Source organism: Onychostoma macrolepis, chromosome 11 (assembly GCF_012432095.1).
Source record: "Onychostoma macrolepis isolate SWU-2019 chromosome 11, ASM1243209v1, whole genome shotgun sequence".
Lineage (NCBI taxonomy): Eukaryota > Metazoa > Chordata > Actinopteri > Cypriniformes > Cyprinidae > Onychostoma > Onychostoma macrolepis.
Genome location: NC_081165.1, coordinates 24,379,912 through 24,452,000, shown reverse-complemented (window position 1 = coordinate 24,452,000; position 72,089 = coordinate 24,379,912). Strand labels below are relative to the sequence as shown.

The window sequence follows — 72,089 nt, the reverse complement described above, 5'->3', positions numbered from 1 at the left end:
TCTGTCTTTTCATGTCTCTTCTGTGGTGATGGGATTGTTTCTTTCTCAGCTGTCTCAGGTAAGCTGTCAAACTTCCATCTGCGTCTGTTTCCACATACAATGACACACCTGTGTCTCCTGTGCAGCTGACACCATTCGCTATATTGTTACTCAAACCCCTCAGGAAGCCCTGGATATGAAACACTTGTCATGCAAGATGCCATATTCCTGCCTTTGTCCCAGTTTGTACAGGAACCATTTTTAACACCTTAGTCGAATCAGAATTGCGAGTGGTGTGGCTTTTTGGGGCCATCTATATGCAAGTGTACTGATAAATTATCAACAAAATTACACAATTAAAACGACATGTCTTTTTTTTTTCTTGGGAAAATTTATAAATATTTATTAAAAAATATATTGATGACTGTATTCAGAATTCTGTCCAATCAAATGCTGTCTAGAATAATAAAGTCCCTCTCACTCAGTTTTTATTGTTTTTATTAAATTAAATAGTATTATTATAAGAAAAACTAAAACCTTGGCAACTAATATAAAATGTTAAAATATGAAAAGTAATAATACTAAAACTGAAATAAAAATAGAGCTAAATAGAAATACTTTAAAAAACAAAACTATTAAAATGATAAAAGGACATAACAAAATTACAACTGAAAAAAAACTGAAAATATAAAAATAAAAGCTAATTAAAAATATTTATAAATACTATAATAGTATAAAAATAGTGATACTAAATATACACTGTTCCCACTAATGCCTCCTCCATCTAACTATTGGCTATTTAAAAATAAATAAATAAATATGTCCGACCTGCTCTAACTTCCTGTTTTGATTCAAACTAAAATAAAAATAAAAACTGTAAATATAAGATAAAAGCAAATTCTAAATATTTAAAAAATACTAAACAAAATATAAACACGGTAATAGTATATAAATAATAACACTATTACCACTAATATCTCCTCCTGTTTCAATAAAATGACAAAAATGTAAAATATAAAAATAAAAGCTAATCCAAAGTATTAATAATTATTAAAATAGTATATAAATAATAATATTAAAGTAACACTACTCCCACTAATATCTTCTCCACTAACTAGACTGATTTCATTTACTTTAAAAAAAATTTTAAATCATTAAAAAAAGAAAGAAAACAAAAAAGCCATTCGTCATGTCCTGCTCCAACTTCCTGTTTCAGTAGCGCTCATCAAGCATGAGTCTTGAATGATATTTTGAGGAAGGTTGAGGTGGTTTAATTTGAGCTCTTTATAATAGTGTTGCTAAATTCCAGTATCATTTTTCTACAGTTTGACAATGGCTCACGATAAAAGAGGCATATTCTGGAAATCCGTAGTCCCTCATTAAAAATGTAGAAATCTGCAAGATTCATTATTGAAGGAATGGAGCTCCCGAGCCACTGACTATGTAGTGGAGATGTCGTGTCTCTGATTCCTCTTCCTTTAAATATATTAAACACACAGAAAGCTCCACCTCAAACTCCCTACGAACCGCTATGGAGAAGGCAAACATGTCATCGGCCTGAGCGGTTGGATGAGAAATAGAGCGTCTTCCTTTGGGGAACGCCAAGTTTGAGATTGATGAATTATACAAGCTTTTCTGAGAGCAAGTGTGTACTGCTGCACAGAAACACTGTACGTGTTTGAAAATTCAAGGCTGCGCTTGCTGTTATACAGTAGAAGCAAAAGAGCCCAGTTCTTTCAGAAGTACTGTTCTGGTTTTCTCATGTCTCCATGAACAGCAGGCTGAAATAAACTGATGTCCTTTCAAATATGAATCGAAGAACAACGCCATATGTTGCCTCATGCCCTGCTCGGTCTCATGTGCAGACTGCTCAAGTTGCTTCATCAACCAGATAGTCTAAGACTGTGTTGTTTAAAGAAGTTCTTTTTGTTTTAAATTCTCACACTGTTGAACCATGGGATGGAAAATGAAAACTCGCTGGGACTTTCTTTCGTTAAATGTGGACATTTCATGTAAACGCTAAATCAGTGGTGGCATTTAAGAGGAGAGATTTCATACATTTTGCATGTACAGGATCTTGTAAATATCTACTCGTTTATGTTGCACTGATATAAAAATCCTGTACAAACTGGTTGTTATTTTTATGTTGTGGTTGAGATGCATTCCCTAGGAAGTGTAATGTGCGCACATCTAGGTGCTCGATCTGATGAAACTCTTCAAAAATCGGCACACTGCCACAACTGCTCTCAAAAATGTAATAAAATCACAACTTTTCGACCCTAAAGTTTTGCCTGATGAAGCCCTTAGGGTCGAAACATTGTGATTTTAATCCATTTTTGAGAGCAGTTGTGGCAGTGTGCCGATTTTTGTTTATTGACTGAGAAACATACCCTACCATTGATTGAATGGTACACTGTAAAAAAAAAAAAAAAAAAGTTGAGCCAACATAAAATTTTAAGGCAACCAGCTTCAGCAGATTTTTGAGTTTTCTCGACTCAAAGTTTATACAACAAAAATGTAAGAATCTCCCACAAAAATAAGTTGAGCAAACTCAAAAATCTGCTGAAGCTGGTAAAAAAAAAGTTAAGTTCGCTCAACTTTTTTTTTTTTTTTTTACAGTGTAGTTTATTATTTATAGTTTATTGAATGTTATTGAAAAAAGTCTCTTATGCTCACCAAGGTTGCATTTATTTAATCTAAAATGCGGTAAAAACTGTAATTTAGTGAAATATTATTCCAATAAAAACTGTTTTCTGTTTTAATGGATTTAAAAAAATTTAATTTGTTTTTAATATATTTTCAAATGTAATTTTACTCCAGTCTTCAGTGTCACATGATCAATTATTATAGGTGCTCAGTTATTAATAATGGTTATTATTATGATTGTTAAAAACAAATTTTGCTGCTAAATATTTTGTGGAAACTTCTTTTTCAGGATTCTTTGATGAATATATGGTTCAAAAGAAATAGAATCCTTTGTAACATTATAAATGTTTTTGCTGTCACTTTTAATCAATTTAATGCATATTTGCTCTCTATTCTATCTATTAATGCACACAAACCCCAAATATACGAATAAGAGTATATCATGGTTTCTGCATAAATATTAACCAGCACAACTGTTTTTTGTTTTTTCAGGTGCTGTGTGAGGACCGTCAGTCTCCTCCATTGCTTGGTGTCAATGGCTCCAGTGAGGACAAGTTGTTTCGCAGCAAGAGTGCTGATATGGAGGAATCCACAGAGAAAGAACAGATGAGGAAGATGCTTTCTGAAGGGTAAAACATTCAGATCTCCATGATACCCGTCAAATCTCACATTTTCTTTTATGATAATTCAGTCTTCTGTTCATGATGTCTAATATAAAACATTATTTGGAGACAAGCTATTTAAAATTGTAATTATTCAACGTATTTTGTAATTTAAATGAACCACACTGGCTCACTGAGTTGCACGTGAATCTAATCAATCCGCCTGACGTGCTTTTCCTCCTCAGTAGTTTTCTGGGGTAATTGGCAGTGAGTTTAACGTCAAAAGTTTTACGGATTCAAGCATGATGTACTTCACCATACAAACACAACATTGAATACGCTGATGCTGAAAACATCACAAAGCCACAGTGTTCAGGAAATAAATAAAATGAGATTAAAGAAGCTGTTAAAACATGCTTATCCTTTAAATCTGAAATCTGGCAAGGGATATCAGTAATCTTTTGCATACAGCCTGTTTCTGATTTTCTCGTTATAAAATATGAAGGTAACACAAAAGAAATGACATTTCAAAACACCATATGTGGAGCATTTACCATCTGCTGCCGTTCGATGAAATTTGTCTTTGCCTCAGCTTCCAGAAGGAAGGACCGGAGTATATTTGAAACCCAGATGTTGGTTTGTTCACAGGTCGATATGCGAGAGAAACTCGGAGGCTGAGCTGTTTTCTCTTCGGGACAGCAACGCTAAGCTGGTGGCTGCTCTTCATGAAGCTAACAGCACCATCGATCAATGGAAAAAACAATTAGCTGAGTATCAGGAGGAAACAGATCACCTACGAGAGCAGGTGAGGAACGTTAAAGACAATAAAAGACACTACACTCCTAAAAATAAGCCTTTGGTTCATTTTCACAGAGATGCCATAGAAGAACCATTTTCGAGAACTTGTCAATGAACAGTTATTAAAAGAACCCCTTTTTTGTCATGTAAAGAATCTGAAGAACCTTTAATAATCTAGAAGAATATTTTTCCACTGTAAAGAAAGGTTGCATGGATGTTAAAGGTTCTTCATTGAACCTTTAATATGAAACTTTAAAGAATCTTTATTTTTAGGAGTGCAGGCAAGACCATTGTTTTAGTTTTAAATCTTAAAACTTGTTGTTTTGGGGGTTTTTTTTCAGAAAGCATTCAAAAAACACATTCAGTGTTTATTTTATTATGCTTTATCTATTAGATTTCAGTTACAGTACTTTGAAGGGCGTTTTGTGAAAATTAGTTTTTTTAAAAACCAGAAATCTCCACTTCATTAGCACTTACATACAGCAAATGTTAGTTTTATTTCTGTTTAGATTCTAAAAGTGTGTACAGAGTGTGTGTGTATTTAAATATGTATTAGGGCTGGGCGATATTGCCAAAAAATCATATCTCAGTGTATTTTTGGCTGAATTGTGATATACGGTGTATATCTTGGTATTTTAAAATTCAAATCCTGCCCAAAGTTGTCCAACAAACAATGTACTATGAAAACAAATAAAGTGGAAGTGACTATATAGGCTATGCTATATATTATGTGCAAAAAAAGGCAAAATTGTAGCTAAAGTTAAACTTGCTAAACTAAGAATGAAAATAAATAAAAAACAAAAACACAGATTAATTGTATTTGGCTGCTTTTATTACCCCATTACAGTCACTTTATAGCTAAGTTAGTGCTATCATATAAATACACTTACTTATAGGTTTAAACCTCTACATATGGCACATTTATTGTCCAACAACAAATATTTTAGCAAATTATATATTTTAGCCATAATTATTGCACTCCTATTCTATTGCGCTGTCTGTTTGGCATGCATGCACGTGGCAGCACTCGTTCAAAAATATATCCATGACTTTCTGACATTTACAGAATATACCTGTGATTATTAGGAAAACAGCACATCTCAAATGTATTCAACAGTGCAAGTGGCCCGTCTGTCAGAGCATCTGATGGGGCAACCGCTTTAAACTACACGTGTTAACTATATCTTACGAGTTATTTTAAAGCCCTTAATATAATTCATGTCTTATATTTAGGACAAATTGGATTATGCACTTGCCCCACAGCAGCTCCCTCATTTTTCAGATGTGCTCGTATCAAACTGCAGGATGTCACCCTCAGTCAAAACCTTTAACTCTAATATGTTAGCAAAATAAAACAAGAATTTTAAACTTGGGTTTATCCAATGCTCAGTTTTTTGTTTGTTTTGGAAATGTATTCAAATTACCGCATATTTAATCAGTTAATCCCTTATTCACATATTTAAACATAATTTCAGAAAACGAATACAAAACCATTTGTATTACAAATGACTGCTTTTTTGAGGACCACATCCACATTGAGACGTGTAAATCATGTGTTAACAATTTGTTTTAGCAGTTGCTCAAGCAAACTGAATATTTTCCCTTCGGCACTCTTCAGCATTTTTACATAATCACACATAAATGATTCCACAACACTTTGAAGGTGTACTGAAGCAAACATCAAGCAGGTGACGTATGTAGTTCAGGTCTTCAGAGAGCGTGCGGAGGGATATTTATAGGAGAAGACAATACGCCTTCATTGTCCCGAACAGAGGGAAGACAAATGACCGCGGGCAAAATGAGACCGCTAAGTTTCTTCCTCACACAAACTGAAAAGATAGCTCTGAGTTGTGACAGCGCAGTGATGGCCTGCTTTACTTTTCCACGAGGTAGTGTTGAGATGAGATGCAGTGTTGGGTAAGTTACTCAAAAAAAAAGTAAATAATTACTAGTTGCTAACAGTGTTGTTAGATTACTGCACAAATTACTCTTTCCAAAAAGTATTTAATTACTTATTACCTATATCAAAGTTAATGAATAATACAAGGATAGACATGAAACAGTTCTTTTAATTCTTTTAATTAAATAATAGATGACTACATAAAATATTCTGGTCACACTTTAGATTAGGGTCAATTCTCACTATTAACTAACTATTTACTATGAACTAACTATACTTTTGCAACAATATACTCCTAATTACTGCTTATTAATACTTAATAAAATAGTTGTTGACAATAAAATTTGAGAATTGGGTAAGATTAAGGATTTAGAATAAAGTCTTGCAGAATAAGACATTAATATGTGCTTTTTAAGTAATAATAAACAGCCAAAATCCCAGTAATATTCATGCTAATGACCAACTAGTTAATAGTGAGAATTGGACACTAAAGTGTTACCAATATTCTTATTAACTTACCAAAGTATCAAAAGTGAGAAGGGTACATAAAAAGCATGCATTTTAAGATTTGACTTTACATTTTTTGATGTTAAATCCACTAATGTATTGTATATAAATGTTCTACAGTCTATACACATTATTAAGTTCAATTACATAAGAAGTAACTGTAATTAAATTACAGAAAAAATAAGAGTAATCCCTTACTAAAAGTAATTAAATAAAATTGACTTAGTAACTAGTTACACCCAACACTGATGTGATGCTAAATCATGTGTGGGAAGTAAAAGCAAAGAATACAGGATCATGTGATATTTTATTTTGTTTCTACAGCATTTTATTTTTTATCTTTATTTTATTTATTTATATATGTAGAATGAAAAATTCAGATTCTGAGTTATGCATGTGAAGTCCATTGTACAGATGGTATTTTCTAAGAAGTAAACCTTATTGAGTAGTTTGGCATAATGTTTTATTATTGTTTCTTAGGGGGGAAAAAAGCAGTATTAATATTAATATTCGAATTAAATCAATATTGTGTTGTGCAACCAGCATGCAGAAAAAAGCATAAAATAGGAAATGATATCATCATGAGATCTTATGAGTGTGTGAAGGTCAGTAAGTCTCTTAAAAGATCAAATAATTTGACCATTTTATGAAAAAAACAAAGTTAGTTCATGTCATGTGGTGTGACTCCCCAAATACCTACTGGTATTTATGAATTAACATTTCAGAATACTTATCTAATGATGTTTATGAATATTTCATTATATTAAATGAATATGTTTGAATTAATATTTCATGATAATAAACTAATGATATTTAGGATTTAATATTTTGTAATATATTTAACTAATGATATGTATGAAATACTATTTCATAATATTAAACTAATGATATATTTATGATTTAATATTTCGTAATATTAAACTAGTGATATGTATGAAATACTGTCATAATATTAAACTAATAATGATTTTTGCATTCATATTTCATAATATTAAACTAATTATATTTAAGAATTAATATTTCTTCATATTCAACAAATGATTTAGAAAGTAATATATCATAATATTAAACTTTTTGTATTTGTTCAAAAATGTTTACTTTTGTAAATAGAGTTTTACTTTATGCTTATGAACCAACACGAAGAGAACATTTCTAAGAACTTGGCACATGTTTTTAAAGTAGTGTTTTTTTATACAGCATGTCATATTCCCATGTTTCTGATGCTTGTATACAGTCGTGTTGATGGTTCGGCCTGGGACGGAGTTTGATGATGGTCTTGGAATAGCTGTGTTCTGTTGGTTTGATGTTTCAGGTTGCAGAGCTGGAGGCTCAGAGCGGGGTTTCTGCCTCCAGCGAGGAGCTCACACAGACTGTGGCAGAGATGGAGGCTCTCATCAGAGCTAAAGAAGAGGTAAAGATTGCTTAATGTAGTAACAGTGCTAACTGACACCAGACTCCATCTTGAGATCATGTCTACGCAGGACTCTTATAGCGTGTTGCTGAGGCCATAGATCGATCCTATTATAATGTCCACACTGGAAGCTGTATTATCAATGTCTATTTAATATAAAATAATTTATTTACAAACAGAATCATCTTCAGGCATTACTCGTACATTTAAATACAGTGGCTCCCTCTGATGTGGCCTCCAGCTTTATACGTGTGTGTGTGTGTGTGTGTGTGTGTGTGTGTCCAGCCAAAATTTAGCAGGATTTTTTCCCCAAAATTTTGGTGGCCTAAAATTCCTGAATTTTATGTGCCCTTTCTCACGATATTTGCATTTTTCGTGTTGATTTGCATCCACTAATAATCATGATGTACTTATGCAATTAGTGTTAGTGACACTACAATTACCTTTTGTGCATAATTACTAAAAGTACTTTTGTGCATAATTACTAAAAGTACTTTGTGCATAATTACTGAAAGTGTGATCTTGGTCCAAGGCAATGCATAAAACTGTACTCTGAGATACAGAATTGCTTAAACGTTATCAATGAATTAGTATGTAATCAGTGACACTGGTTATATACTACCCTATACAAATGTATATAAATGTTTCAAAATCATTATTTTGAATTTCAGCCCATTTAAAGTCAGTTTTATACCAGAGAATTTTGAAAATAGAAGTACTTTTACACTTCTCTTGTAAAAAGAGTCATTTGGTACAGAATATTTTTTATTTACAGCAAAAATGGTTATTACAGGAAATAAGTATTCTACGAGGCAAGAAACCAGATGTAAATGAGCTGGAGAAAGAAAGAGAAGAAGCCTGTCAAAGGATACAGGTAAATTCCTTTAACTTTACTCCTAGTCTGGTAAAATACAGAAGTATTATTTATTAGTTTTTTATTAGTATTTTGATTTAGTTTTCATTTTTATATTTTCTTTTTTTTTTTGCTGTTTTTGAATCTTTATTTTAGTTTATTTTAGTACATAGTTAAAATGACACTAGATTTAAAAATCTTTTTTAACATTTTATTTTTATATATAACTAATTATTTTATAGTTAAGATTTATTTTAAGTAAGGAAAATGCTTTTTTATGGCCTTTTTTCATTAAACTACTCTGTTTATGACCTTTAATTTTATAATACTGCTTCTTTAACGTCATTGTATACAGTGGGGCAAAAAAGTATTTAGTCAGCCACCAATTGTGCAAGTTCTCCCACTTAAAAAGATGAGCGAGGCCTGTAATTTTCATCATAGGTATACCTCAACTATGAGAGACAAAATGAGAAAAAAAATCCAGAAAATCACATTGTAGGATTTTTAAAGAATTAATTGGTAAATTCCTCGGTAAAATAAGTATTTGGTCACCTACAAACAAGCAAGATTTCTGGCTCTCACAGACCTGTAACTTCTTCTTTAAGAGGCTCCTCTGTCCTCCACTCGTTACCTGTATTAATGGCATCTGTTTGAACTCGTTATCAGTATAAAAGACACCTGTCCACAACCTCAAACAGTCCAACTCCAAACTCCACCATGGCTAAGACCAAAGAGCTGTCAAAGGACACCAGAAACAAAATTGTAGACCTGCACCAGGCTGGGAAGACTGAATCTGCAATAGGTAAGCAGCTTGGTGTGAAGAAATCAACTGTGGGAGCAATTATTAGAAAATGGAAGACATACAAGACCACTGATAATCTCCCTCGATCTGGGGCTCCACGAAGATCTCACCCGTGGGGTCAAAATGATCACAAGAACTGTGAGCAAAATCCCAGAACCACACGGGGACCTAGTGAATGACCTGCAGAGAGCTGGGACCAAAGTAACAAAGGCTACCATCAGTAACACACTGCGCCGCCAGGGACTCAAATCCTGCAGTGCCAGACGTGTCCCCTGCTTAAGCCAGTACATGTCCGGCCCGTCTGAAGTTTGCTAGAGAGCATTTGGATGATCCAGAAGAGGATTGGGAGAATGTCATATGGTCAGATGAAACCAAAATAGAACTTTTGGTAAAAACTCAACTTGTCGTGTTTGGAGGAGAAAGAATGCTGAGTTGCATCCAAAGAACACCATACCTACTGTGAAGCATGGGGTGGAAACATCATGCTTTGGGGCTGTTTTTCTGCAAAGGGACCAGGACGACTGATCCGTAAACGAAAGAATGAATGGGGCCATGTATCGTGAGATTTTGAGTGAAAACCTCCTTCCATCAGCAAGGGCATTGAAGATGAAACGTGGCTGGGTCTTTCAGCATGACAATGATCCCAAACACACCGCCTGGCAGCGAAGGAGTGGCTTCAAGAAGCATTTCAAGGTCCTGGAGTGGCCTAGCCAGTCTCCAGATCTCAACCCCATCGAAAATCTTTGAGGGAGTTGAAAGTCCGTGTTGCCCAGCGACAGCCCCAAAACATTACTGCTCTAGAGGAGATCTGCATGGAGGAATGGGCCAAAATACCAGCAACAGTGTGTGAAGACTTACAGAAAACTTTTGACCTCTGTCATTGCCAACAAAGGATATATAACAAAGTATTGAGATGAAATTTTGTTATTGACCAAATACTTATTTTCCACCATAATTTGCAAATAAATTCTTTAAAAATCCTACAATGTGATTTTCTGGATTTTTTTTCTCATTTTGTCTCTCATAGTTGAGGTATACCTATGATGAAAATTACAGGCCTCTCTCATCTTTTTAAGTGGGAGAACTTGCACAATTGGTGGCTGACTAAATTGCCCCACTGTATTTGTTTCCTCTTGCTTTGTTTTGTTGTTTTTAGCTTGAGTTTTGGTCTTTGTTTTGCCATGTGATTGTCTCCTATTTCTTGTACAGCAGACTTGAGGTCTTGAAAGCCTAAAATAACTAAAAAGGATTTATTTTTGGTGACTTAAGATGACTTTGTCTTGGCGTTAGGATCTGGAAGTGAAGAACTCTGAGTTGGAGAAACGAGTGCGAACAGCAGAGGGTGCTTTAGCTTCGTCCCAGGATGCCCGGAGCAGGACAGAGAGTGCGGTGCAGAAGGTCATCGAAACTTTAGATGTCAAGATCTACGACTTGAGCGACCTGCGACAGAACCTAGCCAAGCTCCTGGAGAAATGACCAGGCAAAACGCCAAATGTCAAAACCGCCATTATGAGGTAGATGAGATCTCTGGAATCTTCCCTTGATGCACAACTCAACGGTTCCTCGTGGTACCAGGCAGGTAGTAATAACTAGCATGACGGCAACTGAATTTAGGACCCATTCATTCCACATTTGCTTCCTGAGAGCCATGGGTGTAACTTACCGGATGTTTCTCGCACACAGAACCGGGCCTGTTTGCTTGAAACTCATAAACAGACTAGAACTTCTTTTAGACCTGTTTATTGGTACTAGATATCAATATAGTTGAAATTGTTGTTAAGATCTGTGATTTGGTTGTGACTAGTCTTCTAATTAGAATAAGGCTTTGAACAGACGGTTCTGTAGTCGTAAGCTACTGTTCGATGTATGTATCAGTATTATTGTTAGATACATGACTAGAACCGAAGAATGAAAATATCTCACTCTTTATGGACACCAGCATGTCTCTGTTAGGACGTTAAGCGATTTATTAGCTTACAGTTTCCCACAAGTTTGCTTAATGCAGGGCTCTGCAAATGACAACTAGAGAAACAGGGAAATCTAAGCACACCGCACTAACAAACGTGAATGGTTAACTTGATCTTTTTCATGAATTAATTTATTCATTATTTTAACTGGTCTGGTGCAGTCTAAATATGTAGGTAGTTATAAATCTAATGCAGTTCTGCAAGGATCAGCTGTTTCGCAGAGTACTTCAATTGAATTTTCACTGTCCAGATTCCATTAGTTTGAAATAGCACTTCTAAATGCAACAACCCTTTAGGAAAAACACTTCAGACTTTTTATAGACCACTATCATTTGCAATACCTCAGCATGCATCTTTATACCAAGCGTTATAGTATATAGTTCTTCCTCTTTTTAAAAACGTGAACTTTCACTTTAACTGTTGCTTTCATTGGACCTTGCTTGGACGATTGCCCTGTAACCTCAAAGACATTTGCACATATGCTATTTTTCTATTGTGTGCCTGTTGTTGCCTGTGGTTTTATATGAATTCCCAATAAAAGTATTTGCTTCATGTGTATATGTCCTTTATGTCCTGAAACCTTTCTTTCACAACCATAAAACCCCTTAAGTGTTTTGGTGTAATATTTAATTATGATAATTATGGTGCATTTTGAAGCATGACTTTGAGGAGAGAAAAAAGGGAAAAAAAATCCAAAGTAGCTTTTTTTGAATTGTTGTGTTTCACTGTAAAATGATGCATGGCTGAAATATGATAAATAAATCCAGTGTTTTAATTATGTTTAGCGAAGCTGAAATAATTTCAGTCAGTATGGTTATTATAATAATAATATTACTTTGTTTAATAATTAATAATTTGTGAAAATTGAGGTCTGTCAACTCAAAATTATTGGTCATGTTCAAAATGTTTGAATATCATGGCATTAAAACATTTGTTTGCATTTGCAAACAAATAACTAGCAACTAATATACCTAGTTATACATGATAAACATATGCATAGCCTAGTTGTATGTTTAAAAGTCATGTGATATTTGTTATACTTTTTGGGAAAACTATAAATGACTCAATACCGCCATCTACTGAACAGTGAAAGTTCTCTTCTAAATCTAATTACTTCACACTTCTAAGAGCAGAAAGGGAACTGGATATTTTAAAGAAATTGTTTGAGAAGTTATTATTGAATTTAAGTAAAACGAAGTTTCTAGTAATCGACAAATCGTTAATCATGTGACAGTTAGTATTAAAAATGATTTTGGGGTGTCATAGTTGCTCTTGACTTCTTCGTTGGAAATAACATTTATAGGGAAGTAAACATTAAAATGTCGAAATTAATTCCAGTAATAATTGGTTATATAACAGTAATAATAACAAAAGCCTACTGTCATAGAGTCAATGTAATCGCTTTCAAGGTACACACTGTTTTATGTAGCCTTTTATGTAGCCTTTATGACGAAATGAGTTTTATACTGTAGGCTACAAACTGTATTTCTATCCCCTCACCCTAAACCTACCCTGGTAAAAAAAAAAAATAAATAGTATATTTAAAATACATCTATTTCATACTAAGTATAGTTCAAATTTATTAACAAATTTACTGACAGATAACTCAAGACTTACCAGTATGGAAATTTTAATGAAATTATTTGGAGTAGCCTATTACTTGTGCACAATTCTTATTAATAAGCCTTAAATGTCACTTTTGATGAGGATTGTATGATCTTTGAATAATATCGGTCTTTAAATGCTAAATATTTAAAGTGTACCTAAAGTATACTTGCAATAGTTCCACTTTAGCACAACCAAATATACTAAGTATGTCTTTAATTGGACTTCAGCAATACTTCGCACAATTAAAGTGCATTAAAATTAGTTGTTCCAATTTAGAAGACTTTAAGTTTACCAATTTATACTAAAAATACAATTGCAGGGCATTTTATTAAGTACATAAATATGAAAATGTATTTGAAGTATGAAATAAATGAATATCAAATACATTTAGGTCTGTTTATTTTCCACTAGGGTACGTAACCCTCCCACAAAACTTTCTGCATTTTTAGATTAAAAAATTCTTTACATGCTGATTCCTCATGGGGACCAAAAAATGGCCCCACAAGGACAAAATTAATTGGTATTATATCCTTGTGGGCATAGGCAGAGCGTGTGTAATGGCCAGGGGACTTGGAACAAAAATGCCCCTGCACAAATAAATTAAATCTATTATGTCTGTTGCTAACAGAGTTAAAATGAATGGGAAGTGTCGATTGCGGCATTAAATTAAGATCTTGCCCCGTTTTTATTTAATTTTTAAAGCGTTTTTACAGTGTTGCGCATTACAACCAATCACACACGATTCTGTTGCGCTTAGGAATGCAATAGCCAATCAGAGGCGTTCAGATGAGTCATCGCTGAAACTCAGTTTTGTTGAGTGCGCGCTCGCTGACTGAATTTCAGATCCTCATGAATTCTCTCATCATAAACTCAAAGCGCAGAGGCACGTATAATGTAACATTCATTTCACAGTGTAGACAGCTTCAGAGATTATAACCATAGTTCTGCTTTTTTGGGAGCGCTTAAACTCGCGATAGATCAAAGTTAATGATAATGTTCTTCGCTCACTTTCTTTATTCGCCGTGGAAATGAAACGTTATGAATGATCAATTTCTAATGTTTTTATTAAATTGTAATCACGTTAAACACAAATTCAGTCCCATTAAAAATATTTTATTAGCCTACATGACACCTATATCTGGTTCTTGCCTAAAAAGACGGGTTTATGCCCTGCTAAAAAAAAACCTAAAAAACAATAGAAGCCCAATAGAAACCATCACAGAAATTCCAATGGTTTCCATTAAAATACCATTATAAACCATTAGCTTTTTTTTTCCAGTAAAACCATTACAAAATTCCTTTTTGTAGTGTGTTTTGGGCATTTTTCCAATAGGATTTAACATCCCACCAATAGAATCCATCACATACCAGTAGACACCATTATAGTTTCTAGTAAAACCAATACAATTCCCATTAAAACATTACATTTTCTATTGTGTTTTGGGCAGGGCTCTATTGTTTTTTTTTCTTCAGCAGGGTGATGTTTTTAGTTAATAAATTTGTCTCAATCAACTAAACAATTTTTTTAGCTATAAAACTAGGTAATCAAAATAATGCTTATTATTTTATGTATAAAAAAAACGCAAGCATATATCACAATGTAAAATAGCATGTGTTACTCGCCATATTGTATATATTCAAACGATATCGGCGGAATGTTTGACGCGCGCGCGTCGCAGCCTCATTATGACACCACACACGTTACGTTCCTTTTGTTCTTTTTACTTTTAAAAGCCCTGATCGCTTCGAGAAGACAGATTAGAAGCTTCAAGCAAATTTAACCGCACATTTGTGCTGTTTACAACCTGCTTTACTTGCTCACGAAGCTATGAAGATGCTTTTCTCCAGAATCTCAAATTTACCATTTTTGGATGGAACGGACGACATGTATACGACAACTAACAAGAGGCACTTTAAAGTAGCAGACACCACCACCGTCGTGTCTAAACGAGATCTCATCCTTCAGCCTGTCTCACCAGACTTCCAGCACAGAGACCAGAATTACCTGGGGAAAAAGCACCAGACAGAGACAGCGCTGTCCTTCCCACCGCGTCCACCAGCTGCTGTCACGCAGCCAAAACTAACCCACCTCACGATGCTGAGCACCAACTTCAAACTGCATTCAGACGACAGCTGTGGAGACTTTGAGACCACTCAGTCCGAGTTTAAGCCCCTGCCGATGTGTACAGCCAAAATCATTCGTCCCATCACTGCAGTCATGATAAGCCAGCCTGAGGGAAAATATCCTGAACCCACTTACAGGGCTTCCTACATCAAACATAAAGTGTCCCGGATCCCCAGAGCAAAGCAGCCGGCAAAAACAGGTCAGTACTGTACACTCACACTGTCTATTGACATTTTGCTTTTTATGAGTTGATATAAGATGCCTTATTTGTATCAATCAGGTGTCGGATCAAGTCTAATCATGGACAGAAGGGACAGATACCGTTCCAGTTATCATGAGCAGTTCCAGTACAGATGGTCTCCTCGTCCTCCTCTGTCCAAAGAGAAGGTACATTTATATTATTTGGCAGTGTTTTCAATAATGTTGCAGTGCAATAACATCTTTTTGTATTTTATTTTAGCAACAAATTCAGTGTTCATCTGTGGCGATGGGAGATCATGAGAAGACACTGGACAAACTAACAATGTATTCTACCTCATTCAGACAATCGGATGGCCACAGGTATGATGGAGCATAAACACAAAACTTGCACCTTTTAATATCGCACCACAGCAGAAAGGTCTGTAAATTACATTTTTTTCACATCTGCTTTCCAGTTAGTCATATTGGAGAATCTGAATTTTTTTTTTTGTATTTGTCAACAGCTCTGCTGAATTCAAAGAATTTCTGCTTCCTAAGATAAATAAATCTCGGCCCATCAACCTTCGGGAAGTTCCTGACAACATATGGACAACAGCCTTATTTGAAGATTTTCATGCATATAAAGGAGGTATGTACATTAATTGTATGCTGTGTACTTTTATAGTCTATATATTATATATTACTCTATTTATATATACTATTATAGTCAACTGAAACTAAAATTAAAACCATTAAAATTTCTTACTAAAATAACTAAAACTGAAAAAAATTAATAACTCAATAGACTTATATATATATATATATAAACTTCGAAAAATGACAAAAAAAATTACTAAAATTATAATGAAAGTGGAAAATAATATTTAAAAAATTTAAACTGATTCAAAATTTCAATTTCAGTGACACTGATGTGAGATTGTAATTTTCTTCCGATGCTGTACAGTGGTTGTGAACTATGCATGAAAGTGAAAGTGTTAACTTAATATATAAATTAAATGTAACAATTTAATACATTTAATATGATTCATTTTTTATTCTGTTTTATAAGCTTGAAATCATGAACTATTTAATTCTCTCTCTCATTCAATGCAAAGTTGGGCTCTGTTCTCAATAAACAGAAAGTCGGCTTTATCTGTTTACTGGGCTTTTTGGGCATGTTAATGGTCAAAGCCCAGCATGAACAGCAGATGGTGCCATTTCAATACTCCTGACTTTGAAATCTTCACTTTTAAGTAGACTCAAACATCAACCTGCCTTCAGCTTCTGCTTTATATTCATCACACAATGGGAAAATGAACTAATTATGATACATTCAATCTATGACTTTAATAACTGTTTGTTTTTTACCAGGCATTATTCACCTAGAGCGCAGATGCCCGACTCTCAGCTCTGTGTTCAAAGGAGAGATACTGATGGGCAACAAGGAGAGACCGTCAACAACAAACCAGTGCTTCTTCCCAAAGGTGTGGCCTATTACAACTTATTCTTTCTTGACGATCTAGACAATACCATGCATGTCTGTCCTAACTGAGATGTTTGCTTTTCAGATAAAGCGCTCACAGTTCCCAGTGCATGTGGATGGAGCCGGTATTGGGACTTTGAGCAATGTTAAATTCGGGAGGCCTGATCTAGATGGAAGGACAACACAGGAGCAGTTCCCATCAAAAGAGTTGGTCCGTCCCAAGCCTCCGATCTACCCGCCTAGCCATGTGCTGTGTGAGCAAGGTACTTTGAGCTGTATTTTCAAATTGAAAAGTCACCTAAAATGACCTGCCCACATTACTTCACTTTACACCCTTAGGGTGTTAAAAGAGCATATGGGAGGCTGTTGCTTTAAAGCGCTATTTCTGCTTGATCTGACCCTTAAAATTACTTTTGAATATTGTCAGATTAGTTCAGTCATATAATTTTTTTGTTTACTGGAATAAAATTAAAATGTTACATGCAGAGCATTTTTAAGTTGCCTGCAGTGTTTTTTGTATCATTGAGATGATAGTTTTGTTAATATTTTGAATTAGACTTCATTTATATTTTCAGATAGTTAAAGTTTTTGTAATTTTGTTATGTTTTTGTCATTTTTATTAGTTTTGTTGTTTTTAAATATGTCTGTATAGTTTTTAATCATTTTATTTCTTGTTTTTTTATTTGTCATCTGACACAGAAATATTAAATGCAATTCATAAAAATATTAAAATATGTTCTAAAAAAATAATATAAATGTTTTAAATAATATTATATCTTAAATAATATATAAAATATGTTCTAAAAATATCATAAATTATATCAAATAAAAAAATTAAAATATATATAATTTTATAGCTCTTTTTAAAATTTTCTCCGTAATATTTAATATCAAATATTTCTCTGATCTTGTTCTTTTTTTTTTTTTCAAGAGCCAGATCGGATGCTTGCAACCATGCAAAAAGATTTTGTCCCCCTGAACTCTAAAAGACAGAAAATGAGCCCTAGCCAGCTTCAGCAGGTAAGCTATTTACATTTCACCTATCTCCCTGGTTTCCCATTTATTCTCCAGTCCTTGAGAAGTAAACATAGACATTGGTCTGTGAGCTGGGCCTTGGCTGGTGGTGCCAAAGTTTGCTTGAAACCATGTGATAAATAGCGGACAAGTAGTTTACTTAAAAGCAATTTTGCCTGGTGCTACCAAATATATATCAACAATTCTCCCATTTTTAGGGGTTGTGCTGTATAATAGTTGCTCAATGACCAGTTATTTGAGTTTAAGAGCCCATATAAGTTTTAAAACTGATCTTGACCTTACTCTAATCTCTTTCAAGGTTAAAGACAGCTGTATCAGGCCCTGGCACAGTGAACATGACTTCAGGACAACCCACAACAAAGTGATTGTTCCCAAACCCTACTGCAAGGCATTCCTGGAAAAGCCACTTCTTCAACACATCAGCCATATGCCGTTTTGAGTTGAAAAATGTCCAAATCACAAAAAAGCTCTCTACTCTAAACAAATGTCATTTTCTGGCTGAAAGCCTTCTTTAGTGTGTTGTTCATGCATAATCAACTCAACTCCAAAATCCAACTCAACTCTACCATACAGTAATAACAAATAGGAACAATTACTATTTCTAATTATTTTATGATGGATTTGATATTGTTGATAACGTTAAATGACAAATATGCATAGACTGGCTTAAAAAGGACGCACGTTTGTTTAGAGTGCAGACCTTTTTTGTGTTTGACTTTTTGACTTCTTGACTGAAATATTAAAAAAGCATGGATGTTTCAAAGCATTGCGTATATGTATGTCCTGTCAAATTCATGTCATGTTGGAAGTCCAGAATTTGGCACACAGCGTCATTACCTCTATAACCACGAGTGTGAAAAGTTTTTATCAGCATAAAAGAGGCTTTGAGGCGTGTTATGACAACAGAACACGTCCTATTTACAGATCAAAAGTGTGTGTGGGGAAATTCAAGGTTAAATGGCGATCTGGAGCTCACAGTGGTAATGACTACAAGAAGTGTGTCAGAAGGCACTGATAGGCATATAGACCAATGCATGTGCAAAATATCATAGAACAGTGGCAGAGGTTTTCCAGTTAAACGTGCTGCTGTCTGCCAGTGAAGAGCCTCCATGCAGGTCTGTGTTTGTGCAGGGAAAGTGGCATGATCCTCTGCACAGTATTTAACCAGAGCCTGTGTGTTATCAGATCATCTGTCGAGGTAATGGTGCCACGTCTAACTGGGATCTCGCTTTCTCACACTCAAAACAAACACAAGTTGCAACCTTGAACTTCAGCTATTTGGTGTGTATGCATACACAAGTTCAGTAGCCTATTTCATTTTAGTGATATTTAGATTGGTTTTTCCTATGATTTGTCTCATGTTAATTTTTTTTTTTTTGCAAGTTCACTGAATTAGGAATACTGTCATTATCATGCTGTAAATGTGTATGGTGGGGTCCAAAATTGTGATAACGTTATGATATATATATATATATATATAGCCTATATTCTTTTCTTTTGGATTCCACTTTATCCCGGCACAACAATGAACAATAGAACATGTTACATTACATACAGCAAGAAAAGGTATCTCAAAGTAACATTAGGCTGTTGCTTTCCCATAGCTTCAGAAAACGCAAGAAACTGGCCCGTTATGAACTCGAAGCCATATTTACAGCAGCCAGTGAGCGTGGCTACAATTTAAAAGGGCGTGTTCTGCTTCCTATTGGTGCACAATCGAAAGTGGGCGGTCTCTAAACAACAGAATTCATTTAACTTGTACGCTGTTGTTGTGACTTTATCTTGCACGCAGTTTGTGGGTTTTAAAAGTCAAATGTGCGTTCGTCTTCTTTTTGACCTTGTTGTAATGTCACCTACGTAACTTAATAACCTTCTACCTATTTAAACCTGAAGGTTTAACGACGTTTTTATTGAGCGCTGTGCTTGCACCTGGTATGGATGAGTTAAAATAGCCTCTTATCATAAGTGATGCACAAACTGATTATTTATATGACTTAAACTCTGTATTTTGGGGATCACAGTAATGGCTTTCCAAAGCGTCAAACTCTTAGCCCTTGAGCTGGACGGTCCGGAGGATGCTGTGTACAGCAGTGGAGAGGTGATCACTGGCGTGGTGATCCTGGAGCTCAACCGGGAACTCAGAGTCCGAGCCCTGGGGGTCCTGGGACGCGGGGTCGCTACAGCCCACTGGCTGGAAAACCGCAGCGTCGGCGTGAACACCGTCTATAACGACTACATATCCAAGATCACTTACTTCAGGAAGAGACGGCACCTTATCCGAGGTGGGTTTGCACGGATTGATCAGCTCATTAAATATTTAAAGCGATGGTTCACTCAAAAAATAAGAAACCGTTTGAGTTTATTTCCCCATATAGCAATGCGTATGTATGTGTGTGTGTGTTATATTGTGTATATATGTGTGTGTATAATTTCTGGCCAAAATATGTTTTAAATGTATGCAAAATATATAGTTGTAGTTCTAGATTCATATACCAAATTATATTTTAAAATGTATTTCAGAGGCAAAAAAAAAAAAAACTTTCCAATTTTACAGTAGCCTATATTTTGGCTAAATATAGGATTGAAATATATGGAGGGCAAATATATATTTTAAAATATATATATATATATATATTTATAAGAATATAGGCCGTCAGATTAATATCTGGAATCTGAGGGTGCAAAAAAATTATTGATAATATTGAGAAAATTGCCTTTAAAATTGTCCAAATGAAGTTCTTATAATTTCATATATTTTGATATATTTACGGTAATACGTTTACAAAATATCTTCATGGAACATGATCTTTACTTAATATCCTAATGATTTTTGGCATACAATAAAAATTGATAATTTTGACCCATACAATGTATTTTTGACAATTGCTACAAATATATCCCAGCGACTTAAGACTGGTTTTGTGGTCCAGGGTCACATATATAAATAATATATGTAAAAATATTCACAGAAATACATTTTAAAGCATATTAACAAATATATTTTTGGCATGTTTTTTTATTTTGAAATTTATTTAAACCATATATTTGAAATATATTTTTTGTTGTATGGGTCTGTGCATCACAAAAAGAGAAATTATGAAGAATATCCCAATTGATCTTTTCGATGAACTTGCAGTGAATGGTAACTCACTATGTATAGATCATAATAAAATCCTTGAGGGCAGAATATTCCAAATCCTCTGAATCCGTTTAGTAGCTTTATGTAAAAAACAAAAACTTTTGGTTTGTAAGACTTTTTTTTTTTTAGTTGTATCAGTCTGAATTGTGAATGCGTCATTCATATCGGTTTTGTATACTTTTCATTCACTAAGCGGACAAAGTTTTTATGTTTAGGAATCATCATTGAGTTAGGGCAGATATCAATATTATCAGTAATGATGTGCATAACATAATGGTGAGTTTCCTTATTATCTTATCATACGGCTCCTGAAGGCTTATTTAGCCTGTGAGGACCATTTTTGCAGTGATATTTATGCCCTTTTCGAGGTTTCACATCTTCAGTCACCATTCATTATGAATACAAAAAATGACAAAGAAAGAAAGTCATGCAGGTTTGGAATAATATGAGGGAGAGTAAATCACTACAAAATGGTGAACTGCCCCTTTAAGAGTGGTCATGCAGTAGTTTCACTAATGACTGGCTTCTTCCTGACCTTTGACAGCTGGCACAGGAGTGATAACGCTGAGCAAACGTGTGATCTGTTTAATCATTCATCTGTTTAGGTGAAATACACACGAGGAACTGCACTTCACAAGCCAAATGCTTCTCACCAAGGCGATAAAAGCTCAGCTATTGTCATTAAAATTAAATAAAGGCACGTTTGGATTGACGTTAATAGGAAGTAGATTTACAGGTTATCAGGTTGTGTTACTGCTCTAAAAACATACTATAATGTGATAGTTATAGATGTTATGACCTACTAGTTGATTTCAACACTTTGCAGCAGTAATTGGCAGTTTCTGTAAATGCAGTACAATATGGTGTCCCAATACTGTTTTGTTGTTATGAGATGTGTGTCTGGTAAACTATTATCTAGCATGCAAAGTAGCAGGTTTAAATACATCAAATATATGTTTCAACCTTAAAATGCCGATTTTGTCCTGTCCTTAGAGGACAAAATCGATCCTCTCAACAATATATATATATATATATATATATATATATATATATATATATATATATATACATATATATATATATATATATATATGTGTGTGTGACCCTGGACCACAAAACCAGTCTTAAGTGTCAATTTTTCGAAATTGAGATTTGTACATCATCTGAAGGCGGAATAAATAAGCTTTCCATTGATGTATGGTTTGTTAGGATCGGACAATATTTGGCCGAGATTCAACTATTTGAAAATCTGGAATCTGAGGGAGCAAAAAAATCTAAATATTGAGAAAAACGCCTTTAAAATTGTCCAAATGAATTCTTAGCAATGCATATTACTAATCAAAAACGACATTTTGATATATTTACAGTAGTAAATTTACTAAATATCTTCATGGAATATGATCTTTACTTAATATACTAATGATTTTTGGCATAAAAGAAAATCTATAATTTTGACCCATACAGTGTATTTAAATTTAAAAAACAGAGTCCTTTTGACACATTGTTAATTAATATTCAATTAATTGTAATTTTTTTTGTAGTTATTAAATAATTTGTGATTTATTTAGAGTAATGAGAGAAAGATAAGTAAATAATTTTTGTCAAATATGTTTTTCTTTAACTTATAGCATTGACATCCTCCCCCCAAGTTATAAAAGGCTATCAGAATGCAAACAGACTTTTCTTTCTTCAGTGATAAAGAGAAATGAGGCTGCGGACAGATGAAACATCTGCCATCACAGCCAATGTTTTGTCAGATATCACAACTGACAATGAAGAGTATGATTCAGACACTGGCTGATGTCCGTTCATCTTTGTGAAGGCTTGGATTGGACTGGCCAATATTTGGCTATTTTAAAGTTTTGTCCAATTGTTGTGGTTCTTGTGTCAAAACAGAGCGATACACCGTTTTGGTGCGTGTTACTGCATACCGCAGTGTCAGTTTAAGAAATCGCATGGACAGGCTTTCTTATCATTATCTAAATAAACAGCTTGTGACTTGACAGAGCCAAATGGGAGGAGCTAGAGCTCCAGCTCCCCCTCTAGTGGGCGGGGCTTGAAGCGCTATCAAGCGCCACCATGTGGCTATTAATGTTAGTGCGAGTTCAACCGTAATTGAAGTAAATGTTTGTTTTGATTCGCAAGATGCTGGCATAGACATTATTGGCTTAATTTCTCTAATATTTGTCACGATTATGATTATTTTCAGCATGGTCAGTATCGTTTCTTTGACAAACGGCATTACGTAAATACTTTTTTTTTTTTTTTTTAAATAATGCTTTGTCAACAAATAACGCACGATTCTCCCACTGTAAATACTTATATAAAACGCTCAAACTTATTATTAACAATGTGAAGGCTTACTCTCTGTGCACCCCTCTTAAATTTTTGGCCACCGCATTAACGTGTGGGTTATTTATGAACTAAATCATCTGATTAATTAATGTAATAAATAATAATAACAACAGTAATTAGACTAAATAATATGTTTTTATGTGAATGCATAAACTCCAACAGGCTATTTTTAAATTATATTTTAAATTTAAATGGAATATTGACTGTAATTTTAGACAGACTCAGCCTTCATGTGATAGGCTATACATTATGCCATTTTTTTAATGTAGATAAGTAACCAGTCTAAAACCAGCCATGTGACTTCTCACACTAGAGGAAAAATAAGATAACAAATGTGCTCTGGGATTAGTGAGGTATCCATCCTACAAGTTTACACTGGGTTTATTTGTTTCTATTAACCTAAATTAGCTAAATGTGCATCTAAACATAAAATAAATCATACATCTAGATAAAATATTATAATAAGAAGTTATAAATCAGACGTGACAGTCCTCACGTTGTAATTCAGCGTTGAGCCACTAGAGGGAGAAGGAAGCACACTAACAAATGCGCGAGGCGCTACACTGTTGAAGCGAATCCACCGCGCGAGGGCGATGCGTGAACTTTACTTGGCTGCTAACAAAGAAGCAAGTTGTTTTGGTCATAAAAGTCTGAGAAAAGCGCTTTTGCACTTTTATTTGACCACCTTAATGCTTTTGGCAGTTCACACTCGTTCTGCAGTGCCGCTGCAGATGTTTGACTGAAATGGCTTTAAGCGTTTGTTTATGTAGCTATCATGCAAAGGAAGTTCGCATTTGCGCATCTTTCAGAAAAGTGACTGAAGGAAAGTAGCACAACGGCACAGAACGATCCCGTTTTTTGTTTTGCTCAACTTCTTCACGGGGAGGTTCCTCTGCTTTGGGCATGCTCAGTCAGCTTGTTTTTGTCTAAGAACCTGTAAGCATCAATCATCCGAGCTCTCCATCCACACCCAGTTAAGATGTTTATGAGCAGGCAGCGACTCGGCCTTACATAATAAAATCAGTAAGACCGCCCACACGAGTTAAATGCCGATCAGGGAACATGCACAGCTTCAGTTTTGTTTTGAACCTGAAGCAAGAGCAGCTTCCTTGCACTTGAATGCACGCTCTCGCTCTTTGTTTGACTTCGCACTTCTGAATTAGACCTACTTCAAGGACTGCACTTGGGCAGGACCAAAGATGATTTTCGACAAGCTAAAAAAGCTCGATATAATGTTTGATTCTCCGGAGTTGGACTGTCCTCCGGTGTTCAGCAGCGGAGATGTTGTCTCAGGGAAGGTTGTGCTCGAGCTCTCGGCGGAGATTAAAGTGGAGTCGCTGAAGTTGCATGCAGAAGGCTTCGCTAAAGTCCACTGGACCGAGTCTCGCAGCGCCGGGTCCAGCACGGCTTACACGCAGAACTACAGCGATGAAGTGGAGTACCTAAACCGCAGAGAAGTTCTGCTGCAGGCAGGTCAGTCATTCGCAGCCAGAGTGGGCTGCCTCACTAGAAGATGTTCAAACTTGTTTTCGCCTTTCAGTCAAGCTGATTGAGTCGACCCTTCTAGGACTTCACCCAAAAATAAAAACATTTGTGTTGTTATTCTCCCTCATGTCGATCTAAACCAGACTTGCTTTCTCACTTGACTTTAAAAATAAACACAGCCTGCTGTCTGCTCTTTTCAGTATAATGAAAGTGAAAATTGATTGAAGCTAAGAAAAAGCAGCAGCAGCATGCATGCTTTGTGTGTTATTATCTTTCACTTAATGTTAATCATTCTACAAGTCCATTGATTCAAAAGAACTGAACTCGATAAAGAATCGCTTATCTATGCGATTAATTGAACGTATTTGACTCAAATGACTCGCTCATCTGATATGCTACATTCTTTTTGTAAACAGCAGTTTTTAGTTAGTAAGGGCTCTTCATTTTGCATCATTTTTGTGTTTAATTTGTACCTTCACACCAGCAGTTTAGTTAATGTGTAAATGACTATTAAGGTGAGCAATGTTTAATTGCTGCTGAATAAACCAATTCAGTTAGTATTCAAGAGGCTGGGGTTAAATGACCGAAAGGTTTTGAATGAACTAGATAAAAATATTCCTTAGTGATGTCAGCAGTTGATGTTGTTTTGTGTTATATCATCATGCAGTTCTGACATTACTGCCCTTATCGTTGTGTTTATGATTTGTTGGTGCAATCATGTTTCTTTACCTTTCTTCCCCTCCAGATAACGGTGAGCTGACGGTCCTGTCTGCTGGGAGACATGAGTACCCTTTCAGTTTCCAGCTGCCAGAGGAGTAAGCGCCGCTTGCTTTATTAGTCTCATAAAATGTTATCAGTGAGCTTTATTTGGAAAGTTTTGCAAGGATATGAGGGTTAATGTAAGTGTTTTGTCTTTCAGAACTCTAGTGACATCTTTTGAAGGCAAGCACGGCAGCATTCGATACTGGGTGAAGGTTAAGCTGCATCGCCCATGGGCCACCGTCAAGAAGATCAAGAAAGAGTTCACCGTTATCGAGCCCATTGACATCAACACACCAAGTTTGCTGGTAGGAGCTCAGAACGGCTGTCGCGTTGTTATTTTCGGTTTGTGGTTTTGTGCACACTAAATCAGAGTTTTTATCTTCAGGCACCTCAAGCTGGAACCAAAGAGAAGATGGCACGCATCTGGTACCGCAACTGCGGTCAGGTGTCGATCACCGCAAAGATCGACCGCAAGGGCTACACGCCGGGTGAAGTGATTCCAGTCTTCGCTGAATTTGATAACTCCACGTCTCGCTCCGTGATGCCGAAAGCTTACATAACCCAGACGCAGACCTTCATCGCAAGGGGAACCATGAAACAGAAGAGGGCCGTGGTGGCAACTTTGTGCGGGGACATAGTTGGTGCACGCCGTAGAGAAACATGGCATGGCCGTGCCATCAAAATCCCCCCAGTCGGACCCTCTATCCTGCAGTGTCGCATCATTAAAGTGGAATACATGCTCAGGGTGAGTTTGAGTACTTTGAGCTACTAAACCAGTAAAGCTGCTAGAATGATTTTACTTAACATGACTTTGTGTTTTCATAGGTGTGCGTTGATGTTCCTGGGACGTCCAAACTTTCCCTGGAGCTTCCTTTGGTTATGGGCACCATCCCTTTGCATCCGTTTGGCAGTCGCACGTCTAGCGTCAGCAGCCAGTACAGCGTGAACATGGAGTGGCTTCGCATGGCCATCCCTGAGCAGCCTGAGCGTACGTTTCTGCCCAACCCTGGGTTTCGTTCTCTTTCATCAGCCTGAGAGCGACGTCATACTGTGAAATGTGTCGCTCACTTTGACTCTCCTTTGTTTTTTAACCACAGCTCCTCCAGATTACAGCTCTGTTGTGTCAGATGAGGAAGCGGTCCAAAACTCCACAGCGGTCCAAAACTCCACAGCAGTCCAACCTGAGGAAGATCTCAGCGGCGTGCAGGAGTGCTCCCTCATGGCCTGCGTGCAGGAGTTCAGATTACGCCCGCCTCCGGTGTACAGCGAGGTGAGTAGACATGCAAAACCGTAGTTATGTATTAGACAGAGGTTTTCAACTGGTTTTGTCAGTCAGGACCAAGATTTTTACATGTTTACCGAACAAAAAACGAAACTGTTTGGAAGCCCGTTTCAACCCAGAGTTCAAAAAGTAAATATGCATGTTGTATAATATGCATTTAAAATGTAATATTGCATAATATGTGTAATATGCAATCCCAAAACCTAGTCTTTTACTTCAGAAGAGGCCCAAAAAATGTTTGGAAGCCCGTTTCTGCTTCAGAGTAAAAAAAAAAAAATAGAAAGTTAAAATACGTTTCTAAATATCACTTTTTATCTTATAAGTTTGTCTTATGATGTTCTTTTCAATAATTGCAGGTTATGTATCATAATTACAACCTCTTGAATTTGCAACTTTATATCTCTCATTTGTACAATGTGATTTAAAATCACAATTGCATCATAGATGTTTAAATCCGAACAGGCAGGAAAAACTGTTTAATAAAAAAAAAAAATAAAATAAAATAAAATTTGGAGGCTTGTTTCTACCCCCTTTTTTTCTTTTTTTTTTTTAACTCACATTGTCACTTTTTACTTTGCAACTTTATATGTCTTATGACTTTTCTTTTCTATAACTGTATATGTATCATAATTGCGATTTGAGACTTTCCCAAACAAGGCTTAAGCCTAGTCCCAGAATAAAATGCAATTCTGAGCTGTTTCAACTGAAAGAAACTTGCACTGACTGATCTTAAAATATATCAGTGTACACCAGTAATGTTTTTTCTAAAGCACGTTTATAAAAATGGCTTAAATGTCCTAATTGAACTATGTCCTAATCCTGGTTTAATCTAAGCCCAGTCTGTGAAACCAGGCCTGTATCTCCCAATGGTACAATGTGATTTTTAGCATCGCAATTGCGACACTTTCTTACAACAGCATCTTTAACTCAGAATTTTTATTTTTACTTTTATTTAGAAACGGTCTTCAAACATGAAATTCTATTATGATTTTACAAAACACAGTTGCACAGAATTGGCATCTTCCCAATTTGGCCTGCAACTACAAAGGTGCTGATGGATTTCCATTGAAATACTGAGTTTGAATGTGCAGCCTTTTACATCAATAACAAATGACCAAAGGACGAGTTTCGTCCTGCTGATAAAGATTTGATTCTTTCCCTGCTCTCCGCAAATCACTAATAAATGAATCTGGTATGTTTGAAAAGTACCAAAATGGGAAATGTTCTGATCAGTTTTTTTTTTTTTCTCTCTCTCTGTCTTTTCAGGTGGACCCAAACCCTCAGCCCATCACCATGCGTCCTCGCTGCATGACCTGTTGAACTCTCTGCCAGCTGAGCATCACCTGATGTTTGAAACAAAAGCTGAGATTTAATTCTCCTGGATGTCTCTCTGAGACTGAGATTGGCACTTGTTCCTCGTTCGTGCCGTTCGCATCTGTGCTTCCAGCAGCGGGGCCGAGAGAGGAGGAGATGTCTGGACTAGGCGAGGGCGAGTGCTTTCATCAAACAAAGAGGACATTCAGTACCGGGGCGAACAAAGGTTCTGCCCACGTTTGTGTCCCAAAGAGCGATCAGACTCTGGTCTGTGCCTCAAACGATTGTACGTAGAATCAGGGAATTCTGGGCATGATCACTAGAGAATTATGGGTGAGAAGCCATTCAGAGATGCTACCCATAGTGCCTTATTTTGCTGTGAACGAGGGCTGAGTCCCTCTTAACCAGCTGCAGTCTGCCACCTTAGATGTTAGCAGGCGTGTGATGTTGTCCTCTCCCGAAACTGTCATCATGTACGCATCTTTTGATGTTGGTTTTAGCCAAAGAGATCGGAGTAACGTTCATGTGAACGGGTAATTCTATGCAAAAGGGAAAAACTAGAGCTTTAAGGGGGAAATTGCAAATCCTGGAAGTAGAAAATCTTTTTCCCCCCTTTTGGAGTGGATCTTATGTTGGTATAAGTTTCATCTGGCTCGACAGAAGTTGAGTCTGTGACCTGGAAGGTCTTAATGTCTCGCTGAATGTAATCCACGGATATCTTTTGAGCAAAACCGTTGTTTTTCTTTGTCGGTTTTGACTGTGACTTGAGGTAATGCATGTAATGCAGGGCTCGAGCAGCCCTTGATGGTTAGCTTTACAAAGTAATGGGAGAAATTACAAAGCCATGTGTACCCAAGGTGCCTTTTTTGTTGTTTTAGACGAAACGCTGAACGACTACAGGGATTGTCACGTTAAGCTTTCCTAGTGTTGCGACTCCCTGAAGTGTCCTTACACACATTCCAAAAATACCACAGACTTGCTTCATTTCCAGATTATAAGAAAGTGTACCTTCAGGTTTAAACACAATGATTGTTTATGGCACTCATTTTGAATGAATGTATTTTATAGATTTTTGTTGTTGTTGAAATTTGTGACAAGCATATTTTTTGTTAATCACTTTTAAGTAAATAAAAAGGAAAAATGATGCACTTGAACATGGTGTTTTATTTCATATGATTTTGGAAAAAGTTATATTCATAATGGCATATTTAATTATTTATAATATTATTCATAATGTTACAGTTATGCAAAGGAAAGGGTTACGCAACATATGTGCTTCAGCTTCTTTTAGAACAACAAAAGTTGAGAATACTTGTAAAGTGCCTCAAGAGCTCCTAACTCATATACAATTGCATTTATCATAAAATCTTTGTTTTCCATCCATGAGAATGGCAAAAGAGTCCCGGGGGTTGTGCTTTTACTATATATAACATAAGTGGAGCCTAAGGCACCGAGTGTCCTTTTTCCTCCTGTGCTGTTTTCTGAAATGCTTCCATTCTTATAAAATCAGTTCTAAAGAAAACTTATTCAAATTTGAACCTCATGAGAAAAAGAAAACTTATGTGGGACCAAAGTTAGATAATGTATTATGAATCTTCATTTTTGATATAACAGGTAATCATAACTGTCATTAAGAAATAATGCTTAACATGTTAATATAATAAATATAACGACATAGTATAGGCCCTATTTATATATTTCATTTGTATCATCATTTTAAAATCTCACACACAAACTTGCACCAGCATAATGTAGGCCTGACTTTACTTGTTTAAGGTCATGTTATAAACTTTAGAGGAATGTAATTTTTTTCATTAGTACACCCCGCAGGGTTTTTATTTTATCACTGTATACACTGTACAAAATCAAAAGTTGAGAAAACTTAAAAGTTTAAGGCAACCAGCTTTTTTTGGAGTTTTCTCAACTTCTTGTATTCAGTTTATACAACAAAAAGTTGAGAACTCAATCACCTTCAAAAATAAGTTAATAAATCTGCTGAAGTTAGTTGCCTTAAACTTTTAAGTTTTCTCATCTTTTGATTTTTTTTTACAGTGTGCATGAACAACTGAAACAGGAACAAGAACTCAGCAAATGATCACTGTTTGGTGACTGGAGTTCCCATTCTCTTGCAAGTCAAAGCTGCCGTCACAAGTTTATCGTCACGCAACATTAAGAAACTTTCTCATGTTTTCATGCTTTAGATTGATGATACTGACGGCTCTATTTTAGACACAAATATACTCCTATGCAGCGGTTTAGCCTGGAATGACACAGACAAACAAAAGATGCACTTACAAAAGAACAGTGTTTGCTGAAGGGCAATTGTCTATAAACAGCATTGTGGAACTGTGTTCTTTGCCATTAACACACCTTTTCTATTGGAAGACATGAGGAGTTTTTATTATTTAAACATGACACAATATCAGGAACATCTGATCGTGGAAACATAACACATGGTGAGAACCTGCATAATAAACAGAGGCAAATCACAAAGGTTCTTTAGTTTTTCTTTTATGATAATGTAAAGACCTTTGAGCTCATGGCTTACAAAAGCACATGAGACTGCAGATCTACATGGCCTATTTAGAACAGACAGTGTATCAGCACACCTGAGTGTTTGTTTAGTGTTTCATCCCCTGCACTGCTGATTCACCTGCTAATTTAACCTCTCTTTGTTTTTTTTTTCTTCAGGAAACGCCTTTAAAATGGGTCAAACAAGAAGATATTAAATGACGGAAATATAGGCGCGACCTGTTTTTTTTGTTTGTTTTGTTTTTTTAAATCAGAACTTTAGATTTGATGGAGGTCGTTCGATGGGAGGAGTTAAAACAACAGGGAATGCTGACGTCAGCCGAAAAGAAAGGTTGTTTCAGAGGTAGGTATTAAATATTGATAAAGATTGTAAAGACATTTGGAAAAGCATGTACAAATGAATCCTACACAATAGGCACCTGCAGTGCGCGACTGTTCTCACAGAACGCGAATTCAGCTTTTGATAAGCTGTTTTAAAAATCGAACGTCTGAAAAATGTAACGCGATTCGAATGGCGGTATAACGGTCGAATACAGAATGTCTGACAAGTTTAAAAACAATTACAAGCATCGAAGTGGAACGCAAACTGTAAGTTAATAGCTTGTTTAAGTCGACTGTATCCGTTAAGCTGATGTGCAGTCTTGGGGAGAAAATAGTTACATGTAACGGCGTTACATAATTTAATGTCAAACTAGCCTAAATTTAACTGTAATCATTAAAAATGTGTAATTTAATTATGAAAATGGTTTATGATTACAAAGGGGCCTACATCTGAATATTTTATGTAAACAGAAAGGATATGCTGAATAATAATAATTCGTTGCTTTCCCGGTTTTTGATGTGCACCCCTGCCATTTAAAGGCCTTTTAGTAAAGCAATGCAATTCTGATGCTTTTGATTGGTTCTCTTGTTTAAATTTGCAGTGCACCATGTCTGCCAATTACATTACAATCCACGTTGCTTTAGTACAAGCTTTAGGCTATACGCTGTCTGAGAGTTTCCACCATTGCAAGAGATAAAAATGCATTTCAGTGCTGGAAATTAAAAAATCAGAACGACCAGGCTGTGATTTAAAATGAATGAGTTTAGTGTTGAGTTCTACTGTAAGGTTAACCCTGCCTGGTTTAAATGTTTGAAAGCGATTAACAGTTGAAAACATTCGTTGGAAAAGTAATCAAAAAGTAATCAATCAGTTACATTACTTTAATGAAGTACGGTAATTGAAATAGTTTTAAATAAACTTGTAATCTGTAACGTATTATATTTCCAAAGTAACCTTCCCAACACTACTGATGTGTGACTGGATTAGTAATTTGATAAAAGATATGTACAGAAAAAAACTAATCAAGATCAGAGACTCAGATTAGTTTTAAAGCAAAAAGAGTAGGCCAATCTCCTGAAATACTAGATCTAAAAACCGTATGTTTGGAATAAATGTACAATCCAGTTTAACAGGTGTAACGACACTCAGTTACTCTAGGAACGGCAAGATTTCTGCCTGAAAGCTGCCTGGTAGATAAAACGCTAAGGAAATCGTCAACTAGTATATTTGATATATTGAATTATGTCTTTCTTTGGCATATGAGTTTTGCAAGTGAATTATCTCCTAAATGGCAAATAGGCCTGATAGAGAGCAAAAGAAAACATTGGAAATGAAAAAGGAGTCACTACATTACATTGGATAAACAAAGCAGCAGTGATATTTGCGTCTATCTGTCCTTAGAGAGGCTTCCTTACATGGAAACATGACGTTCAAGGCTGTGCATCTGGGTGTGAGACGCTTGTTGACTTCACACGGACAGATCAGTTTGCTATTAAGCCAGGGGACTTCATGTAAACCAAGGAAACTTTAGCGGCAGATCAAGAAGCTACTCTTACAGCGAAGGAATCTTCAAAAATATCCCGTCATTCATGTAGATGAAAAAAAAAAAAACACATTTCTTGACCTTGTTTATGCCTGTGTATGACTTAAAATGCACTTGTTTTGGTTTGCACTTTATCTTGAACACATTTGGAGGTTCTGGGAGCATCCGAAGGCTGAGTTGTTATTGCATTTCCAGCTGCCTGTTTGCTTTGTTCTCGTTGGACAGCACTGAGCTTTGTCCGTTTCCCAAAAATTATGCTGAATCAAAGCATTAACTCATTGCCAAATAGATTAAGTCAGATTTTTCCCACTGATGTGGTACTAGGAGGCGATTAGTCGTGAGCCAAAACATTTGTGTTATCATTATCAATGCAAATTTGCTGTTCGTTAGGGATAAAAAATGTTAAGTGCACTATTTGCATGCAACATTCTGCACTTGGATTTTGGCACAAACGTGAATGAAGAAAAGGGGCAAAGGTCAGGAATTTAGAAAAGTGTTGTTGATATATTCCTGCATGCACGTGACATAACAAATGTTAAATGCGTCAAAAGCACATACATGTTACTTCCCCCATCAGGCTGCGCTGCACGTGGCGACGTGTTCCACCTCCGCTTCTGGCTCGTGTCCAGGTCTCAGACAGAGCTGTGAAGCTATGGTAAATATTGTGAGGAATGTATGGAGGGGCTGAGAAGGAATGTATTTACTTTGGGTGAAAAGAAAGTTTCATACCTATCTTTCTCTAGTGAATTGAAAGAGCATAAACAAAATATGTGTTTGCCGTTTTTGCAGTGCAATTGCACAATTGCCCTAATAGAAGAACAGGACGTTCTCCAAGATTCGTTCTCCCTCTCTTTTGCTCACAAAAGTCACGGTCAAACTTCTGCAAAACCACAGTCCTCTAAGAAACAACCACTGTTTCCCTTCAGTAAAACATTATAGGCAGTATTCCAGCGTACTCCAAGTTTGGTTCACATCATGTGGTCCGAAACTACTTTCTTTTCTTCTGTGAAACACAAAAAGAAACATTGAGCAGCAGGCCTAAGCTGCTCCTTTCCATACAGTGAATGTGAGCGGACCCTTTTAACAGATTGTGATGGTGCATTTCAGCAGTTTTAAATCGTGAATCGTGAAAATTTATTTGTGACCCTGGACCACAAAACCAGTCGTAAGGGTCATTTTTTTTAAATTGAGATTTATACATCATCTGAAAGCTGAATAAATAAGCTTTCTATTGATGTATGGTTTGGACAATATTTGACGGAGATACAACTTTTCTGAAATCTGGAATCTGAGGGTGCAAAAAAACCTAAATATTGAGAAAAGCGCCTTTAAAGTTGTCCAAATGACGTTCTTAGCAATGCATATAACTAATCAAAAATTTAAGTTTTAATACATTTACAGTAGGAAATTTACAAAATATCTTCATGGAACGTGATCTTTACTTAATATCCTAATGATTTTTGGCATAAAAGAAAAATTCATAATTTTGACCCAAATAATGTATTATAGGCTATTGCTACAAATATACCCGTGCTACTTATGACTGGTTTTGTGGTCCAGGGTTACATTTAATGTACATTCAAAAGTTTTTTTTTTTAACCTTGGCATTAAATTTCAGAAAAATAGTTATCACTGCTGTTTGGGAGCTTTTAATACTGCAAATTGACATCTTTCTCTCTTTTGACCAATCTCTCAATAGTTTTCGACTTCCTTTAGATAGCCATAGAAAAACTATCCATTGGAGTAAATGGGAACCATGGAAATGTGTAAATGATCACAGAACTACTGTATGAAATATTCCTTTAAACATCTGTCAGAGATGTTTGCACTTGGCTCTCATGCTTTAGAAAAGTGTCTTCAGGGTGTAACTGTGACCAATTACACTCTATAATACACATTCTTAAATGGATAGTTCACTCAGAACTGCAAATTCTGTCATTTACTGACACTTAAGTTGTTTTGGACCCCATTGACTTTTACTGTAAGGACAAAAACTGTTATTTACTGTATTTGGTCATACGAGCGACATGTAGGCGAAGTGTTTGGGTAAACTATGCCTTTAAGAGCACAAGTTGTTTGCCATAAGGATATGCCGTTCCACCTTTGGCCATTAGGAGGAGTTGCCATTTCCACACATGGTAAAAAGGGTGAAAGGGTGTTGAAGGCAACAAACAGAAAACACCTTTAGTTAAAAACAGGAGCTTCTTCTGAGCTTTCACGTGGTCATTTTGTTTCCAAAATGCTGAACTGTGAAGTACTGAATGAGTCATGTGCATACTGACATCAGTAAGACTTGTTTCTGGTCAGCTCTTCCCTATTTAAACTTTCCAAACAGTCATCATTATCCGCAAAGCCACATTCAAAACAATGACACTGTGAGAAAAGAGAACAATTTGGGTCATAAGTGGTAGGATGTGATGCACACTAAACCAAAAGGCACACTCCCACTCGGCAGAAGCATGATAAGAGCGCCGCTAAATAAACAGGGAGGTTTGGGAATAATGAGGTTTTCTTTTCATAGTTCTCTCAGGGGACAAGCAGAGCTCCCTGCCTTACTGACGTCACACTTTATGTACAAGTAAACAAGCAGTACCGAGGGGAACAACCAGACGTAAACACTCATGTGGTGACTGTCAATAAGATTTAAAGTGTTGACAAGACTGCAGATTTGATAAGGAAGGAAGACAGAAACTGGAGTTATGATGGTCAGGACTGTAAGATTTAAGGACAGAGAGAAAGAAAACAGACAGAGAATGTATGTCAGTGTATATTCTGGAAGTGACTGTAAACTCTGTGACCTTTCAGCCATCAAATAACTCCCTGGCACTGATGACTTTGCCTGACAGTCAGTTCATGAGCAGCACACTGATTCAGCCTTCACTCAATACAACATTTGTTGTGTATTCTGTTTTAAAGTACTTACTGTTCCGTACGGCTGCAGTGGATGACGAAATTACTAGAAGGCTGCGTAAAACTCCGTTGAACCTGACATTGAAGGGATTATGATATCAGGATGACATGTTCACTATGTCTGTTCTTCTAAGCTAATGATGGACTTGTCCTGTAGAGCCTCACTTAGTTCCTGATACTGGATATGGCTCTTTATTCTCTTACAACCAGTTCACTGGTTCATTTAGTTTTTTCTACAGTTTCCAACATTGTATATAATTGTGGCATTTCCCCCCCGACAACATGCTGGTGGAACAAAATGGCCAACTCCTTAAGGTTTGTCGAAGCTAATAGCATTTTGTCCACACAATAAAATTATATTTTCACTTGTTTTTAATTTCATCCCAAAAAAAAAAAACTGATTAGAAATGACACAAAAACATCTGCTAATGTTTAACTTTTTTGTTTTCACGTTTAACGGACAGTTGTAATTTCTGTAAATATTTATATATTTTTTAATACAATAAAAATGGAAATGGTTTAAGCTTATTAAAAAAAAAATGGATTATTTATATTTTTAGATTTATAGTCTGGGTTTGGGACAAGGGTAAAATAGTCAAATCTGTACATAAAAGTACGGACTCCCACAATATATTAATTGTTGTCTACATTTCATTAATTTGCTACATCATTTTGATTTAGCTAAATTATGAGCAAATTAGTACGATGCGGCCATGATTTAACTAAAACAAGTGAAATAATGAATAAATTGTGGCAAAAATGTCTTTTTTTCTTGCACATCATGTGCAGGTCAAAAAATTGCCTGCTTTTAAATTAAAACATTAAAACATAAGCCTGCTTTTTTTGTCTCTGAAACTCTTGCATGCAGTTTTGAGCGCTGAAAACACACTTGCTCTCTTTTCAGAGTGCTTTGTAAACAAGTTATCACCTCTGTCCTGGCCGTACAATGAGATTTTACAGACCTCTGTTTGGCCGTCTATGTAGGTCAAATAGCATGCCTGCATCTTTAACTACCAGAGAGCGTTTGGCTGCTGAATGCTGCTAACCAAAACAAGACTACACCTCCTTCACTTACAGCCAGCCCTGAACAAACTAATGTTACACAAAGTGTGGGCAGGGCAGCCGAAGAGGATGGTCACAAAATACTAAAGAACATCTCTTCCTACGGCTGAAGACGTGATTTCTGTCAGGTCCTGCTCTGAGTGAGGTCTCAAATTACCCTGTGTAGAGTAGGGGTTTTGTTGTTTATGAATATGACTCCGGTTGAACTCATGTTATCACTGACTTAGTAATTGTTCAGCTATACATAAAGATCAATAAAATATTGAGTTCTGTACCGTTACTGTACATCAAAAGTTGCCAAATTTGTTTTAATATAGAATTTTACAAGAAACATCTGAGACATCACTGAGAACTAGAGTAATGATGTGATTTTGAAGAACTAGCAAACTATAGCTGATCTTTCTCACAGCAAACCGACATTTCCATGAAAGGCCTGTTAGTCCCGTGGCCTGAGTAACAGAGGTTTGAAAACACAGCCTTGGTGTGGATTTCCTGCTGCCATCCAATGTGACATTCAGAAATCCAGTACCTCCAGTATCCAGTACATTGGTCTCAACGGTTTTGTTCATTTTCTTCTTGTGAGACATGAATCTTTGTCACCTGTGAAGGAAATCATCATGTTTTTGAGATGAAGGAATGTTTTGATGGTCTCCTTACCTTGTAAGAGGGTCTCATCTTACAAAAAAACAAGGGCTATGTTCTGTCCGTGCAGATGATAGCAGAAGCTTTGGGGCCAATCTAAAGGTAAATGCACAAGGAATTCCTATCCTGACTAAAAACATACAGTCCAACAAAACAACTGTAGTTTTGCATTTCAAATTCTTAATCTTGCTCCCAAACATCCCTTCGATCTCACACAAACCTGGGGTTTTCCCCATTTAGCTAATCAAAAGGAATCTGATTACCCCACTGTTGCATCATTTGGTGACACACCTCATAATCTCTGGAGTTTCCCTATAACCCATTAATTTCATTTGCACTTGGTATTTTGATGCCTCCAGTTAAACTGCACCTATTTGTCATATTTGATGCAACATGACAAATGACAATCGAACCCATTTTAATCAGTGATGTTGTCTACACTGAATGCAACATGACACAACGAATCCCCGGCAGTAAACTGGTGCCTCTTTCTATTTATGACGTACCGACACAAAGTTCAAATGTTTTTGCAACGGTCGCTTTGTTGTGTCTAGTGTAGACAGCCTTTGGATTTCGTGCACACGGTAAACAACAACAGGTAAACGTGTGGACGCTAGTGCTGGATGAACATTTTTTTTAGCTCTTTGATATGTCGTGGCAGTTCAGAACGCTTGTGTTCAGCTCGTGAACTGATCATCTCTTCATCTTTACTACTAGTCACAGCATGAAATAAACATGAATGAACATCAGAAGGTATGCTGAAAGAAACAGAACAGCTTACTGAAATGTATACAGTAATGTCTCATGTAATCGCTCAATCAGTGTTTAAATGCAGTGTTTAGATCGCCAGTAAAACAACTTGTACACATAACACCACATTAACTTGAGGAAAGACATTCAATAAACTTGATAATCAGCTAGAAAAATAGCTCTAGAAAGGAGCAAATATATGCACTATATTAAATATTCATTATATTTTTACTTAGCCTGTTTATTTTTTAATGTATGTTTGAATAAATCTGTCAATAAAAAAGCCACTGCTCAATGTTTATTTTTTAATAACAAATTGGAGTAGAAAAATCCATACACTGAATCTGGTGTGTGTATGTGTGAGAGAACAATATTATGAATTTAAACTTTTGTAAAGTATAAACCATTGCTTCCTGCAAAAGTTCTACACAGCTTCATGGGTCCGTGCCTGATTTAACGCTTCCCTGGCTGGAAGTTTTCCATTTAAAATGTTTAAAATATTAGCATTTTGCTTACATAAACCTATCCTTTCACTAGTCTATGACGTTCTTTCCAGTGTTGTTTTTGGACCCCATTTAATTCATTGTATGGACAAAAACTTAAACAACATTCTTCAAAATGTCTTCCTTGTGAAATGTAAATGTTGATTGATGAGTTGTCTATCTCTATATTTTAGTGCTGGTTCACCACAACTGACCAATAATTTTTGCCACCTTCATTGGAGAGAAGAGACAACTAGTGGTCAGTCCTGCAGAGTTATCTTTGGCTTAATAACCAGACCGACCTGACAGACTGGTTTAGAGTAAGAAGCAGGTGGAGAGAGGTCACTGGTGCCAAACTACAGGGGGAAAAAAAAGCATGGAGTCGGTGCCAAACAAAAGAAAGCCAAGAATCCGAGTGGTATAAAAGCCCTATTGTGCCATACTTTACAAACCTAAGCACCAGGAGCAGGGAAAAGAGGGTCGAATCTTATGGTAAAGCATAATCTCAGAGATTTCTACCAAATTCTAGCTGCTACTAAAAGTGTTGCAGCCATGCTGTTGTTTGTTTGTGCGCTGGTGTTCAGTGACTTAACATTTGGCTGACTAACAGCAGTAGAGGCTCGTGAGGTCTGCTGTGGGTTAGTGTATTCTCACAGCTGATGACTTCTGGAGGAATAACCCAAGCAGGGCCAAACTCATGGGAATTATGGGTCACCTTAAACGCAAAACAAGGGGAGAAGCCAAGAGGGCAGGAAAGGGCACAGCTGGCCTAGCACACAAAGAGTACTGTGTGACATGAGACATCCGGAATAACGCTGTGTGGTTGTTCAGGAAACCAGCTTGGTTCAACATATGGTGCAGCGGCCCCTCCCTCGCTCTATCTGATTGGCTCTCCTGTCTCCGGGCATGTTTCTGCAGAGAACAAAACAGCATTTAGCCAATCAGATGAAGGCACGAATTTCCCTTTTGTTGCAAACAAATCTAAAATTCAACATGAGTGACATCACTGGCCCTTTAAATGAAACCACAAACATTTAAAAAGCAAGCATGTGGTTGACAGGCCGCTTCTGCAGACAGGTACCACACACTGTCTCAGTGGAACATGATTTGATCTTGGTTTTGTTTTTTTCCAAAACATAATTTACATCATTTTTTCTGTGCAAAGACAAAATGCATTGTTAGAACAACATGCATACATGATTTACTGATTCACCAGGTTACTTCCCTCACTTTGTCCATTTGAACAACCCTCTTTGAATCTAGGTCCTTTGTAAACTGATGAGTCCAATTTTTCTTCCTACTGCAAAAGTCTTTAAAATAAGACAAGTACTTGAGAAAAGCAACAATGCATAAGCTATTAAGAATATTTGTATCTTAAAAATGAGTTTATACTTAAAACAAGTTTCAAAAAGTCCAGTACTGTACAAGAAATATAATTGCATTGAATATGCATTCTCTGAAAACAAGTCTTAAAAGAGAATATTTTAAAGAATGCTGGTAATCGAACACTTTTGGTGACCTTTGACTTCCATTGTAAATTAAAAAAGTATGTTCTAAATAGTATAAATGTTTTTTTTTTTAGTTTTTGAAGTGTTAGTTTGCAGAGAAAAGCACAAACAAAACACTGCACTTTGTCTGAGAATTTCCTACCAGCAACAGTGGCTCAACCAATGGCGTGTGTTTGGGGCGGGGCTAATTGTTTGTTTGGCCAGTGTGTAGGGGAGTGTTTGGGAAAGTTGTTTGGAAACAATCATGGACCCTTTTCACAAGACTGTGATGACACATTTAATGGTCATCAGCATCGTAAATCCTCTAAAGTTTTTCGAACATTTATAACACTAGACTTTGTATTATATCACCTTTGCATCAAATTACAAAAAACAAAAACTAGTTAACGCTAATGCGAGGGTGTCTCTAAATTTGACATCGTTCTCTCTTCTGAATGCTGTTATCAGCCTTTTCCAAGTTTTTTTCCTTTTTATGAAAGTCATGAAAACACTATTTTGCTATTAATAAATATATTTGTGGTAGTCTCCATGCATTCACTGCTCTTCAAGTTAACCCAACTATGACGACATCCGCTGATGAGAAACCCGGAATTCTAAAAAATTCCATTGTTTTTGCAATTATGTTCGAATGATGCTGGCAGAGCAGAAACAATACATACACAACACAGTCACCATATTAAGACTATCTTAAAAACTAGTTTAACCAAATGGTAATCAGTCTTACTTTTCAGTTTCAAATTAGAGCAATCTATGTTTTTTTATGTGACTGACTTCAAAAAGTTACGAACAGAGTTGCAGAAAAAAAATTAGATAACTAACTTTTAAGACTAGTCTCAGCAGTTTCTGCAACCAGCCACAGGTTTAACTGATGAATTGTGTTGCTTTAAAGCTTTGATTGATAAGTCATAATTGTTGGTAATGCTTGATGTGGGAATATCTGTTTATTCTTTTTGCCCTTTTTGTTTGCTTCACTCTGGGTAGAAACCAAAAAATGCATGAGTGCGGGGGAAGTGTTCACTATCAGACTGCCTTTCCTGTTTGTAAATGATTGGTTAAGTCCCCTGAAACTGTAACCGAGGAGGAAACAGATAGACTCAGCTGAGAACAGTGAACTGCACTGAATTGTTTGCTCAGAACACAATGTATAAATCTCTTTGGGGGAGGAGAGAAAGAATGAAGCTTGTTTTGCACGATTAAGGAAACAACATACAGAAATACACTCAAAAATAATGTATGAAATAACATGCATGTGATTTATCCGATTTCTCCAGACCACATATCATAATAAAGATTTTATCATCCGCATCAAAATTCCAAGACTGCTGGATTCGAGGGTGACTCCTCTCAGATGATATCTGATTACTACGAACAGATCCATAAACTGGTGTTACATTGATTTGGTGCCTCCACATCCCTTCCACAGTGGAAGTTGTTGTTTATGATCTGTTAAAAAATAGACGTGTCTTCAAGTTTTTCAAGGACACAGCTTGAGAAAATCAAGCCTTACTCCGTATCACAAAGCCTAAACTTAAACCAAATATGTGACCCTGGACCACAAAACCAGTTTTAAGTCGCTGGGGTATATTTGTAGCAATAGCCAAAAATACATTGTATGGGTCAAAATTATTGATTTTTCTTTTATGCCAAAAATCATTAGGGCATTATAAAGCTCATGTTCCATGAAGATATTTTGCAAATTTCTAACCGTAAATATATCAAAACTTAATTTTTGATTAGTAATATGCATTGCTAAGAACTTCATTTGGACAACTTTAAAGGCGATTTTCTCAATATTTTGATTTTTTTGCACCTCAGATTCCAGATTTTCAAATAGTTGTGTCTCGGCCAAATATTGTCCTATTATAACAAACCATACATCAATGGAAAGCTTATTTATTCAGCTTTCAGATGATGTATAAATCTCAATTTTGAAAAATTGACACTTATGACTGGTTTTATGGTCCAGGGTCACAGTTTTTAAAAAAATTAAAAACTAATAAAATCAAGTGTTTGCAAGCTTTATATGATATGTAAACTTCTTTAAAAGCATATAATGTATATGAGTGTGTGTGTGTTTTTAAAGAAGTCTCTTACGCTCATCAAGGCTGCATTTATTTGATCAAAAATACAGAAAAAACACTAATATTGTGAAATATTATTTCGATTTATAATACTGCTTTTCTATTTTAATATACTTTAAAATATAATTTATTTCTGTGATGAAAGGCTGAATTTTCATCAGCCATTACCCATTACTCCAGACTTTAGTATCACATGATCCTTCAGAAATCATTCTAATATGCTGATTTATTATCAGTGTTGGAAACCGTTGTGCTGTTTAATATATATATATGTATATATATATATATATATTTATTTATTTATTTATTTATTTTTTGATGACTAAAAAGTTAAAAAGAACAGCAAAAATTATCCCATTTTAAAACAAAATTCAAGATATATTATCTGAAAGATATTCTCTTGCACAATATTGATTTTTTATTTTTTTTTATTTTTTTAAGAATGTTGAGAAAATTTTATGGAAAAGCAAGACAAAAATGAAAGAGACCCACACATTCATTGCCACAACTCATAATTTATGGCCACGTTTTATTAATTCATTGCCTTGTTTTAGTTCAATCAAGATCACTATTTAACAAAAACAAAGGAACAGATTCGTACAATGTGGCCATGATTTAAATAATACATTTATTTAAAACGAGTGGATGAATGAATTTTTTTCCCTACTCGTACTAATAGTGAAGTACAACTTTAAATCACAAATTTCTTAAAATAGAGTTAACAGAGTTCACTCTTTCAGCATTTATTTATGCAATATCCCAAAATGCACATAAAAATACGTGTATAGAAACATAGCTACTGCCTGAACTGTCGTTGCTACATTGTGCCGCTGTGCATTCGCTTAAACTTTTGCACATCCAATGGTCGCTGTCACTCGCACGAAATCACCAGCTCAAATTGAAAACGAGTGCTTCCGGATGTTGTGCAAATGGCAATTGAACATGCTGTTCTTCTGTCCCTCATAGCCTCATTTCCATTCACATCAAATTAATTATGCCACTAAGCCATATTGGAAAGTGAAGAATGACATTGGAACATTAGTATTATGTTTGTCCTTTAAAAACTGGTTCACAGTGCCTCAGCAAACACCAACAAGGTTGACACACACGGATCCAACAAAACCCATCAACTGTTGAAATGTGAAGTTTGTTGAGCCTAGCAGCGATAAACGTCTGACTGGGTTAAAGGTGAGACGGGAACAAAGCTACACCAAGGGCACTATATCCATCTGATGTCTGTGGATGACACTATTTTTGGAGCTATTAGCTCTGGCAGATGCTGTCCTGGTGTAAGCAGGGGTGTGGGGTAAAGTCACTTACCAGAATAGAAAAGATGTTTGTTCTGGATTTTAAGTAAACAAGATGAGCACAGTCACTCGGATGCCAGTGTATTCCTGAATCGCAGCTAACGTCAGCCTCGTCTGTTGATGACAGTTCACGCCAGTGGTTTTGTTCTCTCAAATGTGTTTAGAATTACCACGGCCTGTTCAAAACAGCGCAAAAACAGCATTTCAAGTGTTGCTCGCTTGCTATTCTTTTCCAGGAAAACATCCTAGTTACTCTAGCACGGAACCTGATTGAAAGCAGGTGTGACATCGGATTCCAGCTGAATAGAAACATTGAGGCACATGGGTGAGGCGAGACTGAAGATTGTAAACAGTTAAAAGTTAATTTTCATATTTTCTTGTTTTCCACGCATACAGGCCATTTCTGGGAATCAGCAAAGCACAACGAAAGCATGACTATATTAGTACTCCGAGCTTTGTGAACAATCTGCCATTAATACAGAGGCTGAATGCGCTCTGGCACTTCAAACAGGCAAAACACTGACTGGTGATGCCAATAACTTAAAGGAATAATTCACCCAAAAAATGAAAATTCTTTCATCATTTTCTCCCTCAAGTTGTTCCAAACCTGTAGAGACTGCTTTCTTCTTTTGAACACAAATGTTTAAAGACAGTTTCCAAACAGTTTCTGTTCCCCATACTATGGAAGTAAACCAGTATTCTTCAAACATTACTTAACTTTTATGTTGAGCAGAAGAAAGAAACTCACACAGGTTTGTTTAATGATGGCAGAATTGACGTTTTTGGGTGATTTATCTGTTTAGCTACGATTTCCGGCAGCAATTCAAGTAGAAGCGTAGATTTTCTAGTAATTCTATATTTTCTAGTTTGCTAACAAGTCTGCCATCATTTACTCATTCTCAAGTTGTTCCAAACCTGTGTGAGTTTCTTTCTTCTGTTGAACATAAAAGAAGATATTTTGAAGAATTAAAGAGTTTCTGGTCCCCATTGACATCCATATACTATGGAAGTCAAACTGGTTTTTCAAGTCAAATGTAGAAAGTGTTTCTGTTTTGTCGTATTTAGAAAAATGCGAATGAAATTTAATATGGTTTACATATTCAGGTCATATTCAAGTCGTACAAGTGTTAGACAATTGTAGGCTAGTAGCGTTTGTTTTTGTTTTCTATACACTCTCAGAAATAATGGTACAAAAGCTGTCACTGGGGCGGTACCTTTTCAAAAGGTTTGTACCTAAAGGGTCCATTTTGGTACTTCAAAGGTACATATTAGTACTTAAAGTGTACATATTTGAACCTAATAGGCACAAAAGTGTACCTTTTGAAAAGGTACTGCCCCAGTGACAGCTTTTGTACCTTTATTTCTGAGAGTGTATCATTTTTTAAATTAATTTTCATTTCAGTTTGAGTTATTTTAATACATCAAATAAAGAATTTTATTTAAGTTAACATTTATTTCAAGTAATGTAAATTTAGTTTCAATGTTAGTTTTAGTGAACTATTATAACCCTATGTTAATATCTTAAAAAAGATATTACCCCCTTAAATTTCTTCAGTGTAGTTAGCAGTGTAATTTTTTTTTTTTTTTTTAGAGCAACTTACATTATGAGTATTTCACAACTTAGAAGCAGCAGGAAAAAGAGTGCGAATGAGACTGACAGAGCAGGCCAGGAAGTGCCAGCATGTGTCTGTGAGTCTGGAGTGGTCAGAGGGGTTCGGGTGCGAGGTTACAGGGATCTCTGTCGTACTGGCTTACTCTGGTTCGCTCCGCATTTGCTTGGCTGTGCTCCAGGGTGAGGGGCTCGTGGCAGAGATGGAGACGGCAGTTCAGCTCACACCTTGTTTGCCCTTTCGTGGAACAGTCTTGGAAGGGGACAACTTGGCCTGCTCAATATTGTGCTCAGTCTGGGTCCCCAAGTGCTTGCTTTCCAGTCTGGATGTCACGTCAGATTTAGAATTTCATAATATATCCTTAAGGTATTTTTAAAGGGCGAGCAACATCAGTTTACTGTAATTATACTTAATTTACTCTGTCAAAGATTGCCATGGAAAAGCCAAAAATAGCCTTATGTAATACGAACATAATACATACCTGTGTAATGACATGCACAAAAACATGCATAAGGCTTTATATAAGGGTTTCATCCAATTGAGATGTTTACAAAAATAAAATAAAATTTACAATAAAATAAAAAATTTATAAATATGAAGAAAAAGTCTTTAATCTTTTAATATCTTTAATCTTTTAATCATATATATATATATATATATATATATATATATATATATATATATATATATATTAGTGCTATTAATCGCGATTTATAATCACAAGTTTTTGTTTATGTAATATATGTGTGTGTACTTTGTATATTTATTATGTATACACATACAGTATATATTTTGAAAATATTTACATGTATTTACATGTATATTTATATATATATATATATATATTTATATTATATATAAATATATTTAATATACAAATATAACATATTTTTCTTAAATATATACATGCATGTGTGTGTATTTATATATAGCTACATAATAAATATACACAGACAGTATACATACATATATTATGTAAACGGAAACTTTTATTTTGGATGCGATTAATTGTTTAACCGCACTAATATATATTTACTATCATTATGCCATTTTGTTTTAAGCACAATAATGGCTAAAACAAATTTACTACAATTTTATTGTCAACTGTGGTACATATTTGTAAGGGATTGTTTTTGTTTACAATAATCGGTTACACTTTATATTAGGTGGCCTTAACTACTATGTACTTAAAGCAAAAAAATAAGTACAATGTACTTATTGTGGTCATATTGTATTGCAAAACACTTTTGCTGCTATTGAGGTGGGATACGGGTAAGGTTAGGGACAGGTTTGGTGGTATGGGTGGGTTTAAGGGTGGGTTAAGGTGGAAGGGATGGGTCAACACTGTAATTATAAATGTAATTACAGAAATGAATTACAGATGTAAGTACATAAAGGTATTTTTAAAAATATAAGTACAATGTAAAAACATGTATGTACACAATAAGTGCATTGTATCAAATGATTAATTTAAATGTAAGTACATAGTAGTTAAGGCCACCTAATATAAAGTGGGACCCAATAATCATTTTACATTTATGGCATCAAGGAAGCACAGGCAGTGGCACAGTATTCCAGAAGCTTCTAGCTGGCACGGTGAGCAGGACGCGGTATCTTTCTGCGGCTGCAGCAGCTCTTTGCATTGTGTCAGCTGCATGGGGAAACAGGAGCTGGGGAAGACAATCCCAGCAGGAAGCAGAGCACAGCTGTTCTACAGTATTACGGGGTGTTTATCCACAAACGTTCTGACAGCATTTCGGGTTTTTTTTTCTTTTTTCTCTCTCTCACCACTTTTCTCTTAATGCTGAAAATTGAGGGTGTTGATTGGGTCAAATTCCTAATACACTTGAAAAAAAAGTTGGTGTAGAAACCATTTTCATTCAGAAATTGCTTGTAAATTTCACAATCAATTACAAAATAAATAAATAAAAAAGGAAGAAATAAATAAACAGCAAGTTACATACAAAAGTACATTTTTACAGAGCAAATTTTATTGTTTTAAGGCAAGAGAGGAAAATAAAATGTCCAGAAATATAACAATATTTAGAAAAAAAATGAATTGCAGCCAAAAGCATGTAATGAAAAAATAGCTGACAAACTCTGCCTTGCACAACTAAAATTTCACAATTAAAAAAAAAAAAGGGAAATTTTGAAGTGGAAAGACTGAAACAGTATTTTCTTGTCAGACATACTCCAATAATTAATTTTATTTACAACTTAAAAAATATTTTTTTTAACACTGCATTTCAAATAAATGTTTTCCCTTTTAATGTAAGAGAGAAAAACAAAATGTCCTGAAATATAACAAAAAATATTTACAGCCAAAAAAGCTGGTCAAATCTGCCTTGCATTAAGAGTCATTTTTAAATGTCACAATTAAAAAAAAAATAAATTAAAAAAGAGAATATTTGAAATCTTGAAGTAGAAAGAATGAAATCGTATTTTCTTGTTTTTACAGTGCAAATAAATGTTTTTGTTTTTTAATGGAAGAGAGAAAAACAAAATGTCCAGAAATATGATAATATTTAGGAAAAAACCTAATTACAGTCAAAAAAAAAAAAAATGTAATGGGAAACAGCTGGTCAAACTCTGCATTCTTAGTCATTTCTTTAAATGAACCAAAAACACATTTTCCTCTTTTTTTAACCTGATGAAAAGGCAGCTCAGCCAACTGGCCAGAGGCTGTAAATTAGTTTGAAGTACAGAAGAAGCCCAGATGAATGGTACCTTTAGGATCAGTGGATTGGAAACAACCTCTGCACCTGGATGTGCTTCTGATGACTTACTGAAGGAGGTCAGAGGTCAGAGGTCATGACCCTCCCCCCACCACAACTGTAAACAACACGCAATCTGGATATAGCAGCTCTTTTGCTTAAATGAGGCATATTAAAGAGCTGATTATGGAAATACACTACATGTGAAGGATGCCTGATCTTATTCTCATTATTATTAAACATGTATTTGCTTGTTAAACCCTTATTTGACTGTGAGGTAGATTCATGTGGTCTGGATGACTTCCAGTGGAGATGCGGTCTGTATGTAATGTCTGAATTATTTTAGAGAGTTAATGTTCCCAGAAGTCTCAGCAAGGCATTTTACATTATTGTTTTAAAATGATTATTATATTATAAAATGACACACACACATTGAACAAAATTATTATAGTTATTATAGTTATATTATAAACTGAAACTAAAATTTAAACCATTATATATATATATATATATATATATATATATATAACCTTTTATTTTTACCTAGTTGTATTTATATTTTTATTTAGTCTAACTTGATGTAATAAAATAACTAAAACTTAAACACAAATGAATAAAATCTTTTAGAAATAATTTAAAAAATACTATAAATAAAAATAAAAATGGGAAATATAGAAATAAAAACAATTTAAAAATATTAATAACAAATATTAAAAATATGAATAATAATATCTCAGTAATACTAAAATAAAACTGTTTGGGGGAAATATTCATATACATTTTTCATGTTCATAAGAAGAAATGGTCAGAACAAGTTCTTCCAAGTAATACAGCACTTGTTGATGTTCAGTTGAAATAATTTTTTACAGTTGTTATTGAAATATAATAGCCTGTATAACGATATACAGTATTATAAATAGAACGGCTAGATTGTACAAAGCATTCATAACCAAAACTAAAGCAGTTACTTTCACAAATCTATTAGACCGAATCACTGAAAGGAACCGATTCAAAAAAGCGATTCATTCGCGAATCGGACACGGTGTTCTGCACATGCAGCACATTCAGTAAAAGTGTATTCTAATTCTGTCGCATATCAGCAGCGTATAGTTGGGGACACTAAAATAGCAAAAATGGTAGTCTGGACTTTTTTTTTCCTTTCCTGACATGGATGTGACTGAGTCATGCAACCTCAGAAATGTTTGAGACATGCCTGTGCTTATCAAGAGCTGTGACATCCCCATGACACGTTATATATTACACAACTGAAAAGACACCTGGACCCCACAACCCCTCGGTCAGCTGGGATTAAGTGGGTATCCTCTTACACTTCCCAGGAATCTGTACCACATACCCTTCCAGGAGACAGAATGTCACCAGAGAACTTGAGGGAAGTTCATGCGCTCCTACGTCTGAATCAATGACACACACAGAGAGAGAGAGAGCGAACAGACTTCTGGAAAGGCCCTGCGAGTCGGTATGCACTGGTTCAGACCGGTTTCTCTTCCACAGTGCAGACATGTAAATAGCGGCCTGGAGAGCCGCCAGCATTACTCACCATTCTCTCTTAAGGGCTAAAGAGAGAGAGGGAGAGTGAAGGGAAGTGAGTGCAGGCCGGCTGACACTTCCCAGAGTCCATCAGTTTGTCTGTTTGTTACACACACATGCTGTCAGACTCGGAGATGAGCTCATACAGAGGACTGATTTGATCTGATGTAGCGCTGCCTTTTCCATTTACAAACCTAAAAGATGCTTTAAATCACATTAAACTATTGGGACTTTTGTGCATTATTAAGACTAACGTGTTAAGGTACAAAAAAAATAAAAAATAAAAAAATCCTATTCCTGAGGAAAATACTTTTCAGTTTATATTTAAAAAATAATATTAATATATTTAAGATATCACATGGATTCAGAAGATCTGGAATATAGTGCACAATATGTTTGGGCTTCACTATGTGGCATTTTTTCATCATTTTTAAATATTGAAAGCTCCAGTATGCATTCATTATATCTGCATATTTACTCAAACACACACACACACACACACACACACATTCACGTGTGCACACACACACACACACACACACTCTCTCTCTCTCTGTCTAAGCATGTTTTTCATTATTATTTAATTATTTCATTAAATATTATTTAATTATTTAATAATAGGTTTTTACATTTTACACTATATGAGAGAAATTATTACTTTTATTAAGCAACGATGCAATAAAATGATCAAGAGTGACAGTACAGACATTTATAATGTAACAAAAGCTTTCTGTTTCTTATACATGGTGTTCTTTTGAACTTCATATTCATCAAAAAAATTTAAAATAAAATAAAAAATCCTAAAAAACAGTCAGCCACTGTTTTCAACACTGATAATAATAAGAAACGTATCTTGAGCACTGAAGACTGGAGTAATGATGCTGAATAAATTATATATTCAAATATATTCAAATGGAATGAAATTTATTTTAAATTAAAATAATATGTATTTAATATTATTATTGTAATTAATATATTATTGTTTTACTGTATTTTGATCAAATAAATGCAGCCTTGGTGAGCATAAGAGACTTGTTTTAAAAAACAGAAAAGGTCCCAAACCTTTACCAGTTTTTATATACAACAATAACAATAATAATAACAATAAAAATAATATGTTTAGTGATTTATATAAAGGAAATATCAGGCATTTTTGCTGGATGGAAAGATAAAAATTGATTTTTATGTCATTCCAGTGAATGATGTTGGTCAGATTTATTCTGTAGGTTATTCCGAGGCATGTGGAGGCATGTCCTTCAAAACAGAGAGAGAGAGGAACCTGTCGAACAGGACCTCCACTCATCTGACAACATTTCTGAATCGCTACGCCACTGATGTTCACTAGATTAGTCATTTAGGCTGTAAACAAGTACCAAAAGCTATTGTTCCTCTAGCCATGTAAATATTTAAACCCTGTTCTAGTTTGTACAGTAGGTTTTCTCCAAGTAGACTATAAAAAATACACCAGAACAAACACGCGCGTGCATGCACACAGCAGCACGGAAATGTAAAAAAACAAAAAAACAAACATCGTTTGCAACTTTTAATAGACATTCTTTATGCTTCAGATGGAGTGCTGGTAAACAGGTCTCCATGTGTCACACTTCAGTGTAGTCAAGTCAGCAGAACTATAGCTGCATACTCAGCACTGCTGGCCTACTTCCCTGATCATCAGCCTACGGTCTGAGCATCAGACGCCAACTCTATAGTATCTATTAGATGTTCCCATTGATGCATTCATTTATAAAAGTGATGCCGATAAAATGTGTTTTTAAGGCTAGGTTGAAATATTGATCACTAGATATTAATCAGTTCTTATTTTTATGAACCGATATCGATGCTGTTTTTGGTTGACGCGTGACAAATGCCATCTCCCATCTAATAATTTGCAATGAGTTTTGTGTTTTGTCACTTCTGATATGAAACAAAGTCTCAGCTTTAAATGTACCGTGACGGATCTCAGCTCATGAACTGATCATCTCTTCATCTTTTCTACTAGTCACAGCACGAAGCAAACATGAATGAACATCAGAAGGTATGCTGAAAGAAACAGAACAACTTACTGAAATGTCTCATATCTCATGTAATGGCTCAGTCAGTGTTTAAATCACAAAAAATATCAAGAAAACAACTCGTAAAACAATATGGTGTAACATCATACCTTATGCAATGTCCATAAACTTGATAGTTGACTAGAAAACTGAACTCTAATAATGAACATTTTGCTAAATATATGCACTATATCACATATTCATTATATTTTAAAGCTCTAAATAGCATCTTTGTAATTTATCAACAACACTCTATAAAAAAATAATGGTGCTATATAGCACTAAAAGTGGTTCTTGGCTAGTAATCATAGGGGAACCACTTTTGGTGCTAATAAGAGGTGCCATACTGCATTGCATTTCTTCAACAAAAATGGTGCTAAACAGTACCAACAGTGGTTCTTTGGCTCGTAAAGAACCTTTAAAGGGGCTAAACAGGTTCTTTGTATGGCAGTGGTGCTATATAGCACCTTAATCACACCAAAGAACCACTCAAGAACCGCTGAAGAACCATACAGGAGCTTAACAGGTTCTGTATATGGTAGCGGTGCCATATAGCCCCTCAGTCATGCCAAAGAACCGCTAAGAACTGCTGAAGAACCACTGAAGCACCAAGATTTGGTGCTATACAGCCTATATGATTACGAGCCAAAGAACCACTTTTAGTGCTATATAGCACCATTTTTTTTAGAGTGAAGGGCTGGACTCATGACTCATGATTTTCTAGGAAAGCATAAGTTACTGACTTATGTTGTTTCCCATTTTAAACAAATATAATTGGACAATTGATTACAAACCCATTTGAACGAATACATCTCGGAAATCTGCTTTTGTTTTTTCCAGCTCACGTTAGGAACATTTTTGCCATTGGAGTCAAAGGAGAAACTGATTAGGCATGTTTATTATATTATCCTAATACTATTCCAGTTAGACTTGAAGAAGTTTTGAAAAGAAGAGAAAGGAGCAAGTGGCACGCCAACTGTTTCTGAAAGCAAGAAGCCTCTGTGCCTCTGAACTGCCCTTCTCATGACCTTTTATTGAAGTTTTCAGTAAACAGGTCTTACTTTAAACCTCTCGCGCCCTCTTGTGATTCATCAGTTAACTGCACACCACACACACTGATGTCTGCACATGGGCCACTGTTGGATGGTAGGACTGAACAATCAACTTTTGTGGCATTTTTTTGCATCCTTTTTTTAAATATTGAAAGGTGGACATCAAACATCAAATAGGTCTCTAAAAATAGTTGCGTTTTTCTAAAAAAAGTTATTATATAGCCTGTATGAGGCATTGTTGGATGTGTAAATATATAGCATATTAAATATATAAAATAGCTATTATACAGATTTCTTTATTATCATTGTGTAGGAAGATTGCACTGTACAATAACAATAATATATATATATATATATATGTATATATATTTTGCTTAATAATAATAATATAATATAATAATAATGTTTACGTTTTATGCTGATTCGATTTAAAACCACTGTATCTGAGTAATTAATCAGCCTAATTAGAATAATCATTTAGAATAATGAGAACTACACAAGAAAAACGTCCAAATGCATCTGCTGTAGTGAGAAAATATTGTGAAAATAATGAGACAATACAAACATTCTGAATTCTTTTAAAACAGTTTACAGATTTTATTATTAAAATTTTTAATTGAAACTTTAATTGTTTGCTTCGCATTAAAACAGAATAATGTGGCTAGCTAACCAAAGAAACAATAATGAAACAAAACCAAACAGTATATACAGTCAGTTTTGATGGCAAATTTAAGATAATAATAATACTATGTTTAAAGAAATGAAGCCTGTTTTTATATAAATCATTACATGTTTATATGTATCATTAGTATTTTATTTTGCTGTTCACCTAAAAACTATTGCATTAAATGTCTAAATGCATCAGCTATAATGACAATTTGGGAGGTCATCATCATCAAAATAATGTGACAATACAACAATTCTGAATTCTTTTAACAAGATGTTGTCTCTTCAGATTTTTCTCCAGCTCAGCGGTCAGCAGATGGATCTCATGCAATTACAGTCCCTCAGGAGGACTGCAGAGAGACGACTCTGCCTTATCATAGTGAAACGCTGCTTTGTATGTCACCTCACACCTGTACCTATTCTCACCACTCCATTTCTGAGCCAGAACCGAGTACAGTCCCACGGCCGAGAATGTGCCTCCAGGCTCTCGGTGCACTTGTGGAGAGCTGGTGCGGTTTTTCAGACCTGTTGCTCCGTTTACCTTCCATGTGATCCTCACCGCTTTAGACTGTAAGCCGGTGATGACACACGCCAGCATCACTCTCTCTGAACGCTGCTTCTGAACTCCAGCAGGGAGAAGAATATGCACTTTCGGAGTCGCCTGGCGATCAACACGGATGCGAGGAACTGAAAAACATGGTAATGATGAGCAGAAACTGAGCAGCAAAAGCACATTTCTAAACTTCCTGAAAGCATCTCTTACCTTCCACGATAAGTCGAAGTCCTCTGCTAAACATCTGGTTCATCGGGTCCTTCTCACCTGAAGCAATGCTGTAATAGAAATCTGCAATGAGCTACACGATCAAGACATTCATTGATTTAATGGATTTTGGCATTAAAGTCTCACCGCAGCAGAAGAAGAGAGATGATAATGATAACCACACTAGTTGCCTTTCTACTGTTGTTCATTTCTTTTCTGTTTCATTGAATTTCTTTGTATGTATAGTGGGTGAGCGAATGCTGTCTGAGATATAGTTTCCCTCTAGAGTCAGTGAAGCTTGATTTGATTCAGTGTTGACTCTTATGAAGGTTGAGGTTGACGGTTGAAGGAAGAACGTCCCATGTGCTCATATGCCGCGTGCAGATGGTCCATTTTAAAGCAATCAAGCATTACACTGTTGATTCCTTCACAGGGTAGATGAGGAAATTCATGTTTTTAGGAAATTCATGTTTTTAATATTAACAGAAATCTTTAAAAATGTATTTTAATATATATTATAAAATTAATAGTGGTGTTTGCAGCGGTTTCATTTTACTATCACTGAGAGCTAATAATTTTATTTATTATTTAATTAGTCAATTTTATTTCATACTTTCCATTTTCTTTTCAATTTTAGTTAAAGATTTAGTCATTTTGTTGTGTTTTGTAATTTTTATTATTTTATTTTTGTCCACAAATTTTTTATTTCAGTTTCTATTTTAGTACATTACAAGTTAAACTACATAATTGAGAATGTTTTTCATATTTAATTTTACTTCAATTATCGTTTACGTGTTTTGTAGTTTTTATTATTTATATTATTTTATTTTTGTCTACATAGTTTTTATACATTTTATATCTTTTATCTTTTTATCCACAGATGCAGTGCTTTGCTAGTTTGACTTCTGTAATATAATGTAATATAATATAATACAATATAATATAATATTGGATTAACTTCTTTTCACTGGAATGTAAAGATTATCTGAAGTGCAGACAGTATGCAAGTACACAATTGCTATTTGTGTTTATTAATTTTTCCCATGATACGCTGAAAAGAAAATATTGTTTTTCTTTTTTGTTATACACCATAAAGTATCAGTGTGCTAAAAACATATTTGACTGTTATTCGGTTAAGAGGGACATAAAAACAGGAAAGAGCCGTTGGTTTACTGGCACAGACAGATGCTCGTTCTATCACAACACTGCCAGCACTTCTGCAAAGATCTCCTGGGAGCCAACTAATCCAATTAGAGCAAAGTTTGCAGGTTTTGCAATGCAAGCCAGAAATATTTGAACATTAAAAAGATAGCTTTCGTGATGGAAAATAGGACACATGATATAGTATTAAAAAGTTTATTGTTTTCCATAAATACAGTTCATTTGCACAATGATGCATTTAAGATCAGTTTATATCTTAAAACATATTATATAATACAGCATTTGCATTCAGTTGTCATACTTTTTTCATTTGGTTTTTGTCAGAAAAACTGCAATAATAAGTTCCAGTGTCATTTAGTAAAGTTGTGATGATTTGTAAGAGGTGTCGAGGGTTTAACCCTTCCCTGGTTAAGACGGCGTATCTGCTGTGGTCCAGTCCCGTGCCGTAGCGCACCTGTGAAGTGTTGGTGATATTGTAGGACAGGATCAGCTGTGGCCCGTGCCATGCAGTCTGTCTATACCAGGTCAAAACCCCTTTGCTGCTGTTGGGCATCAGGGGGCAGCTCAGTGTGGCATTTTGCCCCTGCTGCACAGAGACGTTCAATGAAGTCTTCCATAAAAAGCCTGAAATTACATGCACAGTGAAACGTTTATATAAAGTAAATAATGAAGAAATATATTCAGATCATGAATATTCTCAATATTATCAGTGTTTGGTAAAATTGGAAAGTCATGAGAACTTAAAAAAAAAAAAAATGTATATATATATATATTTCAAATAAACTCATGAGTATATAATGCTTAAAAGTAGTAAAAATAACTCAGTAGTAATAAACATTAAAAAAATAAAAATTAAAAAAACAGTTAAAAAAATTAAAAACAGCAATATGTTTATTTAAACATCAGATAACAAACTTAAAATATTTAAAGAGAAATATGAGTTTAAAACACTTACAGTGCAGTGTCAGATACAGAAGTGGAAACAGCTTTATGTTGCATTTTATGTTAAGATCCATGGTTTTATTATAAGTCAACTTGGGTGAGAGCTGTTGAAGTTTGGCTGTCTGTATAAACCTGCTTCCTGTAGGACTCGTGTATAGTTACACGAGTCTCTCAGGAGAAATAAAACTGCTGGAGGGAGGGTGCAAATGATGGGGTCATGACCCCAGAAAATGATACATGCAGATAATAATAATGCATAAATAAATAGGTAATTGTGACTTTTTATCTCACAGTTCTGACTTTTTTGAGTTTGTGTCAGTAATGTGGAGTGAGAGATCGCTGTAGTGCCTCAGTTCAAGAGAAGCGGCAGCGCGAAGCACGCGTGAATGATCATCTCCTCAGCTTTAATATTAGTTATAGCACAAAATAAACATCAATAAACATCATGTATGTTAAAAGAAAGGGTACAACTTACCGAAATCCGTATCTTGTCTCAATCAGTGTTTCAACTGCAGAAAGATGTCAATATAACAGCTTGTAGCCTAAACATCACATAAGGTCACATTTATCTCAGAAAAAAATATATATTAGGTGACAATGAACTCATTAGTCAGCTAGAAAAATCATTAAATATATGCACCATATAACATATTCATTATACTCTATAATTAATAATCTTTATGTTTGAATAAATCTGTCAAGTTTTTATGACAGCCACCATTTAAATTTATATAAAAAATAAACAAACAAAAAAAAACAATTGGAGTGGAAATATAATTATGTAATTATAACTTGTGTAATTTCTTTGTATGCAAATCAGTTCATTTTAACCCAGAACATTACAATGTAGCACCAGCCGAGTCCCATGCATATTTTACAGCATTAGTTGAGAGATTTTTTTCCTTGAGAAAATTTGTCATGTATTGTACCTGATATATATCCAAAATAATCGATATCGAATCGAATCGAGATCAGAATCGAATCGCAGGCTTGTGAATAGAAATTTGTGTCAATACCCAGCCCTACTATTAACTAGTACTTTTGCCTCAATAAACTCTTAATTTGCTGCCTATTAATAGTTAGTAAGATAATTGTTAAGTTTAGTTATGGAGAATCTAATTATGGTCATGCAGAATGAGCCTTTAATATGTGCTTTATAAACAGCCAATATGCTAGTAATATGCATGCTTGTTAATAGTGAGAATCAGTCCTTAAAATAAAGTGTTACCGTACATTTTGCTTTTCTAACGGAAAGATGGCATGTTCTTTAGTACCAGAATCTTTTCTTACTTTTCACACGTGAGCCGGTTGCTCTTCTATGTCGATATTACTCTAGCAGGCTCACAGCTTCTGTGCAAGCAATCTCTATTCATGTGCTAAATCTAATAACCCAGAATATGATTACTTCATTTCTGGGGTTGATAGAGAAAGCAATTGTCACGGTGTGGTGCAGGAGTGAATGCACGAAACAGAAGAATAACGATAAACAGTCTTTAATAATCCACATAAGGGTAATCCATCATAGGCAGGCAGCAAACACACGTATACATATACGAGACTGATATGGGGAATGCAAATGAGGATAACGACTAGACACACCTGAACATCATGACACAATCAAACATGAGGAAAAAGTAGGTCACACAGAGCACATGGGGAATGAAAACACAACAAAACGTCCACGGGTGTGACAGCAATATAGCTGCTAACTACATTTTGCAATAATTTGCAATTATTTGCTGAGGGTTTGTTTGGATTTTCCAAGAGTCTGACCACAAAAAGAGCACGTTTGAACAAGCACGACCTTGTTACAGTCCATTTATCACCCATCTTCATCAGTCATCGTTTACATAAAACGTAATTAAACCCGGATCATGTCACATAAACGACATGCTAGATCCGGCTTTATTGCGATCAAATAGTCCTCTGGTTTGATATTCATTTTTAAAAGTAGCCTACAGATGTTCCATGTAGTCTCAAAATAAATATGATTTGATTAAAAGTATAGTAATTACACGAGAATTAGAAATGTTAGTTGATAGATAATAATGCATAGGCTATATGTCACACTACAGAACATTTCTGTCAATTCTTGACATTTCTGTTATATATCAGTGCTACGCATATATCATTATACAGTCTGGCATGATTTATGGTACCAGTTATTAATATTTTATGACTGACTATGATAAAATTATGTTTTAGAACAAAAAGAGAGAGATACAAACACACTCATATACTCAGTTGCCCTTCATATGCATTCTCTGTATGTCTTGTGAATGCACCAGTTGTTGTATTTTTCATCTTCTCCATTATTAATAATTAACAGAACATTAAATAAGAACATGTGTACAAACTCACTGTGAGTTTCAGAATCTGGAATCTGAACCTGATGTTTTCTGCCCAGAATAGATACAAATGGAATCTAGGAATCTGGAGTTCAAATTCATTAGGTTAGTGAGTGAGTCCGAGCACTGGTGCAAAATGCCTTTCAGAGCGCTTTGCTCTCGCTGGCTGGGCTTACAGCAGAGAGTAGATCTTGACGTTGTCAATGTACACATGCAAATTTTAAATGGAAACAAAGGATAAGAGTAATGTGGAAAGATGGCTGGGTGTTGCCAGCATTTCATTTATGAACCCTGTGGAAAGATGGATGGGTGTTGCCAGCATTTCATTTATGAACCCTGTACTGATATATAAAATAATAGTTTACATAAAATTACACCAAAAAAAGGATGCAATTTTGTGCAGTTGCTGATATTTGTATGGCCAAAAAGTAAGATTTTTCTTAGCTTGTAATATAAATCAATGAATATATTAGTTGTAAGTGTTATAAATAACAGTTGTTGCTCTATATCTACCAATAATACGTTTTAGTTAGATTATATTTAAATTAGTTTTATGAGCAAAGATCTTAGATTTTATTGTGGAAGCAAAACAGTGCAATGCAGTACGATAAGATTGCGTTAACGTTGCTCAAAAACCTGTTGTATCATATCTGAAGCTCACATTTTGATGATTTATCTGAAAATTATGTATGGAGACTCAAATAAGTTTTTTAGTCTAGTAAGTGTTAATCTTGTAACTAGCAATATAACATTTATTCTCATGTTTACTTAGTAAAGATTTCACAACAAAATTACACACGTATGACCTGAAGGTGGATATTTTTACAATTATAAGGAATTTTACTTGCAGCAAACTTTTCATCATGTTGATCCTTTATAGAGGCCTTACAAATGTTCCTATCAAATATGATGCAGTAGACTTTATAGGGTTAAAACTTTACCTTTGGTATATTGTACATTTTATTTAATTAAATGAAGTAGTTTGGAAAATGAATAGATGGATGGATGCGACAATGAATAATCTTCCACCCCAAAACTGTGCAAAACCGCCAAATGCTATTAATCTCCCCAAGTCTGACTAAATCTATTTCACAATGCAATAGAATCTTGTAAGAGTTCATAATTCAAGCGCAGGAATTCAATACAAGGGGGCCATGGCCCATGGAAGCAGCCGCCACCCTTCAGAATTATGTAAGCACACTCCAACTGATGACTCATCACTCGCTGGAAACACTGAGCAGCAGAATTTCGAAGGTCCGTTCTAACTCAAAACCAGCTCTGAAGTGCTGCTCTTAAACCGGCCGAGGACGCTTGAGGGTGAGGTCTATGAGGTTTTAATATTTACATATCAGACAGTCTACTATATAAAGAGTGACAGATATTATCTATATAGAGATAAACAGAAGATTTCATACAGTCAGTCCTCCTAAAAGCTGCTGTATGTGTGAGTTGGTGTGACTCAAAGGGGCATGGACACTCTTGGCAAAAGTTCAGGAAACACTGAGTTGCTCCTGTTAAAAATGCTCAGAATAAGTCCTAGCAGGGGTAACACGCTCTCCTAAGATCCGGGACCACTGCCAGGACACTCCCCAGAACCGAGGAATGGAAACTGAAACACGGTCTTTCAGAAAAAACAGGAGGGAGGCGACTTTTGGTTTTTCCCACTAACGGCGAGGATAACCTCTAGCTGATGTCACGTTGCAGCAATCCATGTGTTTGGAGAGCTGAGGAACTGAACGGCAGGTCCCATCACAGGAGCAGAGCCACTCCCCTTTCCTGAGCTGAGCTTGGAGGGGAAACCCAGGCTTTAAAAGTTTCATTTCACTTAGAAGACAGTCTCTCGTCAGACTCGCACCCACCAGCTTGTTCTTCTCGGACATCTCCAGCCTGCGTGCCTCAGGATGACCAGCTCCAAATCTTCTCAGACTACACGTAATATCGTGATCGCCTGCCTGGCCCTGTGGTCCATCATTTCTCTTATCATTATTGTGGTATGGGCCACCTCGCCTGAGATGAAAGGAGCCAGTCAGTGTCGGACGGAGATGCAAGACCTCAGGGAGAGACACGAAGGGGCAAAAGTCGTGTGGACCAAAGACCGAAAAGCTCTTGAGGACCTGGTGAGACAGGGATGGAGGAACCAGACCGCTTTGCAGAAGCAAATCGACCATTACAAGGAACAAATACAGTCTCTGAACATCTCTTTGAATGACAGCCTGCAAGAAATTGTGAGTTTATCTTCTTGTTTGGGTTTCTTCTAGCCGTAACCTTAGTAAGTTGTAGTGACATGCAGATTTGAAAAAAAAAGCACACCTTTAAGTTTTGTTTGAGTCGAAACTCAGATATGAAACGGTTTCGTTTTACATAATGAGCCCCAACGGGAAGTAGAGAACAGGTCAGGTTGAGTTAAATCTGTAGAGTTATGCAAATATATGCCAAATCAAATGATCCGACTGTTAAACACATCTCCTGCCCGTTGAGGGGGCAGGATATCAATCTCAGCTCTTCCTGGAAAAAAAAAAAAAAACTTTCCCTGATAATCTTCACATTGTTACTTGGGTTGTTGTGTTTCTGCCAAAACGTGGGTGTTAAATTGTATTCAAAGAGGTTTTGACTTGATTTTTGTGGCCTTGTTTTTGGCCTTTGGAGGTGTCGGCGTTCACTCACACGCCCGTGAGATCTGACAGCCACACCTTAATGTCTTAGTGCGAACATCCACAGCCGAACCTCACCCCGGTTATGAACTTGTGTTTAATTAAGCTTCTGTTTCTCCATAGGCTATTCTGAATGAAAACATCACAGTTTTGGACAGCAAAGTTGAAAAATACAAACTCATCAAGGAGAACCTCACTGCTGAAATCAGCCTGCAGACAGGTAGGAAAATTCACGTCAGAATTTTTCCTCTCATCAGAGCAGCCATGAAAGGAGTGCTCTCTCCCTCTCTCTCTCTCTGACGATATTCTTAGATGCATTTTCCCATGTAACCATAGAAACTCGGACGAGACAACAAATAGGAAAGGCTTGTTTGTGACATGGAATTCTCTACAGCGGTTGTTGTAATAACATGAAGCGCAGTAACTAGTGGTATTGCTTCTATTTTTGGTCAGATTTCTTTGCCCTGTCTATACATGTGCATTTATGCATTATATTCACAGAAAATGTTGTTGAGTTCAATGCAAGTAAAAATTACACTGCTGTTTAAAAGTTTGGGATTCTTAATGTTTTTGAAAGAAGTACGACTGCATTTATTGGATTAAACATCAGTAATATTGTGAAACATTTGAATTGAAAACAATTTAAATGAACACATTTTAAACTTATTCCTGTGATTCAAAGCTGAATTTTAGCAGCCATTACTCCAGTCTTCAATGTCACATGATTCAAGAAACATGTCTGATTATTATCGATGTCGAGAACAGTGTGCTGCTTCATATTTCTGTGGATAGACTGTGAATATATATATTTGTTTCAAATTCTTTGATGAATAGAAAGTTCAAAAGAAGAACAGTATTTATTTGAAATCTTTTTTTTTTTTGTGAAAATGTGAAAGCTTTTAGTGTTACTTTTGATACATCTTTGCATATTTATTTTTAGTATAACTGCCTAACTCATCTAAAAAACAGCTTAATCTGAAGTTTGCTGGCCTCAACTGGTCTCCCAGCCTGGCTGGACTGATTTGTTGGTTGGTTATCAACATCATCTTCAACCAGACTGACCAGGTTAGAGCTTGTCCAGACTGGAAGACTATAGACCAGCTTAACCAGGCTGGGAAACCATTTTAAATCCAGACTGGAGAGCATCAGTTAAAGTCAGCTTTGCCAGGTGGGAGAGCATCTTGCCCTACAGTAGATAAGACCATCTCAAGCCAACTTAAGTCAGCTAAGGCCAACCAAAACCAGCCTGCTAAGACCATAAAGCCACCTAAAGTTAGTTTTTTTTTTTTTTCTCAGCAGGGAACAGCACTGTTTATCCAAATTTATATTGAACATTTCAAAGCCAGAATATTGTTTAATTTGCAAAGGATTTCCTGGCTCACTAAACAACTGCAGGAAATACCTCCTGAAAGCATGCGATATGAAGAGACTGTAGCAAACACTGATTAAAATCGCCTCGCTCGGCCCTTTTACCTGCCTAATAAAGCGGCTATCTGAAAAAAGCTAGCTGACTTCAGAAAACCTTTTCACAAAACAGAATAGGTGTGATGTCCAGAAAAACGTTTCACACCAAGACCATATTTTAACACCAATGTCAAACTTGAGACAAAGCAGCAAGCGAACAACACCAGCCAGCTACCAGCTAGGACCCAAAATAGTGCTCTGACATCACCGAGGTCCTTTAAGAAACTAACTGATAAGTTACGCAGTGCCTAGACATTGCCTTATAAGCCAAAGGACTTTTTTCCTCAAAGAATGTTTGGCATATTGTTAAGAGAGATTGAAGAGGAGCTCTAACATTGTGGGAGGCTACACACTATTGGCATTACATAGAAAAACGTTACGAGTTGTATTGTCTGAGGAGAGTGTGTCATTATCATTTCAGACCAGATTGAAGCCCTGGAGCACAATTTGACTCTGAAGGCCCAGGAGTTGGCATCATGTGAGGCTTTACACCTCGCTTCTAAACAGCTCCAAACTGCTGCAGAGAAGCAGAAACAGGCCTGCGAGACCACCAAGCAGTATTTACAGAAGCAGCTGTAAGTCATACGGCATCTCTTCCACCACTTCCAACGATTTCATTTTTTTAGATAGACTAAATTAGATTATTAACCATGCAATGTGAAAACATCCCTCAAAATTGTCCAATGCACTGCATTTTTGCTTGCTGATGAGTTTAAACTATCACATTTTGCTGCTGAAATGATATGCGATTAATTTTCTTTCATTTCACCATAGCACGAAGTGCAAAGAAGTGGACCACCATGAACATGAACATGAATATCACGTTGATCCCAATGACAGCGGAGCCCAAGGAATCACCACAAGTAGTGTTACACTGGCTGTGATCGTTTGCCTTAGCCTGCTTTTAGTACCATGTAAGTGCTTTTTGTATTAGTTGAATCTTATTCCAAGTACGATTACAGTCTCTGTTGTGTCTGTGTTGATAATGAATCAGTATTCTGTGTGCTAATGAGATTCTGGTTTATTCTCAGAGACGAGAGGAAGGCTGGACAATGGAGTATTTGGGTACATGTTTCGGTGCAACACTGGTCTGAGGACACTGCTCTGGTGCACTTGTAACCCTGGACTTGAAGCACATGTAAATTGTCATTTGGAAGTGCTGATGTAAAATTTATGATCATGTGTAGTAGATGAAGGTATTTGTGTTGCAAACATTTTTGGCGGCACGGCTGAGAGCATGGAGAATTTATTCACCTTCAACAAATGTATGCTGTACTTCATTGGTGGTTACTTTTTTTTTTTCTTTAGACTTTTTTTATTTGGAAAAAATATATAGATTTTAGGCTCTAGATGTTTCAGAATTGTATTTATTTTTTGGAGTAACCAGGCTAATATGCCAATGAGATATTAATGTTAAGAGCTATTCAGACATTTGATCGCACTGTTTTACCACTGTCTGTCTGTTTCTTTTTTTTTTTTAAAGAAATTCATGAAAACCGTTTGAAAGCTATTTTTGAATAAAGTTAGAATAGAATGTTGACTCTCTAATTATGACTTGATAAAAGACAGTCTTTAATGTGTGTAACCTTTCCATCTGTATGTCAGCCTTTTTAACAATAATCTGTTGAAAGAGTTCCCAGTATATATTGACTTGTTGAGGGGGCGAAGAGTAAGACACACACACACACACGTTTGTTTTTGTGAAAAGTGGGGACATCCCATAGGCGTAATGGTTTTTATACTGTACAAACCGTATTTTCTATTGCCCTACACCTAAACCTACCCCTTACAGGAAACTTTCTGCATTTTCAGATGTTCAATACACATTTGAAAAGTGGGGACATGGGGTAATGTCCTGAAAAGTCACCTTCTCCTGTCATACCCTTGTCATTATACAAATTTATGTCCTCATTTGTCACAAAAACACACACACACACACAGGGCCGTTTCTATCCATTTTGACGCCCTAGGCGAAATCCCTATTAGCGTTCAATTGTTTTGTTGTTTTTGTGTCAGTTATTGCATTATTATTTAAGTCAAACCTATAAAACATTTTGTTACCCCAAACTATAGGCCTATAAAAGCCTTATCAGTGACATAAAAGTAATCAGAATGCAGCTAGTAGTTCTTTTATTACTCATTGACGCGTGAACTTCCCCTTTAAATAACGCGACGCTCTGCCCTCTATATGTGTGACGCTTCTCCTTTCAAGCGCTGTTGGAAGCGAATTATTATTATTATTATTATTTTTTTGGAAGCGAATTAATTGATTCAGCATTTCGACACTTTGATCCGTCAGGATGCGTTAAATTTGACAAAGCGATTTAATAAAGTATGTATTGATCTTAATTGTATTGATTTTAATTGGCTGTAAAAGTTTTATATGGGAATATTACATGACACACTAAACCTTTAACAATGCATTGGCGCAAAAACGCACAACTTTTAGACCAGTTTCACATGAAACATGATTTCTCGACTGCCACAAAAACTGCCTAAACAAAATACTGATTTTGTTAACTTTTTATTTAGCCTACCGATATTTTAAATTGGCCTTTGAACTTGCACGGCAAAAAAAAAAGCCTTACCTTGCCAAACAGAACCCATTGATCTAATGGCATTGTTGAGGGCTCCAAATCCAAATGCAAACTTTGCATGCAACAATCAGAGGCAGCATTGACAGCGCTCTGATCCAATGGCATACAGGCATCGTCAGAATGACAGTCCTCTAGCCCAGTGATGTTGGGGGATACAGTGGGGGCGGCAATCATATTTCAGGGTGTCCGTGCCACTCTTGATCACAACCCTGTTCAAATGTAGCGGCAGATAATGATATATGTTGATGATTATGGGATAGAAAAGGATAAAGCGTATATTATTCAATTACTGGTTGTAACGGGGAAGTTTCATATAGGCCTACACAAAATGAAGTGGTCGGGTGGTAAACCATTTTTTTTTTTTTTATCAACGAATTTAAACAATACTTTAATATGGTATATAAATGTAAAACAAAAAAGCTCTCAGGACTTCTAACATTATCTGCAAATTTGAAATATACAAGTAAACTGTACCATCTTCATTATTTTAGTTGTTTTATTTATTTTATGCTTTCTTTCTTCCTCTGGCTAATTTTTATTTTACATGTAATCTTGTGTACTGATGGCATTTATATGCAAAGTTGTATTTCTCTTGTTGTTATATGTTCATATGCAATAAAAAAAAAATTCATAAAAATGTAGTGGCAGTACGTGCGCTCATTGGCGCCCCCTTCAGCTGGTGGCGCTCTAGGCGACCGCCTAGCTTACCTATGCCTAGAAACGGTATCACACACACACACACACACACACACACACACAGAGTCTGGTCAGCTATCCTTGTAGGGACTCTCCGTAGGCGTAATGGTTTTTATACTGTACAAACCCTACACCTAAACCCACCCGTCACAGGAAACGTTCTGCATTTTTCCTTTCTCAAAAAAACTCATTCAGCATGATTTATAAGCTTTTGTACCCATGGGGACCTCAATTGACCTATCGGTAAGCCCCTCCCCTCGAACACAGACTAGCCAATGGCAGTCGAGTATCAGTTGCGCGGGGAGCGGAACTCTCGGACATCTTTAGGTTTCAGCGCCATAGAGAAACATTGGAAGATCCGAAGCTCGCCTCGATTTTATGAGGTTTATGCTTCAAAAATGGAAAAACGGTGTGCCTGGGGTACTTGTAACACGGATTCCTGGTATCCTGAGAGGATGGGCAATATAATTTATTTTATTACATTTCCTGAATCCAAACAAAACAGAGCAAAATGTCCCTAAGTATTCACCCCAATACAAATGAAGACAAAAACGTTCATTTTCTGGTTGTCATACACTTATTAAGTTATAGTTTTCATCTGCTCAAGCAGAACGTTAATGTTATCTTGTGCTTTAGCAAGGTATCTCTGGCGAAAACTAGCTAACGTTAAAGTTATTGAGTCTATGCTAACGTACAAACCTAAATAGCTGACTGTTCTCGCTTCTTGTACAGTGTAGGTCAAAAACACATAAACGAAAGTCTACATTTCAGTGCCTCGCCATATTAAACTGGTTAAATGTGCATAAATTTAATCGCACCCTGCGATACATGAACAGTGTTGATCCTGCATGTTGTTATCCGCGATCGTGATGACCGACCGTAATATGAGACTTCTCCCGCTTGCATTGTGATTTGTAAACCCTCGCTTCGAGTTACCCACCGTATTTATTTTTAAATATTTTATAAATCCCTCCATGGAATATTTAATTCCCATTTGGTGGCCTTCTGTGTCCAAAATTGGGACATCGTGGGACAAGGTTTTCACACTGCAGCTGTCATTGAAAGACAGTGAGCAACTCTGTTTGTTTGTCCGAGGGAGTAACAGTAACTAAGGGGGGCGGGGCTTACCGATAGGTCAATTGACCATATGCACAGAGCGCTTTTTAGAGCTTCCGGATAAAGATAAGCCAGCTCGTAATCTTCCGGTGAAGCTCATTTTATATGTGCTATATATAGGTAGACTCTCACAGAAACCTCTCATGCCTCATTCTTATCAGAATCTGAGAAAAAAATAATTGCAACACCGTAAATAATGACAGCGGCATTAACATACAGTTTCGTGTTATTAAGGAACATATAATTTTATATGCAGAGTCTTGTAATCCCAGGAAAGTACCCAGATGCATAACTGTACATTTAAATGCTGACAAATAAACACTATCGTAACTGTTTAGGCTAATCTCTTCAACGACTTCTTAATGGTATTCTTGATAATCAATATCTTACCTTCATAGCCACGAACACATTTTTAAAATCTTGACTGAGCTGGTTTATCTAAAACCAGGAAGTAATCGTGCATATGCCGGTTTACTTCCTGGTTTTAGATAAACCAGCTCAGTCATTTCTGGTTAACTGTACTGTGCCGAAAGGGGAACGTCCTTTGCTCGGTTCCTCTACATAATCCATTAACAATTTGGAGAACATTTTTATTTGTCTAAGAGGACCAAATATCCACATATACTGTTTCAGGAATGACAAAAGCGAATTTATGCGAGTGAATCCGTTAAATCATGCCGCGAGTCACTGCTATGATTGACAGCAGCAACGGAATGAATCACCTGACGAGCCGATGTCAAAATAGAGCTGTGCATTAACTGATTCAGACTAAATTCAGACTAACAAAACTACAGTAGCAAGTCTGTGTTGGATAAAACTTAAAAAATGTGGTTATTAAATTAAATCTAATCATTTCAAAATATTGAATGCATTATTGAACATTATACCAACTTATTTATTTTGTATTTAGGTATTTAAATAATTCAGCATTATAGGCTGTCATCTGGCCTTATTGATTTATTTCTTTAAATGACAAGTGACTTTGTGACTTCCTGCACTTGCTATACTTTATACTTTAGTGCCATAAAGTACTAAATTTGTTGTAATATTTATTTTATAATAAATCAGAAGACGTGAAAAAACTAGGCAGTTGAAACGGCAGCTGCAGCCAATGAGTGATCCAATGTCCTGTTAGTAAACATTGTGACGTTTTTCTGTGGGCGGAGCTTCGGTGGTGGCAGAAAGATCCCCCTGACCGCTTCACTAACGCTAGCTATGAAGTCTGTTAGCTTGTTTTTTTAACAATAACTTGAGAAATTCCGATTTTACCTGCATATGTAAGGGCTGCATACCTGCATACTGTCCGGGACTGCGTTAATTGAAAAGGTTAACTTTAACGGACGAAATTGGCCGACCTGTACTCACGCAAAGCATGGACGATCTGACAGGATCACCTCCGCTTGAGTGACTCACAAATAACGTGTAGGGTGAATTCGGGTAATCTGGGACATTTTTTGCAATTTTGACTTCTGCGATTTATTTTGATATCTATCTAACACATTAGATCAACACATTAGATTTTTCTGAAATCCCTAAGATGTTTTCTAACCACACCAGAAGAAATAATGTAGATATTATGCCCAGAGGAGACATGCCACACCTATTAAGTGTTTTTGTGCCCCCCCAAAAAATTCTGCCTGAATTTGATAATCTGGGACAGGTCACTTTGTAATCTGGGACATATGTATTAGGCCTAAAAAAAAGCCTATATTCACCATACTTTATGCATGCCAAACACAATATCACCAATATCTCCCTTCATTTTACTCTCATTCCATTGGTTTAGCTTCTTCTTATTTCTCTTATTTCCCTCTTTCTCTCTTCCTCGCTCTTTCTATTGCCATCTCTTTTCCTGACGCTGTGGTGCCATTGCATTTTGTAACACATTTCATTGAGTTAATTAAAGGCCATGGATATTTTCATATTTTAGCTGACTTAATGACTGTGTGTGTGTGGGTGTGTGTGTGTGTGTGTGTGTGTGTGTGGGTGTGTGTGTGTGTAGGTGTGCGTGCGTTTGTGAAAAGAACATTGTGAACTGGCCTGGGTGCAGATCCCCCTCCTGCTCAGTGATTTGAACCGTTGTATATACTAAACTAACTGGGAATTTGGGAAATTAAATTAACGGTTAACTTCATCCTGATACCTTTGCATGCTATTGGAATACGTTTCCCAGATTCCATCTCTGTAGCATCTCTCTAGCTTAATGCTAGCTACTGTGAACTTGTGCTAATGTTATAACCTCCAGAATTAACACCCATTTATCATTATGGCATATATTAACCCTTGTCATTAGATTTATAAAGTCCCTAAATGCATATTTTCCCCATTTGAAGACTGTCCCAGATTACCCAAAGCATGCTGTCCCACATTCTCAATCATATTTGATAATGTGGGACAACAAAAAAATGTTTGAAAGAAAAAAAAACTAAAACACATTTTCAACACTTTAATACATATTTTGTTGCTTGAATAGATCACAAACATAATTTGACAACAATTAGGAACATTGTCTTATTTATGACAGATTTATGTCCTTAACATTAATCTAGTAAGAATCCTATGTCATTGACCTTGTCATGCAATTCCCAGGGGAGCTTCTTGATTGACAAGTGCCCCGCCCCTTTCTGTGGAATCACCCCCATGAAGTCATGTGATTTTTGTCACATGACATCCATGCTAAAATTATAGTAAAAGTCCTCTTGACTAAATTTGATTAGAACAGGAAATAAACACACTGGAGTTTAGGTGTCCCAGATTACCCGAATTCACCCTATAGTAAAGACAAACTCGCCGTGTCTCTATGAAGATGTAATATATATTTCAATTTCAGCAAGCAACTATTTTTACAGCCACAATTACTCATAATAATGTATATACAATTACACACGATTAAGCATAAATAGTCAGTTTGTTGTTTTACACACATGCACGCAGACATTATTTCATACACGCCATAGTACTGAGATCCATAAGAAATCTTTAGACGCGCCCATAACAACAAAATAATACTTTATTGAACCTTTTCTGATAAGAAGTGTGCGCTGCAAACGTGAGCTTTTCTGATGATTGTTTCTGTCCAGTCCGCTCTTTATCTCGTTTAACTACAGCTGTCGTCGTTTATTTTATTTTTTTATTTATTATTTATTTATTTATTTTGTCTGGCAGTGGCAGCAGCGTTCAAATTTAAATTTCAATATTTCAAAATTCTGACTTTATTCTTGCAATTCCGAGATTATATCTCACAAGTCTGATAAGAAAAATCAACTGGTCATTCTCTCTTTTGAGTTATATCCCACACATCTGGCTTTTTTCCCCTCAGAATGGACAAACTCGCTATTGTTGAGTTAAATCGAGTTATAAAGTCCGAAATACGAAATATAAAGTCTCAAAAAAGAATTGTGGGATAAAATAGGTAACGTGATGTAAATTGGTATAGGTTTAAATACTATTTCATGCTGTAAATGTAGGAAAAATATAATATATTCCCTATGAACTGTATATGTGAATATTATGTTGACCAATTGTTTAAATCAAATTTATGCTTTAAAAGTAGAGTAATCATAGCAGGTTTCATTCATTAGTCTGTCCGTTTAAACGTCTGCGTTTAGCTTCAAATGGCGTTTTTGACGACAGTATTCTATAAAAAATTATTTGCATTCCGATTCTGACATCCAAAGGCACAACAGTACATTTTATCTCTTATTCTGTGGATTTTCCCCGTTTCACTCCGCTTGTTACCGTGTGTTTCTGCCACCACAATGCGCGCGCAGCTGCGAGTGACGTAACTGTGACGTCTACATGAAATTGGTCTATACTGCCATCTCCTGGTTATAACGGTAATTTCATTTTCTTCTTAAAAAGTCTTTATTTTTGAGAGGGGTCTGGCTGCAGATCGTGGGCGAGTGGAGCTCCACTCTCGAACAGGAAATACGTCACCTCCACTTGAATTAATCAAGATGGCGTCTTCTTTAAATTTTAACTCAAATAATTTTATTTTATCATCGCTACAATGGCGAACTGACACTTTTCTAACGTGCAGTGCAAGCAGAACGCACAGGGCTTTCATGAAATTATGCACAAAAGGATGAAGAAACACGATGGAATATTTTTATCCTATAAAGATTGTGGGGCTGGCTACCAGGGAAATGGACAACGGGGAGTGCTTTTGGGGTTTTACTCCTCAGATGACCGCCCTGGCTACTGTAGCTGGGATTGCTTTATGGACGATGGAGGTCTTGGTACAGAGTGAAGTGTGTGTGTGTGTGTGTGTGTGTGTGTGTGTGTGAGAGAGAGAGAGAGAGAGAGAGAGAGAGCGAGCGAGCGAGCGAGCGTGCGCGCAATGTGTCTTTACTGTAACAATCACGGTTACTTGCAGTTCATGTGTTTTCAATATAGTGTAAGATATTTTTTTTTTTTTTACTCAAACAATTAAAACTTAAATTGTGGAAATTATTCATTATTTTACTGTGGTTGATTTGTATATGTTGTTATTTAGCTTAAAGTACAAATAATGTTTCATTTAATGTTCACTGCTAAATATCACAAACATAGTGTTTACTTTCTAAAATGTATGGAATGTTACATTGGTAGTTGAAATATGTATAGTTAAAAAACAAACATGAACAAAAGGCAGAGGCCCTCAAAATGTGTATTTTAAACCTACCGCTATGTTTTAATGTCTGTTGTGCAAATTGCTGGGGGGAAAAAAAAGACAGTGCTGTCGTGTCATAAACCGTAAAAACTTAGTTTATTATTATTATTATTATTCCGAAGATAAAAGTACAGAAAATATCAACACTGCTTACAAAGAGGTGACTATATGCAAAGCACCATTTATATATGCTTATATAGCAATTAATAAATATTACAAAACGAAAGCTTTAACAAAATAAATGAAAAGATGAAGTTTTTAAAAGTTTGTTCGACCAACATTTTATTTTTATTGCTGAAATCAAGAACATACAAAATAGTACAAAATACAAAATACCCACATAACACTTGAACAGACAATAATAAAATAAAACAGTAAAAAATAAATAAAGGAAAAATAATAATAATAGTTTTAGAAACTGAATAAAATAAATAAATAAATGCAATAAAGGGTCATTGTTTGACATAAGACTTCCTACACAAAAACAAAGTGCAGAGCAAATTCATAGCTTTCTTATTATTATATACTGAAATCAAATTAATATAATTCTCCATGTCTCTTAAAAGACCACAAAGACAGGTTTACAATTTGAGAATTTGCATTTATGAATATAAAATTTGCTTAAGAAAAGAAGTAAATTTATAATAAAACAAATATTTTCTTTTGTGGGGTCTAAGTCAAAATACCCAA

At 35.7% G+C, this 72,089-nt stretch overlaps 5 protein-coding genes across 12 annotated transcripts in view; 4 read left to right on the top strand and 1 right to left on the bottom strand.

The window, feature by feature from the left end:
- The window catches only part of homer3b (homer scaffold protein 3b), a 22,867-nt gene extending 10,844 nt beyond the window's left edge, over positions 1-12,023 (top strand). Inside the window, exons 5-9 of one of the 2 annotated variants that reach the window (XM_058792131.1) lie at positions 3,118-3,254; positions 3,876-4,032; positions 7,745-7,843; positions 8,637-8,717; positions 10,789-12,023. In XM_058792131.1, coding sequence (XP_058648114.1) covers positions 3,118-3,254; positions 3,876-4,032; positions 7,745-7,843; positions 8,637-8,717; positions 10,789-10,974 — 660 coding nt within the window. In that variant the 3' untranslated portion in view covers positions 10,975-12,023. Of the gene's footprint in view, positions 1-3,117; positions 3,255-3,875; positions 4,033-7,744; positions 7,844-8,618; positions 8,718-10,788 lie in introns of both variants that reach the window. The other variant, XM_058792130.1, reaches the window with a different exon arrangement.
- Positions 12,024-14,758: 2,735 nt separating this feature from the next.
- On the top strand, positions 14,759-19,132 carry si:dkey-13m1.5 (uncharacterized). The gene is made up of 8 exons (XM_058791964.1): positions 14,759-15,397; positions 15,479-15,585; positions 15,659-15,759; positions 15,903-16,027; positions 16,750-16,862; positions 16,947-17,124; positions 17,793-17,881; positions 18,195-19,132. The coding sequence occupies exons 1-8, from the start codon at positions 14,902-14,904 to the stop codon at positions 18,333-18,335; spliced, it is 1,350 nt and encodes a 449-aa protein (XP_058647947.1). The 5' UTR covers positions 14,759-14,901; the 3' UTR covers positions 18,336-19,132.
- Positions 19,133-19,675: 543 nt separating this feature from the next.
- On the top strand, positions 19,676-29,387 carry arrdc2 (arrestin domain containing 2). Of its 3 annotated transcripts, XM_058791735.1 has the most exons (8): positions 19,676-19,828; positions 19,918-20,178; positions 25,621-25,690; positions 25,795-25,942; positions 26,023-26,382; positions 26,463-26,625; positions 26,735-26,907; positions 28,186-29,387. In XM_058791735.1, the coding sequence occupies exons 2-8, from the start codon at positions 19,920-19,922 to the stop codon at positions 28,237-28,239; spliced, it is 1,227 nt and encodes a 408-aa protein (XP_058647718.1). In that variant the 5' UTR covers positions 19,676-19,828; positions 19,918-19,919; the 3' UTR covers positions 28,240-29,387. The 3 variants fall into 3 exon arrangements, with proteins under 3 accessions (XP_058647718.1, XP_058647717.1, XP_058647716.1); XM_058791734.1 differs by having other exon boundaries at positions 19,681-20,178; XM_058791733.1 differs by lacking the exons at positions 19,676-19,828; positions 19,918-20,178 and adding an exon at positions 22,521-24,863.
- A 23,559-nt stretch (positions 29,388-52,946) lies between these two features.
- On the bottom strand, positions 52,947-67,190 carry si:ch211-1a19.2 (uncharacterized protein LOC100142650 homolog). Of its 5 annotated transcripts, XM_058792208.1 has the most exons (5): positions 67,139-67,190; positions 64,928-65,145; positions 56,352-56,385; positions 53,777-53,844; positions 52,947-53,700 (listed from the first exon to the last, which is right to left on the bottom strand). In XM_058792208.1, exons 2-5 carry the CDS (start codon positions 64,944-64,946, stop codon positions 53,345-53,347), a joined length of 477 nt encoding a protein of 158 aa, XP_058648191.1. In that variant the 5' UTR covers positions 64,947-65,145; positions 67,139-67,190; the 3' UTR covers positions 52,947-53,344. The 5 variants fall into 5 exon arrangements, with proteins under 5 accessions (XP_058648191.1, XP_058648190.1, XP_058648189.1 ...); XM_058792207.1 differs by lacking the exon at positions 67,139-67,190 and having other exon boundaries at positions 64,928-65,548; XM_058792209.1 differs by lacking the exon at positions 67,139-67,190 and having other exon boundaries at positions 52,949-53,700; positions 56,352-56,418; positions 64,928-65,544.
- si:ch211-1a19.3 (uncharacterized) lies at positions 55,965-63,873 on the top strand. The gene is made up of 5 exons (XM_058792205.1): positions 55,965-60,449; positions 60,999-61,095; positions 62,761-62,914; positions 63,114-63,253; positions 63,371-63,873. Coding segments are annotated over exons 1-5 (717 nt in total). The 5' UTR covers positions 55,965-60,125; the 3' UTR covers positions 63,373-63,873.
- Positions 67,191-72,089: the final 4,899 nt, after the last annotated feature.

Coding starts and splice junctions, on each gene's coding strand:
- si:dkey-13m1.5 (XM_058791964.1), top strand. CDS start 14,902: ATGAAGATGCTTTTCTCCAGAATCTCAAATTTACCATTTTTGGATGGA. Junction 15,398..15,478: donor AAAGCAGCCGGCAAAAACAG/GTCAGTACTGTA, acceptor TGTATCAATCAG/GTGTCGGATCAAGTCTAATC. Junction 15,586..15,658: donor CTCCTCTGTCCAAAGAGAAG/GTACATTTATAT, acceptor ATTTTATTTTAG/CAACAAATTCAGTGTTCATC.
- arrdc2 (XM_058791733.1), top strand. CDS start 24,590: ATGATTTTCGACAAGCTAAAAAAGCTCGATATAATGTTTGATTCTCCG. Junction 25,691..25,794: donor AGTTTCCAGCTGCCAGAGGA/GTAAGCGCCGCT, acceptor TTTGTCTTTCAG/AACTCTAGTGACATCTTTTG. Junction 26,626..26,734: donor CATCCCTGAGCAGCCTGAGC/GTACGTTTCTGC, acceptor TTTTAACCACAG/CTCCTCCAGATTACAGCTCT.
- si:ch211-1a19.2 (XM_058792206.1), bottom strand. CDS start 53,982: ATGAACAACAGTAGAAAGGCAACTAGTGTGGTTATCATTATCATCTCT. Junction 53,845..53,920: donor ATCTCTCTTCTTCTGCTGCG/GTGAGACTTTAA, acceptor TTTCTATTACAG/CATTGCTTCAGGTGAGAAGG. Junction 53,701..53,776: donor ACTTCGACTTATCGTGGAAG/GTAAGAGATGCT, acceptor CATGTTTTTCAG/TTCCTCGCATCCGTGTTGAT.
- si:ch211-1a19.3 (XM_058792205.1), top strand. CDS start 60,126: ATGACCAGCTCCAAATCTTCTCAGACTACACGTAATATCGTGATCGCC. Junction 60,450..60,998: donor ATGACAGCCTGCAAGAAATT/GTGAGTTTATCT, acceptor GTTTCTCCATAG/GCTATTCTGAATGAAAACAT. Junction 62,915..63,113: donor CAGTATTTACAGAAGCAGCT/GTAAGTCATACG, acceptor ATTTCACCATAG/CACGAAGTGCAAAGAAGTGG.